At 39.9% G+C, this 71,817-nt stretch overlaps 4 protein-coding genes and 1 long non-coding RNA gene across 9 annotated transcripts; 3 read left to right on the plus strand and 2 right to left on the minus strand.

The window, feature by feature from the left end:
* Positions 1–9,155: 9,155 nt before the first annotated feature.
* LOC112170943 (4-hydroxy-3-methylbut-2-enyl diphosphate reductase, chloroplastic) lies at positions 9,156–40,805 on the plus strand. Its single transcript, XM_024308208.2, has 11 exons — positions 9,156–9,503; positions 19,013–19,160; positions 30,952–31,148; positions 38,558–38,737; positions 38,816–38,947; positions 39,045–39,119; positions 39,209–39,314; positions 39,401–39,495; positions 39,721–39,906; positions 40,025–40,111; positions 40,209–40,805. Exons 1-11 carry the CDS (start codon positions 9,156–9,158, stop codon positions 40,278–40,280), a joined length of 1,626 nt encoding a protein of 541 aa, XP_024163976.1. The 3' UTR covers positions 40,281–40,805.
* On the plus strand, positions 19,741–27,458 carry LOC121050095. The gene is made up of 2 exons (XR_005801810.1): positions 19,741–20,109; positions 27,413–27,458. It is a non-coding gene; the product is annotated as an uncharacterized LOC121050095 (long non-coding RNA).
* A 219-nt stretch (positions 40,806–41,024) lies between the features above and the next one.
* LOC112174834 (cytochrome c biogenesis protein CCS1, chloroplastic) lies at positions 41,025–45,229 on the minus strand. Of its 4 annotated transcripts, XM_024312651.2 has the most exons (9): positions 44,716–45,228; positions 44,144–44,363; positions 43,945–44,056; positions 43,299–43,571; positions 42,822–43,087; positions 42,164–42,320; positions 41,991–42,074; positions 41,366–41,545; positions 41,025–41,328 (listed from the first exon to the last, which is right to left on the minus strand). In XM_024312651.2, exons 1-8 carry the CDS (start codon positions 45,125–45,127, stop codon positions 41,390–41,392), a joined length of 1,680 nt encoding a protein of 559 aa, XP_024168419.1. In that variant the 5' UTR covers positions 45,128–45,228; the 3' UTR covers positions 41,025–41,328; positions 41,366–41,389. The 4 variants fall into 4 exon arrangements, with proteins under 4 accessions (XP_024168419.1, XP_024168418.1, XP_040364833.1 ...); XM_024312650.2 differs by having other exon boundaries at positions 41,025–41,545; XM_024312653.2 differs by lacking the exon at positions 41,025–41,328 and having other exon boundaries at positions 41,476–41,607; positions 44,716–45,229.
* A 1,404-nt stretch (positions 45,230–46,633) lies between these two features.
* Positions 46,634–48,939, plus strand: LOC112170944 (zinc finger protein ZAT9). 2 transcript variants are annotated; one of them, XM_040509685.1, is made up of 2 exons: positions 46,634–46,763; positions 46,965–48,939. In XM_040509685.1, exon 2 carries the CDS (start codon positions 47,007–47,009, stop codon positions 48,483–48,485), a length of 1,479 nt encoding a protein of 492 aa, XP_040365619.1. In that variant the 5' UTR covers positions 46,634–46,763; positions 46,965–47,006; the 3' UTR covers positions 48,486–48,939. The 2 variants fall into 2 exon arrangements, with proteins under 2 accessions (XP_040365619.1, XP_024163977.1); XM_024308209.2 differs by having other exon boundaries at positions 46,732–48,939.
* A 2,226-nt stretch (positions 48,940–51,165) lies between these two features.
* On the minus strand, positions 51,166–52,318 carry LOC121050216. The gene is made up of 2 exons (XM_040509686.1): positions 51,865–52,318; positions 51,166–51,572 (listed from the first exon to the last, which is right to left on the minus strand). Exons 1-2 carry the CDS (start codon positions 52,052–52,054, stop codon positions 51,331–51,333), a joined length of 432 nt encoding a protein of 143 aa, XP_040365620.1. The 5' UTR covers positions 52,055–52,318; the 3' UTR covers positions 51,166–51,330.
* Between the last annotated feature and the right edge of the window lie 19,499 nt (positions 52,319–71,817).

Consider the following 71,817-nt stretch of genomic DNA (forward strand, 5'->3'; position numbering starts at 1 on the left):
GGTAGCGATAGCCTTATCTGTTGGCTCGATGCCTTTTGAGAGATAGTCAATGAATGGGTCCATCCATGAAGGTGGCCTTTGGCTTTTTGTGGTGAAAGTTCTATCAATACTTGATTTGTTCAGGACTTCTACCTTGAGGCCTCTGATTTTTGTGCCCTATGGCGATGTTGTCAGCCTGGTGATTGCGTCTGCCTTGGTGTTCTTTGGTAGTGGGATCAGGGCAATCGTGTGGGAGGTGAGACATTGCTTAAGTGGGGCTATTGTGAGGGATTGATAATGGGATAAATGAGGTTCCTTGGCTTGAAAATAGCCATCGACCTGGTTGACGACGAGTTGTGAGTCGCTGAAGATTTTCAAGTTTTTTGACCCCGAGTTCTTTTGCCAATTGGATGTCAGCTATCAATGCTTCATACTCGGCTGTGTTATTGGAAGCTTTAAACTTGAACTTCAGTGCATACTCGTATGTGTGCCCTTCTGTGTCAGTGAGAATCACGCTTGCTCCTTTGAATTTGCTATTAAAGGAGCCATCGACATGAAGCGTCCACATCGGGGTGGGATTGGGTTCCAGATCTGTCTCTCTTTGAGGCTTGCTTTCTTCCAAGGGTATGAACTCTACTATAAAATCTACATCAGCTTACCCCTTGATGGAGGTGTGTGGCACGTAGTGGATATCAAACTCGCCTAACTTAGTGAACCACTTTACCAGCCTTCCCGAGGATTCTTGCTTCTGGAGAACTTGCTTTAAGGGCTTTAGTTGGTCAATATAAGGATGGTATGTGCCTGGAAGTATTACCTTAATCTCTTGGCAGCGGTGAGGAGTGCGAGGGAAAATGTTTTGATATCGGAGTCCCTGGACTTTGCGTCGTTGAAACCTTTTCCTGTGTGATATACTGGTAGCTCGTCGATGCTCTCTCTCCTGACGAGGGCAGCGCTGACTGCTGTGACCAATACTGCGAGATATATGTACAAGATCTCCCCTAAGATGGGTTTAGAGATGGTGGGTATAGACGCTAGGTAGTCTCGGATTCCCTTTAATGATTTGTCATGCTCTAGTCCTCAATTGATATTTTCAGTGTGGTGGATCTTGAGGAGCTTGAAAATGGGTGCGGATTTGTCGGTTAGGCGAGATATGAACTTGGCGAGAGCTACAACCTTACCTGTGAGGGATTACTTTGTTTCTTGTTTTTGGTGGTGCCATATCGAGAATGGCTTGAACTTTCTCTAGGTTTGCTTCAATACCTCTCTTGCTAACCACAAAACCCAAGAACCTCTGAGGACACCAAATACACATTTGTCAGGGTTCAGTTTCATACCATACTGGAGTAGGACATCGAAGACGATGCCTAGATTCTTGATGTGGTCCTCAATGGTGACACTCTTTACTAGCATGTCATCAACGTATACCTCCATTATTTTCCTAATATGATCTACAAACATGGTATTGACTAACCTCTGATACGTTGCTCCTGCATTTTTCAGTCCAAATGACATTACCTTGTAACAGTACAAACCCTTGTCGATGGTAAAAGACGTGTGCTCTTGATCAGAGGGTTCCATGGCGATTTGGTTGTATCCCAAGAAGGCATCCATGAAACTTAGAAGCTTGTGCCCGGAAGTGGAATCGACAAGTTGGTCAATTCATGGTAGAGGAAAATTGTCATCGAGGCAGGCCTTATTCAGGTTGGTGTAATCAACGCATATGCGCCATTTGCCATTAGATTTCTTTACCATTATGACATTGGAAATCCATGTCAGGTAGGATACCACCCTCAAGAAGCCGATGTCCTAGAGCTTCTTGACTCTGCTTGGATGGCTTTATACTTTTCTTCTGTGAAAACCCTTCGCTTCTTTCTGACAGATGGGGTGTCTGGCGAGATGGTGAGTTTGTGAGTGAGTAGGTTTGGCGATATGCCTGGCATGTCAGCATACGACCATGCAAATACATCCTGTCTGGATTTGAGGAATGCGATCAGCTCTGCTTAAAAGTGTGGATCTATTTTGGAACCTATTTTGACCTTCCTTTCTGTTAGTGTGTCGAATATAGAGACCGATATAAGGTCTTCCAAGGTGTTTGGCCTTGGGTGTTTGAGCTTCCTTTTGTCTTCTTTCTTTTTGCTGCGGGTATAGCTATCTTCCTGGGTCTCAGGATCCTCCCTTGGATCGTTAGGCTTGTTAGATGGGGAGGGAAGGTCTGTGGCGAGGAGTATCTCATGTCTGCCACGCCCTCTTGCGATTGTCAGGGAGTTGCATTGTCTCGCTATCTCTTGGTCACCTATGACTGTGAGGATACTCGGGAGTGGGTATCTTCATCATCAGCATGTGTCCTACCACAAAGCATTGAAGTCTCCAAATGGCGTCTCGCCCTAAAATGACTTTGTAGGATGAGGGACAGTCGACGACGATGAAGCGTGTTGTCATTGTAGCGATAGTTCTACCTCCGCCGAGTATGAAGCGTAAGTTGTCCGACCCCAAGGGTTGTGTGATTTCTCCTACAAAGCTGATTAAAGGCTCATGAACCTGGGTGAGTTTCTTCTTGTCTCGCCTTAGACCTTCGTAGCAACTGCTGAACATTACGCTAACCGCAGCGCCGCTCTTGACCAAGACCCTGTGGCATCGATAGTGTTCGATAACCATAGTGATCAAGAGGGGGTCGTTATGGTGTTTCCTTATGGCGTCCTCCTGGCAGTTAAAAGTGATAGAGTCCCAGTCTTGGGGAGTGTTGCATCCGTAACTGAGTCCCAGTATTTCTTGCCCCCGAGGGCATTGGCATTTGGGTAAGTGAAGGGTCTCGGCACAAGGTGCACCACCGTTTGTGGTCAATATCTGTCCATAAACTTCGATGGCATTGGCTCCTATGGCGGGGGTGCATTACTGCTGGAGTTTACCGCTTTGGATAAGGAGCTCGATAGTTTTCTTTAGTGCCCAACATATATTGGTAGGATGGCCTGCTTCCTCATGGTAGGTGTAGTACTTACCGTTGTCTCGGGTCTTCTTTTGTTCGGGTCTGTGCTTTGGTAGCGCGGGATGATATCTCTGTTGTTGTTCCAGAAGTCTTCATAGGAGGTGGTGAAGGTCATGTAGATCTCATATCTAGGTGCATCATACTTTGGGGTATTCCTGTATCAGTTGTTGATGTATGGCGCATTGCGATATCGGCTGTTTGATGAATTGTGCTTGGGCTTCTCAGGGCTTTTGCCATATTGCTTGTCTCTCTTATCGTTGTTGTAAATTGGCTTTTCTCGTGGTGTTCTTTCATTATGCTGGGTGGGCTTATCCCTGTTGCCCTCTCTGTTCCTATTATAGGTACTCCTGCTAGGGTTAGTGAGATGAGGTACAGTGACAGGGTTGGAACTGGTGTTCGTATCGCGACCGAATGTATCGTACTCAGCTTGGGCATAAGCAGTAGCTGCATCGAGTAAGTCATCATATGTGGCAGGAGCGTTGGTATTGATTTGGAGCAGGAATTATCCTGGCTGAAGGGCTTGCTTGAAAGCTGATGCTACCAAGGTTGGGTTGAGAGAGCGACATTGGGTAGCCTGTTTCTGCCACCTTTAAACAAAGTCTCTTAGGCACTCGTTGGGCATGTTTGAGTCTGAACAGGTCAGGTGTTGTGCAATAACCACTGCCGCATCACATGAATCGCCGGAGGAACTTGTTCTCTAGTTTCTGGAGGCTATCGATGGAGTTGGTGGGTAGGTTGAGAGGCTTCATATGTTAGTGTTTTCTCGAATAAGTGGCAAGCCATAGCATCAATGTATCATGTTCCATGCAGCAGGGAATGGAATACCTCGAGGTGATGATATGGGTCTCGAGTGCCATTGTATTTCTCACTTTTGGCCTGTATCCGAGGTCTGAATGGTCTTATTTTTCCTTGAAATCCCACCGTTATCGGTTGCCATTAGGATCTATTCTCTGCTCTTTCAATCCGTGCCTGTAAGGCAAAGGCAATTTCGCTCATCTAGATTAATAACCTTGTTTTGGGGTCAGGTGGGGGGATGGTGGTGGCATTTGTAGCCTTGTTGACCCCTGTCCGGTGCGGGTAAGGGCAGTGATGCTGTGCTAAGGTGGTTGGGGAATAAAGGTGTGTTGAGGTAGATTATTTGTGGGCTCGTGCTTGTGGTCCCTAGTGTTGGGCCTGCGAAGGTTAGTGTCAGTTGTCGAGGTTAGGCTGAAAGTGCCAGCGAGGCCAGTACTCGGGTCTGTGGTGAGGAAGGCCCCAGGTGTGTTGATACCGCCGATGGTAGGCATTGGTGTTTCTTGTTGACGGGCCATGTCAAGTGCTTCGTTGTTCGCGATTCTTCGGTGAAGTGCATCAAGAAGAATGCGGTTTTGGTTGGCCATGTTTTCCGCTTGTCTGCTGGCTTCTGAGGCCCCTAGGCACTCGGCCTCTGCCTGCGCATGCGATTCCAAGAGGTCGTGTTTGGTGATTTCTAGTGTGGTTGTGTGGTCCGTCGTTACAGCCACGGAGGCCTCGCTGCTGGGACTAAAGAAATCGAGTGTACGCTGGACCTCACGAGCAGCGTCCTCGCGCAGCTGGTCATCGGGTGTGTTGGTAGCCAGTGGTAGAGTGTATTGTCCTGCCAGCAAGGGTCCAAGGGGACTCCTTGTAGCACCAAATGTTTTAGCTCTATGGATGGTGGTCTAGTCCAGCGGAATCTTGGGGTGTCTTGTTCTGTCACTATCGCTATCGGTCTCGTTTATCTGTAAAACAAACAAAGGTCAAAGGGAAGACCGGGAGTGCCGGCCTTCAACTCTCCAATGCCTAAGTCAGTATCGTTATGAGATAACGATAATGGAAAGCGATAGTAAACAGTTACCTCTTTGAGACGTTGGAGATAACTCTTTTGTAGAGGATTTAGGGAGATAATGTTTCTTTGCGCCAGATGTGGGACGGTTGAGTTTCCTATACCGCCCAGGGAGGTATCGGGAACCCTGCTTGAGAGTACTTTGCTGATCCTTAGTAGCTAGATGAGCCTTGTGCTTTCGATACTTGTGCCTGGGAGGTATATATACCAACAGTGCCCTTATAAGTACTCTCCAATTTGATTGATTATAGTCAATTCTTAAGTAATACATCAGTTTCTTCATATAGTGTTGCTCACTCATGCAAACTAAATTTTGGCCTTCAATCATGCAAGAAACATATCATTCACATGGCCAAAGCCAAAAATTAACTCTAAGTGGACTCTCATCATCACCAATTTATGAATAAATTGACGAATTAGTTTACTAATGGCTATGGTTGATCATATTTGAGAATATAAGGGCATATGTATTTCAAATTAAAAATTTCAGGGAAGAAACAATTTTAGGTGTAAAGTTCAAAGATGTTTGAATTTATTAGTGCTAGGCTCACACTCACTTTGAGTGTGTATCAGCCACACTCACTCCTTAACTTGCCATGTGTATAGAGAAAAAGCTCCTACAAAATATTATGTTTGTCTTTCAATTTTTTTTTTAAGAGGAACAAAATCGGGTTCCATTAATATAACGACCTTTCTCGGTCAAGCTAGAGGGATTCAAAAAATCTCTCATATTACATCTCGATGATCAAATCAGACTGCATATAGTAGAGCTACCAAAAACAAAAAAATAAAAAAAAAAAAAAAAAAGCTCCTACACCTATCCAACCCTAAATCGAGGGCAGAACATGGTAAGGATAATTATTCAAAGCAAAAGAACATAATTAGGGTTCTACCACCCCCCAAAAACCACCACAAGCCTGATCCAAAAGAAAAAAAAGAAGGAATCATGGAATGGCCCAAAAGGCAAAACAGCAAACCCACTACCCCAGGCCCAGCCCAAAACCCTAGTTTGAGGAGATGCTGACCGACCGAATTTAACACCTCTACCAAAGCTTGGACTAGTGTCGGTCGTCATCATCAACTTAGCTAGGCTCGGCGGCCCGATCAGAGTCGAGCCCATCATCCTCTCCTCTCCCCCAAATCGGCTTATAGCGAGCCGTGGGAAGAGCAGCGACCAGTCACCATTCCGGTGGTCGAGCACTATCCTCCACCATCGCCTTAGTCTAGAAAAGAATCCCTTGGATTATGACCTAGACTCTAAGCGAACATGATCAGACTGCCTCCCTTAATATGCAGACCGCCGCCCTTCTCAGAAGTTACAAACACCGACGTAGTCGCTGTGAAGCCTCCAAAGGTGCAGACCCTGACTCGATCCACTAACCCGTGCACCTAGGACCACACCCTTAACCACTCAGCCGAGAAACGCCGCGATCAGAGTTTTTGGACACCTGAATCGAGACCACAACGCCGTTTCTTGGGAAATCTATAGACGCACCGCCTCTCCGAGCCCACGTTGTCGTCATCCCTCCTTTGCTTGGTCTAGGGAGAGCAAGCTCACTGCCACCACCATGAAACCTAGGTTTTACCTCTCAAAGTATATTCATATTTCTCAGAGGCCTTCAGAACAGATTTCTATTTCCATTCTTTACCTCTCTTTAATTTAAAAAATAAAAATAAAAACTCTTTAATTTCTTCAAACCCTCTTGAGCAGTTTCTCCTTTGTGCTGAGCGTTTGTTCAAATGCAAAATAGGGACTGATGTCAGCTGCTTTAGTTGTGGAAGAATAGAGGAGTCGGTTTTGCATTATTTATGGGAGTGTCCAAGGGTATGTAAGGTCTGGAAAGGTACTTGGCTAGATGGTGTGCTGAAAATTTGGTGCATTCCTAGTTATATTAATCTGTTGGTTTGGGTGTTAGCTGAGGAGGCTCTAATGAGGTTGAGAAATTTTGTCTCATTAGCTGGTGGTTATGGAAAGATCAAAATAATGAGAATGGTAAATTGCCTCTTGTTGATGTCTAAAGTTCAGCGGTAGCTGAACCTTGGTTAACGCTGATCCGATGGGCGGACCGCTACTTGTGATATTTAGAGCTTCCACTACCTGTTAAGCAAAATACAGAGGGCGTCAGAGGGAGACCACGTTGGGCGGTCTTTTCTTCTCCGATGCCTAAGTTAGTCAATGTATTTATGTTGACAAAGTAACAACAGGTAAGTAGTAAATGCGTAATTAATGAGGAGAGAAGAGAGAAACTTTTATGGGTGAGGAGGGAGATGATCTTCTCCATGTTTTCGATGTGGGACTGATATGCTTCAGTTCCCACTTCTGGAGCTTCTAATGATATCCTGGAGCGGTGCGTGGCGGCGCGTTGGCGATGATCTAGGGGTACGTCGGGGCTCAGGCGGTAGCCTGCTTGGCTGTGTTCCCATAGGTCACCCCTTTGGTGGGTTTTGGTATCGCTAGTGGTAGCATGAGCGTGACTCATTGTAGCTAATTATGCTTGCAAATGCTTATGTAAGTACAAGTCCCCCAAGTCCCCAATCAAAGAGGGCAATCTTGGTTAGGGAGTTTCCTAGCGGTTCGAAGCGTTACTTCCACTAGACTTACAAAAGCATAATTAGCGTCAGTGCGTTGTCATCCATTGACTTACTGAGCAAACGCTTTATACCTTTTTGGGTGGGCCCCTGCTAGGCCCCCCCACTCCCCTGCTAAGATAGACCTCTGTTTGGCCGGTGTATTGTTTGTTGAGGGGAGTTGCGCTGAGCAGAGGGTGTTGGGTAGTGTGTCCAATCTTTGATACCCAAGTGGCGGGGATCAACGTGCCTGATCAGGGCCATCGAAGACTGTTGACGTGTCCCCTTGTCCCTGAGGACCATGGCTTCTGTGACACAGCGTGGCGGTCGTCGTTGGTTTGACTGTAACGCTGCGTGGCGGTAGTCGTCAAAATGAGGTGTTACCTAGGGAATCGCTGTTGGCAGAATTTCCTCGTTGATAGTGAGCAGCAAGAAGCTTCGCGGGGACTCGGCTGGTTGCAATTCAGCTGATTGTTTTGCCTGCAGGAGAGAGAAGTTCCGCTAGCGGAGTTGCGCTTAGCGGAGACTCGCTTGCAAGAAGAAGAGGGAGCTGCACTTAGCAGAGACGCGCTTGCAAGAAGAAAAGGGAGTTCCGCTAGCGGAGTTGCGCTTAGCGGAGATTCCGACAATTGGTGGTCTTCCTCTTCCATGGTTACTTTGAGTAGATGCTTCGTTTAACGATGCCCGACACGTGGCCATCACAGATTGGGTTAGCTTGCGTGATAACATCTCTTCAGCACGCCCGTCTCTTCGCCATTAATGGGAGTAATTATTGATTTTGTAACCGAGGCGTCGCCTCAGTTAATCAGGGGGGTTAGTGAGTTAGTGGGGCACGTGTACGGCCGCGGTGCGATGTCGTTTTTAGCGGGCGGCCTAGATTGGTTTGATATTGACATAAAAAAGAGGGAAACTGAGTAGTTTGGCACTTCGCACTTTGAATTAATATCGTTGTTGTCAAGCTTGCCTCTAAGATCTGAGGAGGAGATCCTACGATTTCGTGAAGTTATCTATCGTTGAAGGGCGAAGGCCTCCTGAAGTGAAGACGAGCACCCTCGAGCACGGCAGAGTTTCCATCTTTAAGGTTGGTATTCTGAATCTCGTCCCTGTTTCATTGGATCTTCTTTGTTTGTCTGTTTTTGGTTTTGCTATTTTGAAGTGGTTTCTGTCTTTCCCTGGTGTATCTAAGGGTCTTGAATTGTGTTTTGGGGTCGGTTTTAGGTGTTTGATAGAGGGTTGGCATGGGGTTTCTTGCCTTGCTAGATGGTTGAATCTGGGTTTGAGTGTGGATGCGTTTTGTTCTTGTTTTGGCACTTTCTGGGATTTCTGGGTATGGATGTTCTTGATGTTCTTGGATGAAAATTGACCTAGGGATAGTTTAGATCTTATGTGAACTGACTGGTTTGGGTTTTAGGCTTTATGATGGCTAGCGCCGTAGAGGTCTCGAGCAGAGAGGATTCCGGGTCTGATGTGTCGTTCAGCTTAGCGGATAGGGTGTTTATTGACTCGTTGTGTCCGTCTGGCCATGCAGGAACCTCACTGTCCGAGCTGCTAGATATCGAGCTGCTATAGACAATACCCTGGGAGGTAGCAATGGGTCGTGCCGGTCGTGCAGAGAGCTCTAGGGAGGGGGAGGAAGCTGCCGTCTGCAATAGGCGCGAAGAGCGGTTAGCGAGCAATAGCACCGCTAGCGGTTCCGCTGGCGGGGGAGAGTATGGCGGTGGAGAAATAGAGTCCGCTTGGGTTCTAAGTGATGGCACCGCAGTTGATGAGGCGTGAGGACCGATGACTGTGGCTGCCGTCAATCTTCTGAAGCGGGTGTTCCTCCTGCCCGGAGTGGTGAAGTTACGTCCGTCAACCGCTAATGAGAAGGCCTCCATTCTGCCAGTGGGGTACGCTGCCGTGCATGAGGCGATCTTCCGCCAGGGGGTGACATTTCCTCTTCTGCCAAATCTGCAAATCTTAGTTTGCGAGTTTGGTATCGCTTTTGGGCAAGTATGCCCTAATATGTGGCGGTTGCTCATGGCGCTTAACTCACTATGGCGCTTATCTTGTTGCGAGGGTCCTATCGTGGCGGAGGTGCTACATTTCTACGAGTTGGTATATGTGAAGCGCCAAGACTGCAGCGGGCAGGTGAATTTGAGCAGTCGCCAGGGGGCGCCCAAGCTAATTCAGATTACAACAACTAGTTTTTAATGAGTCAAACTCACAACTTCTCACTTATAAAGAGAAGACTAATGTCACTAGACTAAATGATATAGGGCAATTGCCAAGTATTGGATTAGATATTCAAACTACTTTTGATATGGGATGGAAAGCCATTGCCAAAATAAATGTGGAGAAACCCAAAATTTCAGAATTTGAAATTCAATTTACTTTAGGGGTAAAATTGAAAATTACAAGTACTCTGAAAAGGGTGCGAATTTAACTCCTCACAAAATTACTCTCTTGTGCAGTAACAAAAAAAAAAAAAAAAAATATATATATATATATATATATATATCTTTATCTTGTAAGCGGCTTAAAAATGGAGCTTTTATTCATACCTCTAAAATTGATATTTAGACCTGTGACTTTTTCCAAGTAATAGTTGATTAGTTGACTTTGTCAATTCATGTCAAATTACCAATAAAGACACAAATAAGGAAAAAAATAATCTCTTCTTATCTCTACGAACAGTAATAGTCTTCAACTTGGGAAAAAATTTCTCCTCCAATGTAAACCCTAAAATATATATCGTCAAATGTTATTTAACGTTGAAGTCAAAATTTTTTGAATTTGACTTTGTCTTAGTAAAGTGATAGACTTCCTTGCTCACATAGCTGACAATTTACAAGATCTATCACTGCACTATAAAAAAAAATATAAAATAAAAGGAGAGAAAATGGGAAATACAAAGACACCTCAGTTGATGAAGCCCTACTCATTCTGCATGCAATCAAACATGTGAACGAGCGGCGATAAAAAGCAGTACTCCAGCACGTTTATATAACAAAGGCAACAACGGACAGTTGTCCACATGCAAGATCTTCCCGCACATCATCAGTGCAGAGCAATTTTATGTGGAACTATTCTATAGATATGATGAAAAATTCGACCATCTGATATAAATCTATGAAGAATGCACTAGACTCATGGTTGATTATTGTAATTTCCTCCACTATCCCATACATATCTAAAACAAAAAAACCATGCATGTTCATTTCAAGCTGCTATGGAAACAAGTAGGAGATAATCAGTTTAGGGACAATGACATCTAAATGCAATGAAAATAATACTTGGAAAACATATTTATATGAGATGATGAGGAAACATGGTATTGTTGCCTACGCTAACCAAGAGATGACAATTCACTGAAAAAGTACTAGCACCTCTGTTACTTGTATATGGAGGATGAGCTTCCAAAAAAAAAAAAATTTGCTGCAATTCCAAATCTTCAAAAACTGAAGAAGATCCAACTACTGATTTTTGAAAGTATGAATAGAATCTAAAAAAGAAAAAATGTCTTTTATTGATTTTATTGGACAATGGATATTATAGGAAAATTAGAGAGGTGTAGATAGCAAATTGGTTATTTGAAAAAGTAAGTTAGAGGTCTATTAAGTAGGGAGGTCCAAATACCAAATTTGGAGGTATGAATAAAAGCTCCCTAAAATCTTGTGCAGATTTCTAGTTTTTCTACCATAACGAAATAATTAGGATTCTGTTTAAGTAAATCTGAAGTGTGTCTGGCCCAAACTCTAGGTTATTTGACCTAGTGGTAATAGAGTTTTAATTAGAGATAATCTCGGAGAATATCTTAGAGAGAATATCTTAGAGATATTCATTCATTGTATGATTACCTTTCCCTGTACAATTCAGATTCTATGCATTGTATTCCTCTATATAAAGAGGCCCTTATTATTAATGAGAATACTCAACAATTTTCTCTCAAATATCGATTCCCTAGAACACATTATCAGCACGAAGCCCTAACCTGAAACCCTAAATTCGTAGCCTCCAAATCCCAAAAACCCCAGTCGCCCACCTTGAAACTCTCAGTTCCAAGAGTCAAGAACCGGCAGCGCCACCACTAGAATCGGGGGGAAAAACACCAAACAGGCCATCGGAAGTGATGAAAATCACCCTGCCCGGTTCAAAGGATTCGCAACTACGCTCGGAAATTCCTAATTTCTTGGAAGCGACTACGCTCAAATTTTTTTATTGTTTTCGTGGTAACCTTTTTTTTCGCTCTGAAACTAACCATGTTTTCTTGTTGTTTTTTAGGATGAGTAACCTAAACAAGTTGAGCTTCGCTCCACTAGAGACAACAGGTGCAGGATACCACAAGTGGGTCCGTGATGTGCGCCAGCATCTTAAGGTTGATGGAATCCTGAGTACGATCCAAGAGCCACGTCAGGACGTGCTTACTCCTCAAGAAGCTGCTACTTTTAAAGCAAATAGAGCTACGAGAGAGGCAAATGAAGTTAAAGCCATCATTCACATGACAAGGCACATGAATGACGCGCTCCAGAATGAGTACCTCAATGAGGAAGACCTAAGAAAACTATGGGTAGAACTCGAGCAGCGTTTTGGCAAAGTTCGCGACTCCCTGCTTCCAGACTTAGAAGTGAGATGACATAGCTTCTGCTTCTGTGATTTCAAGTCTGTATTTAACTACAATTCAGAAGCACTTCGTATCTAGTCTTTGATGGAATTCTGTGGGCAGAAAATCACTGATACAATGTTGATCGAGAAGACTCTCTCTACCTTCCCCGTCTCTGCATTGATGGTAGCCAAGAACTATCAGATTGATGTCAATGCTGGACGCATCACAAGATTTCATAAGATTATTGGTGCCATGAACGTAGCTGAAAAGCACAACAACATACTTATGAAGAACTATAATTCTAGACCCGTGGGAGCCAAGCCAATTCCGGAGTCTAATTATAGTCGTGCCCCTAAGGGACGGCGCAAGGAGCGAAACCCTAAGGAAAGGGATGGTTCTAGACGCTCTAGTCCATATTCTCTCCCTAAAGAGGAAGGAAACAGCCAAGATAGGCGTGCACGAAACCGTGGAGGTAAACGTGTGAAGAGAGAGAGAGGCCAAGCCTCCGGCTATGGTGGTGATGCCACCAAAGATAGAAGTTGTCCCTAAAGCGCTCCTAAAGCGTCTCGATCAAGGGAACCTGACCATAATGATGCTTGTCTTAGGTGTGGACTACCCAGACATTGGGCAAGGAAGTGTAAGGTATCCCAGAATGTTACAAACGCATACAAGATGTATCGTGAAGCAAGGGAGGCACATTACATTGAACAAGAAGATCAAGATGGTGATCTCGATCTAAGGGTGGAAGACTTCAAAGATCAAGACCCAAAAACTGGCGATTTTGATTAAATCTTTTTATTTTCCAAGAGATGTAAGCAATTGCCATATTATTTTTGTAGTAAATGCCAATAGTTTAGTTTTTCCTCAAAGTAGGCTCACCCAAAGTAAGTGTGATGTCTAGGAAGGTTTTGAGATAAGTGGTACTTAAGCGAGCCTTGCTCCACCGACATCTCTCTACTTACCTGGTCACATTTGCTTTGGAGCTACCGAAAGAAGTTAGACGACTACCATTGTTTTGCATTAGCTAGTTTTTGGATTAGATTCTCTCTAATGAAAGAGACAATGATGTAATTCCGTTGGCTTATTAATAAAAGTTGAGTTCTTTTCTTTATGACTCCTTTTTTATTACGAGTTTTTTTTTTTAGGAATGGATTCTGGAGAACTGCAATGTCTTGTGGATAGTGAGACTACGCACACCATTCTCCACCATAGCCAATTATTCTTGGAGATGTTGCGTACATATTCCTCTGTGACCATGATGGCTGGGCCATCAGGATTAGTTCAAGGACATGGAATGGCCCAATTTCTTTTGCCAAATGGCACCTTGATTAATGTCGCAGAAGCTCTCTACGCTCCTAAGGCAAATCGAACCTTATTGAGCTTTAAAGATATCCGAGCCAACGGATTTCATGCCGAAATGCATACTGAGAACTGAAAAGAGTTCCTTTGCATTACCTCTAATGACTGCGGACGAAACGCATCTTAGAGAACTTTATGTGTTAATCTAGTGGACTTTATGTCACTACCATTTGACCTATTGAATCCAATAACATCATAAGAGAAGACCTCTTGGATTTCGATACATTTTGACTTTGGCATGACCGACTAGGACATCCTGGTCATGACATGATGATCCGTATACTAAAAAATTCACACAGACATCTATTCTTTCGAGCGAAAAGAAGTAAGAATCAAAGATTGATTCCCAGATTTAGTGTGACCGCCACTGCAACCGCCTCTGGCTCTGCTGCCGTCCACCGCAGGCCTAAGGCCGCCCATGTCCCCCCTGACAATGCAAAAACGGGCGTCACCCATGGCAATGGCACCATGGGTGCCACTTCCCATGGTTCCAAAGCCATGACGGGTGATGTAGTCACAAATTTTGCTTCTAATAGTGATTCAGACGCTCAGGCCCAACTAACATCCTCATTGGTTACTTCTAAGGCCCTTCGCTCATTTTGCAAAGCTTGTTCCTTAGGGAAATTAGGACCGAGACCATCCTACTCAAATGATCTCAAAATACTCATCCCGTTCTTACAGAGAATCCAAGGGGATATCTGTGGACCAATTCAACCATCATGAGGACCTTTTTAATACTTTATGATATTGGTTGATGCGTCGATACGCTGGTCACATGTCGCGCTGTTGTCCACTCGAAATGCTGCTTATGCTAAACTCCTAGCCCAGATTATCCGTCTATGGGTTCACTATCCAGACCACCCAATTAAGTTGATTCGACTTGATAATGCTGGGGAGTTTACGTTGAAAACGTTCGATGACTATTGCATGTCGCTGGGGCTTAATGTAGAGCATCCAGTTCTCCATGTTCACACCTAAAATTGTCTCGCGGAAGCAACTATCAAACAACTACAAATGATAGCACGAACATTGGTTATGCGCACCAATCTCTTTATTTCCACTTGGGGATATGCAATATTGCATGCAGCCACGCTAATTCATCTACGACCCACTGCCACCCAACCTTACTCTACGTTACAGCTAGTGACTGGGTACAAGCCTGATATCTCGCACTTACGCATTTTTGGGTGTGCCATTTATGTGCCTATTACACCGCCACAACGTACTAAGATGGGTCCACAAAGACGAATGGGCATCTATATTGGATATGAATCTCCAACTATCGTTTGCTACCTTGAACCCTTGACAGGCGATCTCTTTACAGCTAGATTTGCGGATTGTCATTTTTATGAGACAGTCTTCCCGTCGTTAGGGGGAGATAAAAACACAGATGTTCAACAGGAACGACAGGAATTGTCGTGGTCTGTCCCCACTATGTCTCATCTCGATCCCTGTACCGCACAATCCGAACTTGAAGTGCGAAGAATAATTGAGCTCCAGAATGTGGCAGACACTCTGCCTGATGCGTTTTCTGATGTTGCTAAAGTGACGATATCATATATACCTGCTGCAAACGTGCTTGCAAGGATTGACATCCCAAATACTGGACGTAACGCCACTCCCATGACACCAGGAGATGGCGCCACTGCCCAGAATGGCAGTGATGTGGCGTCTATGGCAGCAGATCCCACGAGGAAGCGCGGTAGACTAATTGATTCGAAGGATACTCGCATTAGAAAGAGACCGATTGAGGCACAAACAAATCATTTGATCATCGATACTCAAAATCAGTCCCATGAGAATGTTCCAGATTATGGTTATGTCCAAGAGACATCTTTGGGGGACGCCTTAATGTCAGAACCTATCCCTGAGAATGTAGAGATCTCTGTAAATTACATTAGTATACATGGGACGTGGCAACCAAACTCCATCATCATTGATGATGTATTCGCGTATTCAGTAGTGCGTGAGATTATTGAGACCGATGACATCGAACCACACTCCGTTGATGAATGTCAACGTAGAGCTGATTGGCCAAAATGGAAAGATGCGATCCAGGCAGAGCTTGATTCTCTAGCGAAGAGAAAGGTATTCGAGCCAGTTGTGTCAATACCGCCCAACACCAAACCAGATGGTCATAAATGGGTATTCGTTAGAAAGCGTAATGAGAGAAACGAGATTGTAAGGTACAAAGCTCGCCTGGTGGTGCAAGGCTTTTCATAACGCCCTGGAATCGATTATGAGGAGACCTACTCTTCTGTGATGGACGTTTTCACGTTCCGCTACCTTGTCAGTTTGGTAGTTTCTGAAAAACTGAACGTAGCTTATGGATGTGGTTACTGCGTATCTATATGGGGATCTAGATACAGATATATACATGAAGGTCCCAGATGGACTTCAATTACCCAAATCAAGTGGCTCTAAACCACCGAGTGCGTTTGCAATAAGATTGAAACGCTCACTATATGGATTGAAGCAATCCGGACGGATGTGTTATAACCGTTTAAGTGACTACTTGATTGGGAAGGGATATGTCAACAATGAACTATGCCCATGTGTGTTCATAAAAATAACAAGCTCCGGATTTTCAATAGTAGCGGTTTATGTCGATAACATGAACATAATTGGCACCCTTAAAGAGTTGAGGGAAACCGCTGAACACTTGAAATCTGAGTTTGAGATCAAAGATCTTGGAAAAACACGGTTTTGCCTCAGTTTGAAACTTGAGCACCGTGAAGCTGGTATCCTGATTCATCAATCTGCTTATACCCAAAAGATGCTTAGGCGTTTCAATACTGACAAAGTTAAGCCTTCAAGCACCCCAATGGTCGTCCGTAGTCTTGATCCAAAGAAGGATCCATTCCGTCCAAAAGAAGACGACGAAGATGTGCAAGAGGTAGAAGTGTCATACCTGAGTGCAATAGGCGCATTATTGTACTTAGCATAATGCACAAGACTGGACATCTCATTTGCCGTGAACTTATTAGCTAGATATAGCTCTGAGCCAACATGACGCCATTGGACTGGTTTTAAAGAAATCTTTCAATACATAAGTGGTACGATTGATATGGGCTTGTTCTATCCTTACAGAGAAACGATGGATTCAGACCCATCATATGTCAAGAACACCACCAACAGTGGTCTGCGTTCTCTCTCCCCATCCCAAAATGACATAAGTGTTTTGGAAGGTTTTGCTGATGCTGGGTATCTCTTTGACCCGCACAAAAGTCGTTCCCAAACTAGCTAGTTATGTATTCACCATGGGTAAGACCGCGATATCTTGGAGGTCTACTAAACAGACCTTAGTCGCTACTTCTTCGAACCATGCAGAGATTATTGTTCTTCACGAAGCATGGCTTAGATCCATAGTTACGCATGTTTGAAGTAATTGTGGTTTGGAATCCACCATAGATGAGCCTACTAGCATTTATGAGGATAATGCTGCTTGTATTGAACAAAGTATTGAACAAATGAAGCAAGGCTACATCAAAGGCGACAACACCAAGCACATATCACCTAAGTTCTTCTACAATCAGCAACAACAGAAGCATGTTGTTCACTAAGTCATTGCCCAAATCCATGTTCGAGAAACATGTTGCGAGCATTGGCTTGTAGAAGTTATCTGAACTACCATGATCGTAGTCATTAGGGGGAGACGCAAACATCAGGGGGAGATGTCTACATGTTGATCTCGAAACGTGAAGGGTGTGTTGTGCTCTTTTTCTCCTTCGACTGAGGTAATTTTTGTTCCACTGAGTTTTGTTACTCGGCAAGGTTTTTGACGAGGCAACGAAAGAAGCACCGCGTTTGGGCGATACAAGGGGGAGTGTTTAAGTAAATCCGAAGTGTGTCTGTCCCAAACTCTAGGTTACTTGACCTAGTAGTAAGAGGGTTTTAATTAGAGATAATCTCGAAAATATCTTTGAGATATTCATTCATTGTATGATTACCTTTCCTCATACAATTCAGATTCTATGCATTGTATTCCTCTATATAAAGAAACCCCTATTATCAATGAGAATACACAGCAATTTTCTCTCAAATATTGATTCTCTAAAGTAGAAACAAATTTATTTGATAAAGTAGAGTTATGCCCAGAATATATTAAGTGCCTAGAAGCTTGACAAGATAAAGAATTCCATATTGGAATTGATTTGATGACAATTGATGAAGAACATTGATTCCTTAATCTTCATTTTGATCAATTAAAACATCTCTTCTTCTTCGAGCAAAAAATGCAGTAAAGACCTAGGACCACTAGAATCTCCACAACCCAATAGCAATTCCGACTCTAACTCGAGTATCCAATCCCGATGACGACGTTGACGGGGAGGTCGCGGTTGGCGTCGACGATGTTTTAGATGGAGGCGGAGAGGAGACGGCTGGCCGTTGGAGTAAGAGAAAATAATTTAAATTTTATTTTTAAATTAAAGAAGGGGTAAAGAATGGAAATAGACAGATTATATTTTTTAGAAAGTTTTCTCGTACCATATGTAGGGCTGTCAATTCCGACACGACCCGATAACACGACTCGAAACCCGCACGAAATAAAGCGGGTTGAACCCGCACGATTAAAAAGCGGGTCGGCCGCGGGTCAACCCGTCATGACCCATTTAATAAACTGGCCAACCCGCCAACACGAAGTGAACCCATATAACCCGATTATGTTATACTTCTTCTTGAAATTTTGGAAGTTGGGAGTATTTGATCCTACGATTGGACAATTTGAAATATTTTACGTCATCATTATTTGATTTAATTATTTATGAATTATATATAATTATTTATATTTTTCGTCATGTGGATTTTTTAGTGAATTTAATGAATTTATGAATTTTTTTTTTAGTTTATGGGTCGCAATGTATCCTTAAATGAGTCATTTGATCTAACATGACACGACCTATTTATTAAATGGGTTAAGCGGGTTGGAAATGGGTAACCCGTTTAGTAAATAGGTTGGGTTTGGGTTTAAATTTTCGACACGATTATTAAATGGGTTGGGTTTGGGTTTGGGTTTGTCTCTTGTGACACGACAAATACATTGACCCGACACTAACCCAACCCGACACGACCCATTGACAGCCCTAATCATATGGTGGTGTGGCTGCCTACAACTCCCTAAGAAATAATTGTCAAACTTGCAGCGGCTAGATGAAGGATGGTTGAATTTATCACTAAATAAAGACTTAAGAAATAACTTCTTCGAAAAAGAATCAAGAAGTAAATAATTATCAACTTTTGTCGATTTGTAGCAAATGGCCGACACATCAGAAACTCTTTAATATAATCACACTTAAAAATTGGCATAATTGTAGGCCCAATATCTTCGGCCGCCTATTCGCCTAATGGCTAATTAGGAACGTGTTCCGCTACACCCGTACGAATTTCTTGGACACGCACTAAGAAGGTAGTGGAGATTATTTCCACAACCAATGATCAGATGCCGTGCACAAAAAGCCAACGCTCCCAGCAATTAGTTTAGACGACGCAAATATATAAAACCACGAAATTGACCATGTCAAGCATCAGTTGCTCTGTCTCCCTCTCTTGATCTCGACGCTTCTTGGCTATCAGTCAGAATGGCTTGCGCCTCTCCAACGGCACTCAGTCTCCCCCTCTGCCGTCTCCCATCACCCGCACCAATCTCTTCTTGCCCCGGCTCCCACCCGGAAACAGTTCATCTCTTCGTCGCTAGAGTTCACCCTTCGTCCGGTGCTCCGGAGACTCTGACATATTTGACGCCAAGGTGTTCCGTAAGAACCTGAGCAGAAGCAAGAACTACAATCGCAGAGGGTTCGGGCACCAGGAAGAGACCCTCCAGCTAATGAACCACCAGTACACCAGTAAGCTATGACACCATTTCTTCCAGACTCTCCTATATAGATGCCGGGATCGCTTATCTTGCCCGCGACCCGAATTCCGGATCGGACGAACCCCATTGCGGTACGTCCGCAACCCCGATCACCGTGTTTAGTGATCCCATACCCAGAATCAGTCTTCCACAAGGGCAGATCTAGGTATGGGGTGGGGAGGACTTAAGTCCGCCCTCCCCAAATTTTTGAGTTAAAAAAAAAAAAAAACCTAGATATATGATGTATATTTTTTGTTTATATGTATATTTGTTTATCGAAGCCCACCCAAACTCTCGAATTATTTTAGTCAAACTCCTCTTTGGCTCTCCCATTTTCTCAGTCCATCACAAATTCTCATTCTTCATCTTTTTCTTCTTCCCAAAAATGCCTAAATTCTGGACTAAATCCAATATTTGAACACTTGAACTCTCATGTTCTCATCTCTCCACTCTTGCATTCCCACACCTGTGCATAATTGTACTAAAAAATAATAATTTGGGCTTCGCCCAAAGGAACACATGAATACGTAGCCCTCCCCATTTTCGAATCCTAGATCCGCCATTGGTCCTCCATTTTTGCGATTGAGTTGAGTTTACCCAACATCAGGTCTAAACACTACGGTGTTCTTGAAAATTGAGTCGGTGGTGTTCTTGATGTTTCTTCCATCTCAATTCAATTTCAGGGTTATTACCTCTGATTCCTAATTTTACTAGTATACCCATTCTAATTAATGTAGATTTCATAGTTTATATACTAGCATGGGCCTTCTATTGGCACTTCTTTTAATTCCATTATTTTTCAACACATTTTTTTGAGAAACAAATTTTATAGGTGATGCTATTGCCAACTTAGGGCATGATCTTGTAAATGGTTCAACTTGGATCAATAGGGTCCCTAGCGAGGCCTCAAGAGCTTTGCTCTTTGATGTTGTAAATTGCATGTCACGCCCCTGATTTTAAACACATGAAAATCGATATATATAACCCCATAATTATATATGCGTGAACGTCCAGTCATCAATACAACATACCTGGAATCTTTTTCCCTTTAACTTACACAAATATTGATGCCCTGAACCCTCAAAGTTAATATAAACTCGCTCCATAGAGTTATATATTACAATGCTTACGAAATAAATTGTCAACAACAAAATAAAACGTACATGCAACTCAGAGTAACTATACAACGGAAGTCCTTAACAACGGTAAAGTCACAAAGATAGCTTCCTACCATAAAGCTGCACAGGCGTCACCTCAGCTTCAGCCACGATCTCCTCGACCTGCAGGATTAACCCCTACACCATTCCATTGAATAGTGCACCGGGTTCCACACAACAAACCCGGTAAGCTTATGAAGCTCGTATGAGTAACTCAAAACCAATTACACAAATTTCGGTCAAACAAGACTTCCTCAAGAAATGTTTAACGCCATCCTAACGCACTACGGCGAATTCCAACATCACACTCATTTCCCATTTCCCCCCCCTGGGAGTTTTTGTCATCAACATGACATCAAAGGTGAAGAACAATGAATCACCTTCCTATCCTCACTACAGAGTACAGTTCATAACCGCTATGGCTCTTAATGTAAATCAAACCATCAATCAATACAATCAAGGAGAAATCAAGGCAATCACATATCAAAACAAGCAAAACAATTCATAGTAACCCCTGCATATAATTTAGTTCAGGAGGTCACACTAAGTCAAACAACTCAAGACAAAGTAGTCATCGAAGTCCCACACTCTGACGTCTGTAGGTAGCCCCAACCATCACAGCAGTCCTCTCGATATTTGTTAACTTAATAACAATTCAGCTCCGCTACTGAGCAGTCATCACACTGATCATCGCACAGATTTCTACCAGTCATCACCTAGATTTGCATCATCCTACTAATCATCACATAGATTTCAAGGATCATCACATAGATTCACAAAGATATCGCCAATCATCACACAGATAGCGATCATCACAGAGATTCTGCCGGTCATCACATAGATAGCGGTCATCACATAGATTTCGCTGGTCATCACATAGATAGCGATCATCACATAGATTTCGCTGGTCATCACATAGATAGCGATCATCACATAGATTTCGCTGGTCATCACATAGATAGCGATCATCACATAGATTTCGCTGGTCATCACATAGATAGCGATCATCACATAGATTTACAACGAAGCCACTAATACATGAATATATATGTATATATATACATCCCATAATATATATATATATACACACATAGTCATCCATCCACACAGAAAACCACTAACACCAACTATAGTCATAGTTAACCTAATAACTCCAAGACAATAGGGTAATCATGCTCATAACAAATATCGATCCTGCTCATAACAAATATCGATCCTACTCATAACAAATATCAATCCTACTCATAACACATATCGTGAGATTTACTCACCAAACGATAAAGGTATTTCATTCATTAATGAACCTTGTGAGATTACTCACCTTGAATCTCCCGCTGCGTCTTCAATACAGAACAAGACAGCCAATCCACAAAATAGCCGTCCGAGGAGTACTACGTCACGTACCTAAGGAATTACAACTCTCATTCAGTCAACGAATCACAAGGGATAACGTTCGAAACCCTAAATCGAACCAAAATTCCCAAGGTGACGCCAAATGAGGCGAAACCACATCCGAGACCTCCCAAAGTCCTCGGAATACGTCCACGATCGATGTGACCAAACCACAAGTCGATCGGACGCTCAAATCCTCAAGGATCGAATAAATCGATCGGTATGAAACTGCAAAAATCATAACAATTCCATACGAACTCCAAAATTTGCATATTATATATCGAAACGCTCGTATCAACGAGTAGAACATATATAATACCAAAACCAATTCCTTAAGTGGCCGGAACACCGCCGGAACGCCACCACAGACGGTGGTGCACCGCCGCCGGCCAAAAACACATTATTTCACAAAACTCCCAACATCAAAAAGCTTCATCTAAGCATGCTTGTGAATTCTCATAACTGGATCGAAGTCAGAAAACAAGCCTAAGGGATCGAAAACTACCTCACAAGCCGTGAACAGTGATCCAATCCGAGTTGATCGAAGTTTCACGTGAATCGATCCAAACAACCACCAAGGATCGATCAACGAGGCCGCTCTGAGCTCAACCAAGGAATCGTTGAAGCCATGAAGTCGCCGGAGTTGTGTTTTCCGGCCGGGTCCGAAAACACCAACCTGCACCGCCTTCTACCGCCGCTACCACCGAGAATCAGCGCTAGAGAACACCACAGGGACCACCAGACGGCGGAGACGATCCTGTCTGGAAAATTTCGTCGCCGGAGATGGCCGGAGCTCGCCGGAAACGTCGGGTCGGATCGACCGAGTCCGGGTCGGGTCAGTCGAAAAACTTCGACTCTGAAGACGCGGACGAGAGAGAAGAGAGAGAGAGTGTGGTTTCCGGAAAAAGGAAAGTGGAAAAATGAATATATTTTTCTGATTTTTCCTATATATACTAAAATGGAAACTTCTTCCGCTAGCCATAACTTTCTCATACGAACTCCGATTCTCGCGTTCCACATGTCCACGAACTCGTATCGACGCGCTCTACAACTTTCGTGAAGGAAGTTTTCGGAGAATCCCAACGAATAAAAAGTCAACCTTTGGCAACCCCCCTAAAACCATATTCTTCAATTAATTATTCGCCCGAAACACTTCCGCTCCATCCACGAGCCACGAAACCGTCCAATAGTTATAAAATTAATTCTGGAAAAATCCTCAGAAAATAATTATGAATTTCCGGGGCATCACATTCTACCCCCCTTAAAGAAATTTCGTCCCGAAATTTACACGCACCAATCCCACAAGTGCGCATAAACCAAGCTCAAATCCAATTTTCATTCTCAGCAAGAATTCCTTCATTTCAAAGTACAACTTCCTCGATCAATAGTGGATATAGGTACCTCACCTAGTATCACAACAATAGGAATCGTTACCACACCGCTTGGTGGTAACCCAATAATTTCATGAATTCCCGTCCTCGTACCCTACCCACTAAAACTCTTGTGATTGCAACACTACACACAGATCACACAAAAGTCCAGAATCCTGTTATCACAACAGTATCTGCACCACTCAACGATGATGTAACCCTTACGTTACAAGAATTGAAAATGAAACCGTCAATTCAATTCAATTCGACCAAGGCCTATGCATCACAACATGCCACACTCAAAAGTCTAGCTATAGACAACAGACAAAACTCAACACAACACAACACATTATTCTAGCACACAAGCAGAATTAGATAAGGTACTTTCTTATCCGCACACACATCAGCTTGAGGAAACCATGCAACCATGATTCCATCTAGCACTCCATAACCTTTCCATCTAAAGGAAAACATAAATCACCGCTGTGACAATGTTCTATTTGCTAACTTAACCATCAAGAAGCAAATCAAGTCCCATCTAGACAATAAAGGAAGAATACTCTCGGAATTCTCCTATAATTACATACTTATGAGTCTCCAGCAACCTCGACCGTTACTCCCATAAACTATCCTGGCAGACAGACAAGAACTCTGACTGACATCGTAACCACTCGTCCGGCCAAGGACGTGATTACCTATTTCCTGCCTTGATCACCGTCTGCGATCAGTCACCGTCTATGACTCAATATATCACCATCTGGGATCAGTCACCATCTGTGATTCAATATATCACCATCTGTGATCAGTCACCTTCTATGACTCAATATATATCACCATCTGTGATCAGTCACCTTCTGTGACTCAATATCTATCACCATCTGTGATCAGTCACCATCTGTGACTCAATATATATCACCATCTGTGATCAGTCACCTTCTGTGACTCAATATCTATCACCATCTGTGATCAGTCACCATCTGTGACCTCAATATATCACCATCTGTGATCAGTCACCATCTGTGACTCAATATCGATCACCATCTGTGATCAGTCACCATCTGTGACTCAATATATATCACCATCTGTGATCAGTCACCTTCTGTGACTCAATATCTATCACCATCTGTGATCAGTCACCATCTGTGACTCAATATATATCACCATCTGTGATCAGTCACCTTCTGTGACTCAATATCTATCACCATCTGTGATCAGTCACCATCTGTGATCAGTCACCATCTGTGACTCAATATCGATCACCATCTGTGATCAGTCACCATCTGTGACTCAATATATATCACCATCTGTGATCAGTCACCATCTGTGACTCAATATATCACCATCTGTGATCAGTCACCATCTGTGACTCAATATATCACCATCTGTGATCAGTCACCATCTGTGACTCAATATCGATCACCATCTGTGATCAGTCACCATCTGTGACTCAATATATATCACCATCTGTGATCAGTCACCATCTGTGACTCAATATATCACCATCTGTGATCAGTCACCTTCTGTGACTCAATATCTATCACCATCTGTGATCAGTCACCATCTGTGACTCAATATATATCACCATCTGTGATCAGTCACCTTCTGTGACTCAATATCTATCACCATCTGTGATCAGTCACCATCTGTGACCTCAATATATCACCATCTGTGATCAGTCACCATCTGTGACTCAATATCGATCACCATCTGTGATCAGTCACCATCTGTGACTCAATATATATCACCATCTGTGATCAGTCACCATCTGTGACTCAATATATCACCATCTGTGATCAGTCACCATCTGTGACTCAATATATCACCATCTGTGATCAGTCACCATCTGTGACTCAATATCGATCACCATCTGTGATCAGTCACCATCTGTGACTCAATATATATCACCATCTGTGATCAGTCACCATCTGTGACTCAATATATCACCATCTGTGATCAGTCACCATCTGTGACGCAATATATCACCATCTGTGATCAGTCACCATCTGTGACTCAATATATCACCATCTGTGATCAGTCACCGTAACTTAGACACGATATACACATAGCTCACACTTACGGTCATCAATTCCCTAATCTTCCATATCGTGCCTACATAAGTCAACTGGTGACTACATCCTCATGCTTAGATTCTCAACTAGCATTCCATTACACAAATTAAACCAACAATCAATCAAATCAACCACACACTACGTCAGAAGATACAATTCTATCCCCTACGTAAACAAGAGTTAAATCTAAAGGTCCTCATTCCTCAAAAGACTATAACTCCTAGAAGCTACCTTAAGCTCCTACAACTTATTCACTGAGCCAACACTACCCTGAAGATTCACATTCCAACACTCATTGCATACCCAATGACTATATCAATACCGAAGAGCATCAGATGGGGATCCGCTGCAGACGGGCCATCACTCGAGGAGTATTGATTGTCACCAAATATGCACCTTACGCTCTGATACCAAACTGTCACGCCCCTGATTTTAAACACATGAAAATCGATATATATAACCCCATAATTATATATGCGTGAACGTCCAGTCATCAATACAACATACCTGGAATCTTTTTCCCTTTAACTTACACAAATATTGATGCCCTGAACCCTCAAAGTTAATATAAACTCGCTCCATAGAGTTATATATCACAATGCTTACGAAATAAATTGTCAACAACAAAATAAAACGTAAATGCAACTCAGAGTAACTATACAACGGAAGTCCTTAACAACGGTAAAGTCACAAAGATAGCTTCCTACCATAAAGCTGCACAGGCGTCACCTCAGCTTCAGCCACGATCTCCTCGACCTGCAGGATTAACCCCTACACCATTCCATTGAATAGTGCACCGGGTTCCACACAACAAACCCGGTAAGCTTATGAAGCTCGTATGAGTAACTCAAAACCAATTACACAAATTTCGGTCAAACAAGACTTTCTCAAGAAATGTTTAACGTCATCCTAACGCACTACGGCGAATTCCAACATCACACTCATTTCCCATTTCCCCCCCCTGGGAGTTTTTGTCATCAACATGACATCAAAGGTGAAGAACAATGAATCACCTTCCTATCCTCACTACAGAGTACAGTTCATAACCGCTATGGCTCTTAATGTAAATCAAACCATCAATCAATACAATCAAGGAGAAATCAAGGCAATCACATATCAAAACAAGCAAAACAATTCATAGTAACCCCTGCATATAATTTAGTTCAGGAGGTCACACTAAGTCAAACAACTCAAGACAAAGTAGTCATCGAAGTCCCACACTCTGACGTCTGTAGGTAGCCCCAACCATCACAGTAGTCCTCTCGATCTTTGTTAACTTAATAACAATTCAGCTCCGCTACTGAGCAGTCATCACACTGATCATCGCACAGATTTCTACCAGTCATCACCTAGATTTGCATCATCCTACTAATCATCACATAGATTTCAAGGATCATCACATAGATTCACAAAGATATCGCCAATCATCACACAGATAGCGATCATCACAGAGATTCTGCCGGTCATCACATAGATAGCGGTCATCACATAGATTTCGCTGGTCATCACATAGATAGCGATCATCACATAGATTTCGCTGGTCATCACATAGATAGCGATCATCACATAGATTTACAACGAAGCCACTAATACATGAATATATATGTATATATATACATCCCATAATATATATATATACACACATAGATAGCGATCATCACATAGATTTACAACGAAGCCACTAATACATGAATATATATGTATATATATACATCCCATAATATATATATATATACACACATAGTCATCCATCCACACAGAAAACCACTAACACCAACTATAGTCATAGTTAACCTAATAACTCCAAGACAATAGGGTAATCATGCTCATAACAAATATCGATCCTGCTCATAACAAATATCGATCCTACGAGAGAGAAGAGAGAGAGAGTGTGGTTTCCGGAAAAAGGAAAGTGGAAAAATGAATATATTTTTCTGATTTTTCCTATATATACTAAAATGGAAACTTCTTCCGCTAGCCATAACTTCCTCATACGAACTCCGATTCTCGCGTTCCACATGTCCACAAACTCGTATCGACGCGCTCTACAACTTTCGTGAAGGAAGTTTTCGGAGAATCCCAACGAATAAAAAGTCAACCTTTGGCAACCCCCCTAAAACCATATTCTTCAATTAATTATTCGCCCGAAACACTTCCGCTCCATCCACGAGCCACGAAACCGTCCAATAGTTATAAAATTAATTCTGGAAAAATCCTCAGAAAATAATTATGAATTTCCGGGGCATCACATTGCAGATGCTCAAGAGGCTTCCAAATATAATTTATAGTCTTTTCGTATCAAGAAAAATACTAGCATAGGCCTACACACGCTTAGGGCTGTCACTGGGTCTGTTCAAATCCGTAATAGATTTTACCAACTTCAAAACCAAATCTTTCAGTTTCGAAATTGAGCTACCAATTACCAACCAAATTTTTTTTGGTATTTAGTTATAGCTATCAAATTCTGTATTTCGGTTCTCGGTATTACCAACTCTATAATGATCTTTTACCAAATTACTTAAAATACAAGTATTATTAATTAATCTAGTATTAGTAGTAATGTTAATATTGTATGTTATGAAAATAATTATGTTTATATATCTAAATATACATGTATATGTATTGAAAACTAGAGTATATATACGTAGTATTAGTATTTAGATAATAGGTAAATTCGTTATTTACCAAAACTAAATTAATTTTTTTGGTAATATTCAGTTTCGATTATCAAAAAATTGGTTTACCAAACTTAAAATATCAGTTTGTATCCGATAGGCTTGATAATTACCAAACCAAATGGCAGCCCCACACAAGCTGTGTATAGGGAGTTTTTTTCTTTCATATTTTTATTTTATTTTTTAAAGAGTTTGTGGGAAGATAGTTAAACATAGCGAGAGTTTCCTCATGGTCTATGTTTCCACAATTCCACTACATTTATTTTATTTTTGTTTTTATTTTTTGTTTTGTAAATTGACCTTATTATTCCTATTGGTCATTTCTAATTCAAAGTCTTTTAATGGATAAAAGGTGAATTGGTACAAAAATTTAGTTATGGAGAATTGGAGAGCAAACTCTTTTATTAATTTATTATGGTATATTTACGTTTAAATATTCTATTTCCAAATATGCTATTACATTAGAATGATTATCTATTTATTATTTTTTTTATAATTATATTTATCATATATATAGTTTATTTTCTAATATATCCTAGCGTACGACATATCATAGAAACTAGCGCATCGCATACCTGTACCGTAAGAAACCGCAATCCAGGTAACACATTGATATAGGCTACGAACATATATACGAAACTGATCTACATGAAGATCGAATAACTTGTGCAGTTCGTTGTGCATGTATTTGGCCCAGACAATAGGAGCATGCAAGTTTGGTATTCTTGTTGTTGCAATTGAAAAGGGTACGTGTTGCTACATGAAAAGCCACCTGCAGTCCGACCGGCCAATCGAATGAGGTCAAACTAGTCTGTGGTCAAACGGTCTACATATCCCCTGTTTCTTCTTCTCAATTTACGCTTTTCCTTTTATCATGGAATAAAAGGGATTTTTCATTCTGAAAAAAATCCCCACTTCTACCCACTCCCGTGTGGAGATTTGAATACATAAACTCCACAGTGTCCGATATTTCATATATACTGATATTGCACAGCTCATCGGTAAATATATTATTTCAATGCTTTCTATATTTATTATTATTAAGAAAATAGGGTTTTGTTAGTCAAAATTGAAAAAAATGTACCAAAACAACTTTGAAATAAGAGTTTTTTTATTGGAACCTCCAAATTTACTCACTTGACCTCTATGTTTTTTACACCTCCTATCAAATTTTTAAATACGAAATTTACTCATTAAACCTCACTAAAGTTCCTCAAATAACCTCACTCATATAATTTACAAACAAACTAAGATCTTTATAACTTAGTCATTTCAATGATTTAATTACTCTATAATTACATCTTCATTCCTTAATCAGACAACATAAATCTCTTATCCAATAAAAAAAAATCAAACACAAGGTATTGAGTTTTAAAAATTAATAAAAATAAAATAGCATGAACTATTATGTGATTTTTTTATTTACTCTTTCTTTTTTAGCTGTGCAAAAAAAAAACAGATTAATCATTTTTACTTAATGTTTCTCTATTTTCTGTACCTCATGATTAATTATTTAAATATTTATTTATTTATTTTTATTTGCTAGCTCTATTTTTTTTTCTTCTTTTTGCAAATATAATGGATAGATTTAGATTTAGGTCATAATACAATTTATTTTGTTCACCCTGACCAATATGCGTTCAATATGCATATCATACATTTTTATCTTAATCATAGTTTTATTTCTTATTAAATATATATGAATGCTTTAATGAGTATGTAGTGAAATTGGAAAATGAAAATAGATAGGGAAAATAATAAAGAATGCAATATAATATTATTGAATTGGAAAGTCTAGAGAAAATAAATATAACAATTTTTTTGGTATAATTATTGTCCTTAATAGTCATTTTATAATAGGTTATATATGTCATTTAATAATTCATAATAGAGTGAGGTCAAGTGAGCAGATTTGGAGGTCCCAATAGAAACTCTCTTGAAATAATAAATTTTAGTATTCATAAAATATATAAGAATAATATAGTCGAATTACAAAAGAAATAGAAAAAAAAGAAAAGAAAAAAAAATGGTGAACAGATAAGTACATAGGAAATACTACCCATGAAAAACTTTTGCAGATAGTAACTACCCACTACCTGCAGATAACTTTTTCTTAAATAATTTTGCAGGAAAATTACAGTAGAAGTTTTTTTCTTACACATGCACAACATGTGGTTGTAAACTAGTGTATTTCAATTTTTTTGTTCTGGTTTCTTGTTTATATATTCATTGTTCAATAATAATAATAATAAACTACGTCTATGAGAGTTGAATCGGAAGAGTTTATACCTAAGGAGGAGTAGGAGGAGAAATTTGCAGCTTGGGGGCTGTTTTCTTGTATTTTATTAGGGTTGAAATTTGAAAGATGCTACATATATGCACATCATAGGAAAAAAAAAACTTATTCAATTTGCTTAGACTAGTTAATAGTTTTTTCTATTTCGAATATCAATTTAATTATTATATTTATACTATTTATAATTATTAAACATTTAAAAAAGCACTCCGTGCTTGCCAATTTGCTTTTATAAAACAAATTTAAAAATTAAAATTTTTAAGGAAATTAAACAAAAAGAAAAAAAATTGAAAGCAGCAAAATACCATTGACGGTTACAAACGTGGGTTTTTTTCCCCTTATTTTTGTTGGTAATTTCTTGAAAAGAAAATACTAATTTTGTTTATTTACTATTTTAGCCTTGTAATACCATTTTTATTTTTTAAACAATTCAGTCAATGAAGGGCATAATATGAGTTTCAAAAATTTAACCATCATTCCCAACAATTTGCCTTATATAATAGATATTTTGCCTCACCTCGGACAAAAGATTTTAGCTCCACCTTTTCACAGCAGATAAGAAATTATAATTATCAAGGGACCAATAAGTCATTTCATATATTTTAATTTAAATTTAAAAATATTATAAGTTGTTATAATTTCAGTCTTTAAATATAATATATGTGATCGAGATTAACTTGTTCCCCAAATTGTCTCTTAGGTGAGCATGATTGTTGTAAGTATTCTATAATTTGGTCTACAATAATGAAAGAAGATTCATTTTATGTAGTATAAATATTAATGAGTAATTTACTAAGTGAATGATTTTATTTTCAATTTTTGAGGTGATATAATCAAGACGTTGAAGGAGAATGAGTTCAAGTACACATGGGGAAACGTGACTGTGAAACTTGCTGAGGCCAACGGGTTCTGTTGGGGAGTTGAGCGGGCGGTGCAAATTGCTTACGAAGCTAGAAAGCAATTTCCTGATGAAAGGATTTGGATTACCAACCAGATCATCCATAATCCAACGGTGAATAAGGTCATAATTTTTTTTTTTTTTGCCTATTTTTCAATAAATGTAGTTAATAGTGATCAAAGGTGGATCCAGAAATTTTTTTTTTTAAAGTCGAGTAAGACTAAGATTTGAAACTATTATCCAGTTTGGAAAGAAAAAGACATAACAAAAAGCAATGACAATGTAAAACTAAATTGAGATTGGAATTGGTCTACTCATTTCATTTCATAACCCCTTAATATAGGAAGAGAATTACAATGGAAAGAACAATTACAATGATGACATTAACTACTGATTAGTTCGTAATCCATGCTTATTGATGTTAATCGGTAATTGCTTGATTCTCTCTCCGTCAATCACTTTGATGAAGGCACACAATATGTTTTTCCTTTAACACTCCCCCTTGTGCCAAGTCAAAGACGAAATGGTGCATGAGTTGTTGCCTCACTAAAAACCTTGCCAAGTAACAATAAAAACCCTGTGGGACAAAAATACACCTTGGTCGAAGGAAAAGAGCACAACGCACCTTTTACATTTGAGTATGACATATGTGTGTTAGACTCCCCCTGACATCTACACCTCCCCCTGATACTTACATTAATCTAGGGAGCTTGGAAAGTCTTCGCATTCCTATGTCTTTCACATGTTTCTCAAATGTGTCCTTAGGCAATGATTTGGTGAACAAATCTGCCACATTCTCCTCAGACCTTACTTGATTCATTTGAATCTTGAGGAGAGTCTGTTGTTGCTGATTGTAGGACAACTTTGGCGATATGTGTTTTGTGTTATCACCCTTAATATAACCTAGCTTCATCTGTTCGATGCAAGCTGCATTGTGTTCGTAAATGCAAGTAGTCTCTTCAGTGGTAGAACTCAAACCACTAGTCCCTCGAATATGTATAATGATAGCTCTTAACCATATATACTCATGAACCATCTCAAGTAGAGCAATGATCTCTGAGTGGTTCGAGGAGGTAGCCACAAGGGTTTGCTTGGTTGATCTCCAAGATATCGCCGTGTTCCCAATGGTGAGTACATAACCATTTTGGGAACGACCTTTATGTGGGTCATAGAGGTACCCAGTATCAGCAAAACCAACCAAAACGTCATTTGGTGTTTCAGTGTAGTGAGTGGCGCTTTCGCCATCAACCTTTTCTTTAGGGATTGCAGTTCCATATGCGGTCCCTCTTGTCTCTCTGTAGGGAAAGAACAGTCCCAAGTCAATGGTCCCTTTTAGGTATCGAAGATGTTCTTGATACCATTCCAGTGATGCTGCGTTGGCGCTGAGCTAAATCTAGCTAACAAGTTCACTAAGAATGCAATGTCTGGTCGAGTAAATTGGGCTAAGTACAATAATGCGCCTATTGCACTTAGATAGGGAATTTCAGCTCCCAACACCTTTTCGTCATCTTCCTTTGGACGAAATGGATCTTTCCTTGCATCCAAACTTCGACCGATCATGGGAGTGCTAGTAGGATGTGCTTTGTCCATGTTATTTCGCCTGACTTTTGGACATACGCAGACTGGTGGATTAGTATTCCACGAACTCGGTGTTCTAGTTCAAGGCCTAGAGAGAATCGAGTTTTCCCAAGATCTTTCATCTCAAATTCGGATTTCAAGTAGCTCACGGTTTCTCTTGTTTCATCAAGAGTACCTATTATGTTCATATCATCGACATATACAGCTACAATTGCAAATCCGGAACTTGTTTTCTTTATGAATACGCAGGGGCATACTTCATCATTCTTATATCCCTTCCCAATCAAGTAGTCACTTAGACGGGTATACCACATCCGCCTGGATTGTTTCAATCCCTAAAGTGAGCGTTTTAACGTAATTGCAAACGCACTCCGTGGTTTAGAGTCACTTGACTTGGGTAATGCAAGGCCATCAGGCACTTTTCATATATATCTCTGAATCTAGATCCCCATAGAGATATGTAGTAACCACATCCATGAGCTGCATTTCCAATCCTTCGGAAATTACTAAGCTAACTAAGTAGTGGAACGTTATAACGTCCATTACGGGAGAGTATGTCTCCTCGTAGTCAATTCCAAGGCATTGTGAGAAACCTTGCGCCACAAGGTGAGCCTTGTACCTCAGGACTTCATTCTTCTCATTACGCTTTCTGACAAAAACTCATTTATGTCCTACAGGCTTTACACTTGGTGGGGTTAGCACTACTTGACCAAATACCTATCTGTTTGTCAGAGAATCTAATTCTACCTGGATTGATTCTTTCCATTTAGGCCAATCTGCTCTTTGTTGACATTTTTCAACAGAGCGTGGTTCGATATCATCGTGCTCTATAATTCCTTGAGCAACAGTATATATATCATCAATGTGTATGGAAGATCTTTCTATCAACTCATACGCACTCTCATAATCCTCTGAGATTTCTTTGTTCTCTGGAATCATTTTAAACATCGGAGCGTCCTCCAGTATTGATTCATGGACATAACTATAATCAGAGACAATCTCATGAGAGGGATTCTATACATTGATGATTGGTTTGTGCCTTACTCACCCTCTTCTTCCTTGGGTGAGTGTCAATCGAACCAAGTGACCTCCCCCTCTTCCTTAGGGAGCCACGGCCTCAACCACACCTCCACTAAGTGCGGTTGCAGTGCCTCTATCTGCGGCACTGTGCCCCTTGTTGGGGACTTCTAACCTTGCAGGCACATTTGCAGCTGGTATATGTGATCTCGTCACTTTTACGATATCAGTAAACGCATCAGGCATCGAATCTGCTACGTTCTGAAAATCGATTATTCTTCTCACTTCACTTTCACATTGTGAAGTGCAGGGATCAAAATGAGACAGAGTGGGAACAAATCACGACAATTCCTGTCGTTCCCTTGGAAAATCCTTTTTCCTATCTCCCCTTAACGATGGGAAGACTGTCTCATCAAAGTGACAATCCGCAAATCTAGCGGTAGAGAGATCGCCTGTCAAGGGTTCCAAATAGCGGATAAATGTTGGGAATTTATATCCAACATAAATACTTAATCGTCTCTGAGGACCCATTTTGGTGCGTTGTGGGGGTGCAATAGGCACATATACTGCTCAACCAAATATGCGTAAGTGTGAAGTGTCAGGCTCATATCCAGTTACCAACTGGTACGCAGAAAATGGTTAGCTAGCTGTGGGTCTTAAACGAATAAGTAAAGCTGCGTGCAATATTGCATAACCCCATGCAGATATAGGTAGGTTGGTGCGCATAACCAATGCCCTAGCCACCATCTGTAGCCTTTTGATGGTGGCTTCTGCGAGACCATTTTGTGTATGCACATGGGGTACAGGATGCTCTACATCGATCTAAATAGATATGCAATAATCATCAAATGCTTTTGAAGTAAACTCTCCAGCATTATCAAGCCTTATAGACTTGATAGGGTGATCAGGGTGGTGAGCCCTTAAACGTATAATCTGTGCTAGGAGTATTGCAGCATTTCTTGTGGACAATAAAACGACATGTGACCAGATTGTCGAAGTATCCACCAGAACCATAAAGTACTTGAATGGTCCGCATTCTGGATGGATAGGTCCACAGACATCTCTTTGTATCCTTTGTAAGAATGGAATGTTTTGTTTTGTATCTTTAGTATAGGAAGGTCTCGATCCTATTTTTGCTAAAGAGCAGGCTTTGCAAAACGAGTGATGTGCCTTTAAAATAGTCAATGAGGCATAATGGGAGGGAGGTAGTGCGTCTGGTACTTCAGAAAAGCAATGACTGCATTTGAGCAATCCTAGAACCGACACCTTGCAGTGTGGCAGATTTTTGTCCCATTTTATTTTTCACTCGAAAGAAGGTATGTCCATATAAGTTCGTTAAAATACGGATCATCATTTCACGACCGGGGTGCCCTAGGCGGTCATGCCAAAGCCTGCATGAGTCAGTGTCCCACATTTCATTGTTGGTGACAGTATAGGATTCAATGATCCGAATCGTAGTGAGGTACAGTCCACTAGATTGACTCATAAGTTTCTCTAAGATGTGTTTCCTTCCACAGTCATTAGATGTAATATCAAGGTATTCAGTTCCATTCTCACGGTGTGTTTTTACATGATAACCGTCGGCACAAATAGCTTTGAAACTTTAACAAGGTTCGATTAGCTCTTGGTGCATATAGAGCGTCTGTGACTTTAAGTGTTGTGCCATTAGGCAGCAAAAATTTGGCAGTTCCTCGCCCTTTTATTAGTTGTGATAATCCAATCATCATAGTCACAGAGGAATTATAGGCTATTAGTTCAATGAATAATTGCCTATTTCTTAATATTATGTGGGTAGTTCCACTATCATCTAAGCACTCAAGTTCTCCTCCATTCATTCCTACAAATAAATGAGAGGTATTTAGAAAATATAACTCATATTCTTTAGAGTATTTCAATTTGCGTAGAATGGTATTCTTTTCATTCTAATAATTTTTTTCTAGATGTATTGCTTTACATTTTTATAGTGCTATTTCGAACCATGTAAATATGTGTATAGAAATAAATTTGAATAAATTCAGTGCTTCAGAATAAAATTCGAAATTTATTAATAAGCCAACGATAAGCAAATCAAGGTCTTGTTCATAAATCTTATTCATCAATCCATGATTGAAAATAAACTTTAAGACCAAACAATAGTCTAATTAAAAATGAGGCATTATGCCTTCACAACTATATTTGGAAAATAAAATGAATAAAGCAGATCAGTCAAGATTGAGAGCATCCATTGACTTAGCAAGTTCCTCTTTGCCATTGAAGTCTGCAACTGTAAGTTTGACGTCTAGGTCATGACCTCCTTCTTCCATATAGTGAGCCTCTTGTTCTTTAGACTCTCTATACCTCTTGTAATTGGCTGCTACTCTGTTGTTTGCTTGGCAGTTCTTGTACCAATGCCCAATGAATCCACACCTATAGCATGGTTCATTGTCAACTCTTTCCTTTTGCATCTTGTTTCCATGATCCCCATGTCCCTTTCCACGTGGTGCATTGTTGCCACGTGGGTAGGGATCAGCACGTCTAAACCCCCTTGCATTGGAGTTATTTCCACCTTTCATTTTGCCATAATTAGCCTCGGGAATTTTCTTTGTCCCAGTGGGCCTGGCATTGTTATTCAAGAGAATCTCATTTTGTCTCTCAGCCACTTGCAGTAGGCTTATCAACTTATTGAAGGTTGTGATTCTTTTGTTGTCATAATCCAACTGACACTGGTTCGCTAGTATAAAAGCTGAATTAGGAAAGGTGTAAAAGTAAATTGAGATTGGAATTGGTCTACTCATTTCATTTCATAACCCCTTAATATAGGGAAGGAATTACAATGGAAAGAACAATTACAATGATGACATTAACTACTGATTGGTTCGTAATCCATGCTGATTGATGTTAATCGGTAATTGCTTGATTCCCTCTCCGTCAATCACTTTGACGAAGGCACACAATATGTTTTCCCTCTCCGTCAATCACTTTGACGAAGACACACAATCACTTTGACGAAGGCACACAATGTAATTAATAGTGATCAAAGGTGGATCCAGAATTTTTTTTTTAAAAGTCGAGTAAGACTAAGATTTGAAACTATTATCCAGTTTGGAAAGAAAAAGACATAACAAAAAGCAATGACAATAAGTTGTTTTGAAATACTTTCATGCATATAAATGTAACGGTATTTACTTTTCTATTCTTTTACAGTTTTACTATACAAGTGGTCGACTTTTCTGTATAGTGGCGTAGCTAGAAATTTCAACTAGGAGGGTCAAAACATAAATAGCTATTACATTGGAAAAAAAAATCATTTAATAATTACATAATTGTTTTGTACCTAGTTTGAGAAATTACCTAATTTAGATTGATTTATTGGAGAATATCAATGTAATTTCCTTTGTATTAATTGAAATTGAAAGAGGAATGCATCGAACAAATAAAACTGAAAATAGAGAGATTATGCATTTAGTTTTTTTTTTTTTTTTTTAATATGGTTGATTTTATTAATAATCAAGCCATGAAAACATGCCAGAGTCTAACAGAACTTACATAATGTTCCAGGACAATCTAAGCCACAACTAAACTCATTAAGATCTAAAGGGACGCTCGCTGAACAACAAGCCTAAAACTACGCAAGAATAATCTCACCCTCTAAGGAAAAAATATTCATCTAGTATAATCTCTGCCAAGCATGCAATTGTGGTATAAATATAAACTAGAAATGTGTTAGAAAAAGCATATAGAAATAGCCCCTATTGCAAAGGCTTGAGTCCAGAATGTCTTATTTGGTTGAACCCTAAACAAGTACTTGCTCCTTCCCCTTGGGGTCCGAGCTAGTACTTGCCTCAGAGTCTTCAGCATCCAACAACCTCGGCATCAGGTTTGTCCTCTTGCTTTCCAATTGTCCATCATGAACCTTGGGCTTGTTCTTATGACCCCTAGGGCGACCCTTCTTCTTCAGAGTATTCCCAATAGTAACCGAGATCTCCACAAGGTCACCAAGATGAAATTCATGAGGTATCACCGCCAAGCTAGGCTTTAGCCGCTTCTCCAAGCTCCATTCACCCTGGCACCATTTGCGCACCCCCAAAATTGTGCTTCTTGTAGCATCAGGCCACCTGCAGTAGGAGATGCAGGCCCACCAGTCCCCACTTAGGCCTTCAAGCCCCACTAGTCTAGCATCTGCCCCCTCAACTCCAAGAGGCCCAATCTCCAGCAACCCCTCATCATCGAGCTCCAGTCCAGCATTAGCTACACACGGCCCAAACTCAAGCAGCCCCTCATCCCGACCCAAACCCACCTCCACCCTCGATCCAAGCCCACTACCCCCCGGCCCAGCAGGGAACCCTAATATTCAATCAATCAACAATTAGAATGAGAATTTGAGAAGGGTCAGCTCGCCCCATACTCCCTACACCCATGCCTATGCACTTGCATGTACTGAAAATCAGGGGCAAAGCGAATGATAGAAAATTAGTACCATCCACTAGTACAATGAAGCTCAATTATTCCAAGAATCTGCATGACTACGTAAACTCCTTTTTGTCAATGCACTCAATTGTGATACTTCGGAATATTCTATAACCTGGCGTAAAACGGCATAAGCTAATCTAGCTATAATTTTACTAGCAAAGGCCATAGCGCATGTGTAGGCTAAGTTAGCCATAATTTTACTAAAGGCCACTCCAAAACGAAGTATACTTGATCAAAATAATTCCTCCAGGATCCCAAATACAAAATCTTCTGTTCTTTAGGCCCGGCAGACTAATCCAAAGTAGAGCCCAGATAAGGCAAACACACCATTTGGCTTCGAATCTCATTAATTGACTCTTAATACATAACTTTCGTTGTTAATTTCTTTTTTAGGGATTTCGATCGATTTCATTGTTAACTTCATTGTTAATCCCCCTCTCAGTTATCATTACTTGGATAATAAATTAAATTAAGATGAATATTGGCAGCGGTTGGACGAGATGGAGGTGAAGAGGGTCCCGAAAGAGGAAGGGAGGAAGCAATTTGAGGTAGTGGACAAGGGTGATGTGGTCATTTTACCTGCCTTTGGAGCTACAGTGGATGAGATGCTCATCTTGAGTGACAAAAATGTTCAAATTGTGGACACTACCTGCCCTTGGGTTTCAAAGGTAGTTTTTTTTCCCCTCAAAAGTGAAAAATAAAAATGGGGTCTGGTAATGTCATCTGGGTCTCTTTGTTGTATGAAGGTTTGGAATACTGTAGAGAAGCACAAGAAAGGGGAGTACACTTCAATTATTCATGGTGTATATGATCATGAGGAAGCTGTAGCAACTGCTTCATATGCTGGAAAATACGTTACTGTGAAAAATATGGATGAGGTATAAGTTTTTTGTACTTTGTCAATACCTGTTGGCATTATCAAAACTTTCAGCTTTCTTTCTGTTAGTGAAGGTACAACTTTGATTTTTGTTACAGGCATCGTATGTGTGTGACTATATTCTTGGTGGTGAACTTAATGGGTCTAGCTCAACTAAAGAGGCATTTCAGGAGGTGCAATTTTGTTGTTCTTGCTTGCATGAACTTTGCTGCTATTTTGGGGTTCATGTAGGGTGTTACTGTTTTATTGGCTTTGAATGCAGAAATTTAAGAAAGCAATTTCATCGGGGTTCGATCCGGACAAAGATCTGGTTAAATGTGGGATTGCAAATCAGACTACAATGCTCATGACTGAGACAGACAGCATTGGTTAGTTTTATAATGTTGGTTCATCTTCGAGAACAAATGATTAGTTGCATACTAGCTTTAACTTCATAACAATATTAATCCAACAGGAAAACTAGTAGAGAATACAATGATGCGCAAGTATGGAGTGGAGAATATCAATGACCACTTTGTGAGCTTCAACACAATATGTTATGCGACTCAGGTAAGTTCTTTCTTAGTTTATGGTCTTTCTTGTCTGATTTCTAGCTAGTTGGGTTTATCCAAAGTTTGTATGTTGTTAAACATTGTGTACATAACTTTTCTTTCACTATCTAGCTTGTTTACAGATTAGCTTGAAAGCAGTGTCTTCATCATAGAGCTATGCATACGATTTTTTTTAAAATGCTATTATAAGACTTAAAAGGTGTTATGCCTGTTTTTCTGACAGGAGCGACAAGATGCAATGCTCAAGCTAGTTGAGGAAAAGCTGGATTTTATATTAGTTGTTGGAGGGTGGAACTCAGATAACACCTCTCACCTACAAGAGATGGCGGAACTTCGCGGAATTCCCTCGTATTGGATTGATAGTGAGGAGAGAATAGGCCCTGGAAACCGAATAGCTTATAAACTCAAAGTGAGTTTTTGGAGACATGATGTTCTATTTTTTGTTCTGGATTAAAAGATCAGATTCAGTTCTATTTTTCCGTGGCTCTTGCGCCTGTTGTAATTTGTTTATTACATATTTGTTATAGCACGGCGAGTTGGTTGAGAACGAAAACTGGCTGCCTGAGGGTCCTGTGACTATTGGTGTGACATCTGGTGCCTCTACTCCGAATAAGGTATTTTTCCTCGTTGTGGATGATGCTCCAGACTTTGAAGTGCTGTCACTGCAAGTACGTGAAATTTCCTAAATCATTTTATCTTCATATTTTCTAGGTTGTTGAAGACGCCCTTATCAAGGTGTTTGATATCAAGCGTAAAGAGGCCCTGCAACTACTCATAATGTAGGTTGGGCATGACTAGACATAGTTCTTCGTGATTCTAATGGCCATTTTATGTGCGTGTTTGCATTTCCCTCGATGTTTGTGAGTTTGATTGCTGCTGAGATCCTTGTGGTAATTGAGGCCGTTGAGCTTGTTTGGGTCCGGAAATGGCATCATCTTTGGCTAGAGACGGATTCCATATATGTTGTTCATCTTCTCTCTTCATCATCTAGTGGTGTTCATTGGTAGTTTTGTACTTAAAGTTGCAATGGGGCAACTGTCTATCTCTCCATATATTGAGAATGTAACTGCTCATGATGAAAAATCTTGGTGGTCCTCCTTTCCTGAGTTCGCTGTGGCGCCTTTTAGGCAGCTGGCTCCCTTTCTCCAATGTGTTTGAAGGTTGTTGTTCTGTCGTATTACTTTAGTTCGTCTTACTGTCATTGTTCTGCTGTACATCTACTTGGTTCTCGTCAGTTTTTTCATGCTAGGATCTGCCGTCACGGCATGTACTCGGTTCTCTGTTCCATTAATAAAGCAGCCTTATTTTCTTCTTTTCTTTAAGAAAGAAAGACTCGACATATTTCACAGTACTAATTTATTGTCTAAAGTATTTGGTTAACTGAATCAAGTTCATCTTGTTCAAAGTTTAAATTAGGACTTCATTCTCATCTTTGCCCTCCAAAGGAAAATTTTGAAATAATTCATGGTCTGTCGATTGAAATGATGTGATGCTAAAGAAACAAAGAAAGAGTGCTAGCCAAACCAGTGTAAAAGAATGTTACAATTTTCCAATACTATAATATATAGCTGTTACATATATGTATGACAAGTTCTAATGGTGGAGAAACAACTGTACATAGATAAGAGAAATGTTCTTACGACTTGGACTTTATACCAGAAAGCACAAGGCCAAGGGTATATAATGCTTCTATGTATACATCCAGAAAATCAAATTCAACTGCTCTGCTTTGCCTATGTGTTGAATTCTGCTTCAAAAAATAGTTTTGGATGAAGAAAGGTAAATAAACTGCTCCTCCATTCTGTTCTGGATAAAAAATAGTTTGATGTATATCCTTGTTTGGAGTGGACAATCATTTAAAGTGGTATCTGGCATTTTCTTCAGAATTCAGACTAGCCACTAGTGCTATCAGATTGCTTGGAAAGAGATGAATCAATCAATTCAGGAACCCGATCAAGCAAGCGATTCATCTCTTCTGGAAATTCACCCTTTGCTCGATTAGTTTTTCCTCCTACGACCACTGCTGTTCCATCTTGTAAGGCCCATATCTTTGTCGAGCAGAGGAGAACAAGCAACAAATGAATGGCTACTTTAGGCAAGCAGATGAATACTGGCAACAATACTTATAACAAATCACAGAAACCAATACCAACATAACATCAAGGCACTCTTAAATTGAAAAGGTTATTCATGCTGGAAATGGATGTTTAGCACCAATTATAGTATATATCAACCACCAGGTGAAGTGCACAAGATTCCAGAAAAATTACAGATAATTTTGTTTATAAAACATAAGGAGAAGTTCTTGAAGCAAATCAATTTATTGAGACAAAATTAAATGCAACAATGAAAAGCATATTGTAATCAATGACGCATATAAATAATGAGTGGCCTAAGTTTTGAAACCAAATGTAATATAGTTGAACCTTCAGCAGAACTGGTGTACATGTTTCAAGTTTATAAACAAACATTTTATACGATGTAAATTCTCACCTGTGAATGAGATAGAAAACTGATGCAAGTTGTGAGCATTAGAGCACCGAATCCAGCATATACAACCGGCACTCCCGGGTCAGTCTGATAAGGAAAATTTTAGTTTCAAGGCTCAATGAATGGAGGTCAAGAAAGTTCTATAGGGTTTTGTACAACAAATTTTTAGTCATCACCTTCAGGGCAAGACCGCTACTCCCAATTGCATCTACAATAGTAATTTTGGAGCCATCGATTTCAATTGGAAGCTTGGAACTTGGTCGTCGAACTCCAACAAATTTCCCTTCTTGATCATACAGGACAATTGATTGTAGATCTCGCAAAAGCATTGATCTGAAATTTTGAAGGAAAAATTAGTGTACATAAGTAACAACTGAGAACAACCTATTAGCAATAATGGTGAGTGATGTTGTAACTTGAAAAGCTATCATTTTATACACTTCAATTTACTGAAGCCAAAACACTTTAGATAACCCAAAACACTGCCAAATAAATCTTCTCGACAGTACTCCCTTTTATTTCCGTTTTCCAGGGTGAAGGGTGGTGGAAATGAATTAACCTCTAGAAGAGTCTTAATCTAAAAGCCTTAGGTAGTTGTCTAAAACATCAAGAAGAAAACAAGTGGAAGTTAACCGTCCAAATTCATTTGGGTGCGTGTGTTTGGTGGGGGTGGTAAGACAATGGCTTCCCATTTGGGAGGTCATGTTGTTCGAGCCCTATCAAGGGTGGAGAGGGGTGGGGTTAAAAAAAAAAAAAAAAAAAAAAAAAAAGCCCTTCTAAATTCATTTCAAATGTGCTATTAGAGAAGGCAACAGTTGTAAGAGGATCACATACATTCCCTTAACATTAGGAGCATCAACATCTCCAACAGGTAAGAAGGTTCCGTAAAGCTTCTTGTCTCCATTGATCTGAAGAGGTGCCACAGCCAAATTAAAAGGCCCTTCATTATCCTTGATCAATTGCAGTGCTGAAATACTCCAATCTGTCTGGTATATGGTGATCCCTCCATACCTTAAAGGGTTATTTACACTGATTGTTTTCCTCAGCACCTCCTTCCCGTCTAAGTCCATAAGTGAAAGATCAGTATAAAATTGTGATACCTGTAACAGAAACCAGGGTGAAATGGTGAAAAAACCTTGCATGTAGCAGTCAGGAGCAATAAAACTAAGACATCAATTTTTCATTATAATAGTTATAAACAGAATATTCCCAAACTAAAGAGGCAGAAAGGATAAAAAATGGAACACATCTTAAGCAAGCCTTTTGATCTGATCACCAACTTTACTTCTCAGCAAAAGACAAATTGTTCACCTCTCCACTGTCAAAATAGGTCATGTAGAACTTGTTTACATGAACCTCAGTGTTGAAAGCATCGGTTGGAGTAGACAGAAACCCAGATGGGCCTAAAACATCTCCTACAACAAAATTCAAACCCTGTGGAACTGTTACTGCTCCTTTGAAGCTCCCAGTTGCACTAAGAGTTCCACCTACCATTATCAGCAGCATTGCTAAATGTACTCCAATAGGGGCAAATCGTCCAGCCAACCCCCTAAAGGCATATAAAGAAGGTCCCTTCAAGAATACCTATAAGGATGAAACTACTCACAATTAACAGGTAGCTGTAGACGAGGAGGTGGTAATAACCTATGCAAGGTGATATCCAATATCAATGTAGAGTATGTCAGTAAACTATCAGCAGTAATGAGACAGATAACCCATATGGATTAATTATTATATCTCATTTTGCATTATTCTCACAGCTAGCAATAATAAAATTTCAGTAAATTTTAAATTTTCAAGGTATCCTACTGCATATAAGTAGAAATTACCATATGATGGCAGTATCTCTGTGACATTGTTTTCAGATAATATACCCCAGACCAATTGAGCAATTGTCATCTAATGATGCTTAAAAATTTCAAAAGAGAAACAAATTCAAGAATATGAAAGAATATACCTCATATCCAGCTCCCATAAGAATAACACCCAAGTCTTGAACAGAAGCTCTTGGCAAAGCCTCTGAAAACTCCTGCTTCTGGATGGCCTCAGAAGACTGCAAGAAACTCCATCTGTTTTCCCCAATTAATGCGTACGTTAAAAGAACACTCCCAACTCAGTTTTAGGAATTATGAAAGAATTGGATAAAGCAATCAAACCTTCTTGCAACCTTGACTAGAGGTATCTGTGTTGTGTAAGTGCAGGCCATTAGTGATGCAGCCAGGAGAGCCAATGTTGCAAGGAAAATGGGAGATGAGTACATATGATCAAACCCAAGGGCCAAAACCCATCTCCAAGTGAAAATTCCCAATATAGGATTACTTTCAGGGTATTTATCGAAATAATGATCTGGGGCCTCACCTTGATCAATGAAAGTTCCTGCACAGGCATCACATCCACATAAGGCCTAACTACAATCTCACATGAAGGTAGGGAAAAAACAAACTCTCTTTATTACTCATCTAACACACACTATGAAGTATTGAAACCATGATTCTCAAATTTTCTCTTAAAATAGGGTATCATTAGGAGCATTAAGAAGAGGATTAATTGAGAATGCTTGTCATCTATACATTCATAATGTAACTATAACACCTCTGAAATAAATGAATTACCTTTCCACCTGACAATAACAAACCAAGGAAACATCTTTCGTATACTAACTTAGTTAGACATAATGTAAGCAACTGCAAACCAAGTTTAAGAGGTTAAAAACCAAAACTTAACATACCGAGAGCCATGAGACCAGCAATGACAAACATTTCTCCAATAGCCAAAGGCAGATAAGACAAAGCCGACAAAATCTTCCTCGGCAGCCTCTTCATCGAACCCATCACCCCACTCCCTGACTTGGTCGGAGCTTTGTCCCCTCCGGTGGCGCCGCCACCCTTCTCCTCCAACGGCGGCGGCGCTCCTTCGGAGAGTATAATCTTCTTGCTTATGTTGTTGCTTTTCTTGTTCTTGTTTTCTTGAGGGGTCTTCAGCGTACAGGTGACCGAGAGTGAGAGAGGTGTCCTTTTGAAGAACTGAGAATTGTGGGGACAGAATGTGGGTTTGAAGGTGGAGTTGAAGAGATGGGACTTGAGGAAAGAGGTTCTGGGTAGACATGGTTTGGGGGTTATGGTGGGGTTTAGAGCCTCCATTGTAGAATGGAGAGTTTGGGAAAGCTGGTGGGGGGTGTTATCTGTTCCAGAGATCAACTGTCATTTGAGGGACTGGCGTGTAACGACCTGCAGTTTTGTTAGTTTATCCTGCAAGGGATAATTTTAAATTTTTTGGTTTGTTTTTTTTTCTTTTTTGCATTTTTGTTATATTGTGTGGGGTCCTCTGAGATATTTATTCTCTGTTGGATATTTTTTTCTATGGACTCATCGTAACAGTGAGTAATTTGATCACAACTTATTAATGGCAGGATGAGAAGTGAAAATAATGAGTATATATGCAAAACTCTAATTTTAGTTTAAATGAGCTAATTTGTTCACCATAAAGTCTCCTTGAAAACTCTGTAACTCTCGAAGTTAGGTTTCAATATCATTGGTTTCATTTATAAGAATTTTGGAAGCCAAATTGTCCCTCCAAATCTTCCAAAATGATTTCTAGTGGATACATATATTAGTTGTCTAAGGGTAGTTGTTTTTGAATTAAGATTAGTAATGTCTTTCAGTTGTGATTCCTAATGATTGTATAGTAATATTGTGTTTTGTTTCTATATAAATTGAGTTAGTTTTATGTGGTATCAATTAAAAATAGTATAAATTGGGTGTACCAGTTTATAGCCTAAAGTTTAGGATCGTAAATGTGCATGGTAATAATGGATGCATCTCCACGCCCTCAAAAAACCAAAAAAAAAAAAAAAAATGAGAGAGAGAGAGAGAAAATGAAACCCTAACCTTGAACCCTAAATCATATTCATTTTTTAAACTCAAAGTCTAAAAGAGAGAACAAATTACGATTATATTTCTTTGGGCCTGGTCTATGGTTTTCGGGTTTTGGTCTATGTTTGGCTCCAAGTTTTTGTGTGTGGGGCTGATGACGGTGACTGTCGTCCTTTTGATGCCCTTCTAAAGGATCAGGTCTAGGCCTGGACATCTTAGACCTAGGTCTTATTTAAAACTAATCTACAAATTGTTGACAAACTTGAATCATAATTTTTATGAGGAATTGGTAACCAGGTCTATTGCTTGTTGAGATTTCTTCTCTATGTTTTTTTTTCACAATTGTGTATCACAATTGGATGCAATTGTGTATCAAAATTGGGTGCTCAACAAATGACTTTACATGTAAAAACGAAGTTGGGCTAGTGGGGTCTATAGACTCGCTTCTAAAAGCTTTTTAGTATTAATGGTATTTATCACGGATTGAGTGTACCTGAATTATATTCTATGTTGATATATTTTGAGTTTGACTTTGATTAAATTTTGAATTTTCAAATTTATTTTGGGCCTTTTAGTATTAATGGTATTTATCACGGATTGAGTGTACCTGAATTATATTCTATGTTGATATATTTTGAGTTTGACTTTGATTAAATTTTGAATTTTCAAATTTATTTTGGGCCTTTATTGATACGTTATAATAATTTCTTCATTACGCCTTATATGAATACAGCCCAGTTTCTTAAAAAGGCGGTAATGGAAACACCAGCCGCATCAGGAAAGGCTTCAATATATTTTGACCGACTCTGGTGAGTCAATTCCAAGTCAAATAAGGACATCTTTCTCCGGAATGGCGGTGCATCGTTCCTAACCCTAATCAAATAGGGAATCCCAATTCGCTAAGGTACTCAATTATGAAGTGGATTCACAGTAACATGATGATTCTATATATATTACCTCACTCTCTCCTCAGTTCTACTCTTCTACTTCGCCTTCGTCGTTCTTCTTAGTTTCAATTGTAAAATCCCACTCTCTTTGGTAGGAGTCGTATAACCCAGTAGCCATATCTCTCACTCTCATGGATACTGATCACAAAGAAACTCAGGTGCTTCTTCCCAACTCCATTGATCTACAACAACCCACTAAGATGCCAACTCCGCCGGAGGCTTTAGAGCAAGCCCAGCACCGTGAAGTTTCTCCTCCATTGAATCACATATGTGATATTTGCCACAAGGGATTTCGGTCCGGCCAAGCCTTGGGAGGTCACAAGAGTATGCACTTTCGCGAGAGCGAGGCCATCATCACTAGTGCTACTACCAGTACCAGTGATCCAATTTGTTGTCTCGTTTGTGGGAAGAACTTCCTCTCCAAGAAATCGCTGTTTCGACACCTGAGGTCACACACTGGAAACCTGTCCCCTCGGGCGGGCTATAACAGCGGCAACTCTTCTTCCACTGTGTCAGATGAGCCTACGTTTGATGATGGCAAATGTGATGGGGTTGATTCGGGTTCGCGTTTTGATCTGTCCAAGACTCTACCTGCAGGTTGGTCTATCACTAGAAGGAGGAAAAGGAATGCCCTTGGTACCTCAGCCTCTGATTGCTCTGGCTCTGATGAAACTGCTGGCAACTCGGGGTTGGATTTGAGTCCCAAGTTGGAATTAGTAACTGTTGATCCGAAACTAGAAGCGGAGGAGTTCAGTGGTCTTGTGATGCTGGCTCAGGTCTGTGCCGAGGAGGCTAGTCGCAGAAATTTGATTAATAATAACCAGGTTTATCAGAATGGTCAGATCGAAATCAGGTATGTTGCAATCGAATGCAAGAGGAGGCGGCTGAATGATGGGTATGAAAGAAGATGGTCTGCAGCTGATCATTATGGTTACAATTGCAATGACATTGATTCTGATTTTAGATGCAAGCTTTGCAATAAAACATTCACAAGTTACCAAGCTTTGGGAGGTCACATGTCAAGCCATTACCGGCTCAAGATCAACTCAAAGGATCATGATCATGCCCAATTTAACTTCGAACAACACAATGAACAACATTCTCTTCTTCCTCAAGTGGTTAGCACATACAGCTGCAATGTTTGCGATAAAACATTCTCAGGTTACCAAGCCTTGGGAGCGCACATCTTAAGCCATTGCAAGGATGTGAACGACAACAACACGCACAATTCAGCACATAACAGGGTTATTAAAGATAACAATGTGCCTGAGCCTCGTCAAGTTGAATTGCACAGTTGCGGTGTTTGCAATAAAGAATTCACAAGTTACCAAGCTTTGGGAGGACACAAGTCAAGCCATACGAAGTACAATAACAACAATAATATGGATCGAGATCAATCTAATTCTGATATATCAACCGGTGGTGCTGAAGATAAGAATGAACGTCAAAAACTCTATGTAACAGTACCTCACCAATGCGAAGAATGCAAGAAGACTTTTCCAACAGGTCAGGCTTTGGGGGGTCATAAGAGGCTTCATTGGAAGGGCCCAACTGGAGCTACAGCGAAACCGAGTCAGCAGAGTAGTGCTCGTAGGCCGCTTGAATTTGACCTCAATGAGATTCCATCTATGGAGGATGAAGATGAAATAAATGTGCCGAGCGTCCTCTTGCAATTATAATAGTCAGTAGTTCTTTGTTTTTGATAATTCTTTCTAGTTTTTGTTGCAGTGAAAGACACTAGCATAGGAACCATTTTGTTGCTGGTCTTGTGTTTTCACTTTGGGATATGATTAAGATCAGATTGTATATGTAAAGAGTCATGCATACATGGCGGGGTTCATAATGAGATATAAAAAAAAAGTCACGCACCTTACTTTCTTTTAGATGGCGCCAATGCATCTTTTCTTTTGTTTTTTATTATTGAAATGAGCTTTCACACAGGATGAACAAGGCATAAAGTCTGGAGCTGGTCTTGAATCTCGAGCAACGTCCTCTTGCAATTAAGTAGTTACTCTGTAGTCTGATAAAGTATCATACACTCTGAAATTATAAGAGAACACTAGGATATATTAACTCTATCTCACTGAGTACTTATCTGTACGTATATCTCAGAAAGTTAGCATATTTCTCCAATGTATCTTGAATCTCAATAGGCCAGGAATACTATCAAAAATTGAAATATCTCAAAAAGATCTCTAAATCTCTAAAGCTTTCTTGATGAGAGAGATTATGGCACAATGCCTTGCTTTTATAGCAATTGGGTATATAGCTTGAACCACATCTCTAGAACTTAAAAATAACAAACTCCTAAACTGCTCAATGCAGTGATGCCTTGTACCTGGCAGTGATTAACTAAAGTGCAAGTTAATCTGGTGTGGGCAACACCCCCCTCAACCGCGACTTGAGGTACCCAAGTTGCAGGCTGCTGTAGTGCTGAGATCAGTTGGGACAAACTGCAGGCACACGTCCTTTTGCTGAACTATGGTAGTCCGTCTCCAGATAGTGCTTTATTCGATCTGCAATGAAAGACAGCATTTAGGTTTAGGCTATTGCATACAAATTTTCACAATGAATAAGAGGAGGGTAAGACAACAACATATGAAGATCACCAAGAACTTGTCTGATCCAATATAAATATGCAACAGTATTGGCCAAATCCGTGTATTTATCCTCTGTGGTGCTTCTTGAAACTGAAGCTTGTTTCTTAGATTTATATCTCTATGAGATAGGGTTATGGCCTACAAATACAACAAAGAAGTGGTATATCATATCTAACAGAGTGCTCAATTTGCACTGAAACATCAGCATGATGCGGATAATACAGATGAATGTAGTTAACATCCAGCGTTTTAACTAACTTCACGGCAATCTTTTACATACTCCAGGGTCTCATTTATCCCAACTTGAAAGCCCTCTGACCTGAAAATGCCAAATTTTGTAGCCAATTGAACTTTTTCTCGAGGAAGCTGTTTCAAAGCATAAAAATTACAAGACAGAGAGAATTTTCCACCAAATTTAGTCCTACTACTTATAAACAGAATATCTAATCAAACAGCTCATCAAATTCTGAGATTTTGACAAACAAAAGAAGTGTTCATCATTTAACTAGCCAACCAAGATTGGTTATGAACATAAATATCTGAGTGTCAAAGAATGTATGTGGTGCCCCTATATTTGCTTCTTTTATCACTGAACATCTAGCATCATGAGAGACAGGAAGAGCTTTGTATGCCAGATAATCCTCCACATCCAAAACCACTCTACCTACAGATTAGAAATGTAAAAAAGTCAACTTCCAATTAAGTAAACATCAGACCAAATAAACAGAAGTAGTGTGCCTTTCATTACCTACAACTATAAGACTCATAAATATAGGAGTTGGAACCTCCTGTGTAATCCCATGATTTTTTTATTCAGAAGTTGGAACCTCTAAGAATTCATAAATACAGGAGCAATGTGGTTCCCACAACTTCCGACACCCAATGCGTAGCCCTTGAATTTGTTATGATCTGTATTTTCCTTGTATTTTCACTCTTGATGACTCTACTGCCTTAATGCCTACAACCTAAGTTTATCTAATTTTTTAGAAGCAAGACATGATGACATATTGGTCACTGTCAACACTAACCCATAGGGCCTCATTACAGCATTACCTTCTGCCATACAGCATCTTGTATCAGAGGTACAAATATAGAACGTTAAGGTCATGCAATTTCTTACATATATTGCTAGCAGTTTTCACTTTCACATAACAACGTAAGGAATCATATAGCAACTATGACTCTTCCCTGCAGATATGTCGTCCCATGTTTATACCAAACTACTTTTATTGATGTAAGAAATTAGAATATTAAAGTATTTTGTTGCTTTTGCATCTGCAATGCCACCTGCAGTTGTCTGAAAATGTGCATGTCTGTCAAGAATAAAAACATATACCAAGTAGTAAGTACAAGTATCATCTGATATAAGAAAACTGATCCATTTTAGCTGCGAACTGAAATGGACAAAGACTGCTGTAGTAATGTAAATGACAAATTAGAGTTCAGTGAAAGAGCTCACGAGACCATGGAAAATGACTCAACTGGCTTTATCCTTAAGTGATTCTGTCATATGCTTCTCATTTTTATTTTTCAGACCAGCCTTATTAAAATTATTAAGGGTTTTCTATAGCCTTCTTTTGCTGAAATGCGTTTTGCAGGCTCACAATGCAACATTTCCCGTAAACATAAGCAATTAGAGCAAGTATTACTTACATAAACAAGAAACTATATTCAATTAAAATGAACAACTTGGTAAATTGCTATACCAACAGCAAAGAGTGAAAGACTATGTTTTACACAATGGTGATTAATGAATGAATTGCCAGTATGCTGAAACATGGAGAAACACGAACCTGTGTTTTAACAAAGAGTGTATGTGCATGTATTTCCAAAGACAGAAACACTATGTCAGCTAATTCTGTTGATACTTAATAGTGATGAGCATTCTTCTTTTGCTTCAATCAGAAAATCAAATGTAGGTTTCCTAACATATATATGTCTCTCCTTTTAATCTTCTCAGGACTGGAGGAAAAAGTTGGATTATACATGAGACAAAGTTAACACTGTCTAATTTTGGCCAAATATTTTGTAACCTTGATAGGAGAAAGTATGCTAACATGTCATTTTGCAACTTCAAACCAACCGTACTCCTTTTTTCTTTTGGTTTGTCACAGTGGTCATCTATCAGTGTGCTAATAGACTTCACATCAACAGAAAGAGATATACCTATAGAAATTATACCATGTGTGAGTAAGAGTAATCCACAGCAGAAACTGATATATAATACTATTGCAAAAATTTGAACTGATAATCCAATATATGCTGACAGAAATTTCTAATTTGTACAGTTGCATAGTATAGATGGAATTATAGATTTCATCCTCACACACCTCCATGTACGGGTAATTACCATCAAGGAAGTAGGAGTATCATCTAAAGCTAGAAATATAGTTTCTTATTGACCAACTCAACAGATGTCTTAAGGTCTTATTCTGAAGATTATAAGATATGACCTTACCAGGCATATGCAACCAAAGAGCAGGTGACGATTCCTCAACCTCATCATAATTTTCCTTCTCTCGGAAAAGATACAAGATAACAAATTGGGACCTGACAGGATGAGCCCCTAATACCGGATTGAGATCAATAACAACAAGGTACTTGACAAACCAACCTGAGTAGTCGCTCGCCATCTCCATGACCTCCATGAGGTACAATAGGACGTTACAATGCTTGTGAGTCTCGATCAAATTATTCAAATACAAGTGGCCACCAGACTCCCCAAAAATCTATGAATTAGTATTGGAGACTTTTTCTGTGATCTTTTTACAGCCACATGAACAGGAGTAGCGGTAGCAATGAATTACACGTACGTGAAGGAGTGAAGTTGTTGGCTTATGCATCGAATTTTGCCATTGCAGAATACCGCGCCTTACCGGCCTGCTTCTGTTGTCGAAGTGCATAGAACTCGGCTTGGGCAAGTCATGGGGAGAAAAGGAACATCTCGAAGCTGTTTGAACCCAAAATAACATTTTTCCCCGATGAGGGAGACTCGAAGAAATCCGGACCAATATCCGTGGCCCAAGCTATTCATTTGCGACAAGCTCGGAATATATTGTTTAGAGGCTAAATAAAGCCTACTTGAAGATCAAGTAATCTTAAGTCAAATCGTGATCTTATTGATATGATTTACTAGTAATTATCAATATATTTGATAATTGATGGTGGTTTGCTTGGCTACAAGGACGGAGCATATTTGACAGAAGATCTTGCATTAAGTACCAATATATGTACGTGCAATTAAGGAGTGTGCAATGGAGGTGAACAGTTTCAGAAGGAGTCAACCACCTTAATTGCAATAATCAAAGAGTATATATAGTCAGAAAGAACGAGAATGTTTTGGGAATGTTCAGTTAATTTACTCTTCTTCAAGAATTGAGTATATATACACATTGAGTTACATATTAAAGGATAAAACTATACAACAGAATATATAAAGTTGTCTGCCACCATTATCTGCTATTACTCCACCAACTCACTGTCTACCACAATTGTCTGGATGGACCACTTTACCAACTCATGCCAACTCACGCCAACACTCCCCCTCAAGTTGGTGCATACAAATCACAGATGCCCAACTTGTCAAGTGAGTCATAAAATGCTTTACTCGAGAGAGCTTTTGTAAGAATATCCGCCAATTGTTCTTCAGTAGGAACGAAGGGAAACAAAATGATCTGTCCATCCAGCTTCTCTTTAATGAAGTGTCGATCTACCTCTACATGTTTCGTGCGATCATGCTGAACAGGATTGTGAGCAATTTCAATTGCAGCCTTATTATCACAATAAAGTGGCATAGCCTTTTCCTGCCTGAACCCCAAATCTCTCAACAAATTTCTCAACCACAACATCTCACAAAGTCCTCGGGCCATTCCTCTATATTCTGCTTCTCTGCACTAGAGCGAGTCACCACCTTTTGTTTCTTGCTCTTCCAAGTAACCAAGTTACCACCCACAAACGTGAAGTATCCCGAGGTAGACCTACGATGTGTAATATTACCTGCCCAGTCTGCATCTGTGTATCCAGAAACATCCAAGTGGTTGTGTTTTGAAAAGATTAATCCTTTCCCTGAAGCAGACTTTAAATACTGCAAAATACGAAATACAGCATCCATATGGACCTCACTGGGATTGTGCATAAACTGACTCACTACACTAACTGCATAGGCTAAATCTGGTCTAGTGTGGGACAACTAAATCAACCGTCCAACCAACCTCTGGTATCTCCCTTTATTTGTAGGTACTTGGTCCACGTACTCTGCTAACCGATGATTCTGCTCAATAGGAGTATTAACAGGTTTACAATCCAGCATACCTGTTTCTGCCAACAAGTCTAGGACATACTTCCTCTGACTCAACACAATACAATCCTTTCCACGAGCAACTTCAATTCCCAAGAAATATTTCAAATTACCCAAATCTTTCATCTCAAATTCAGAAGATAACTGACCTTGTAATCTTTGAATTTCCTCAATATCGTCACCTGTCACAACCATGTCATCAACATAAATAATCAAGGCAGTCATCTTACCACACCGATGTTTAAGGAATAAGGTGTGATCTGAGTTGCTCTGTCGATATCCCATTTTCTTCATGAACTTGGTGAATCGGCCAAACCAAGCTCTGGGAGATTGCTTCAAGCCATAAAGTGACTTCTTCAATTTGCACACCATCTGCTCTCCAGTGGAAGTACCATATCCAGGAGGTAAATCCATATAAACCTCTTCATGCAGGTCACCATGCAAGAATGCATTTTTAACATCAAACTGTTGTAAAGGCCAATCAAGATTAGCAGCTAACGAAAGAAGTACCCGAATTGTGTTAATTTTGGCCACTGGTGCAAATGTTTCATCGTAATCCACTCCATACTTCTGAGTATAGCCTTTAGCCACTAATCTTGCCTTGTACCGGTCCACTGAACCATCCAAATTGTGTTTTACTGTATACACCCACCTACAACCAACTGTCTTCTTCCCGGGTGATAATGATACTAACTCCCACGTACAATTCTTCTCAAGAGCATCCATCTCGACTGTCATTGCCTTCATCCACTTCTTATCTTTCATGGCATCTTGCACTTTACTAGGAAGAGACACAGAAGATAATTGATTCACAAAGGCTACATATGATTTAGATAACCTATGGGTCGACACATAATTAGCACCAGGGTATTTAGTCTTAGCACTTAGAGTAGGTTCATAGTATTTCGGAGGTTGACCACAGGTTGAACGACTGGGTAAGGTTTTGGTAGGAACACTACCTGACACAAAAGGACTATTAGACAAGGAAGGATTGGGACATACCTCGGGTGATGATTGAGCAGGTGAGACCGCTGAAGAGGAGGGAGAGACTGAAGAATTGTCTAAAACACCATCAGAAGACGGCAGAACCTCATCCTCCACTTGATCGAAAATTGTCTCCCCGGCCGACTGGTCAGACTGATCCGGTTGACCAGTTGGTAATACATTGCTCAAAGTTTCTTCTCTGGATGAACCCCTGTTTTCCCTATTTTCCTTCTCAATATTAGACGATTGGTCCTCCAACTTTGAGAACTCAGATGCCAGACACTCATTTTGCCTATTAGACAAATCTTCATAATAACAAGACTTCTCCCCCTTACTAGGAGTCACAGGAGGCAAGAAACAACAAACATCTTCATTGAAAGTAACATCTATGGTGACATAAAACTTCTGGGATTGAGGGTGATAACATTTGTAACCTTTCTGATGAGACCCATACCCAACAAACACACACTTAAGGGCTCTAGCATCCAATTTTGTCCTTTGATTTTTATACAAATGAACATAGGCAACACAACCAAAGACACGAGCAGGAAGGATATTAGATGATGGGATAGAAACATAGTTAGACAAGACCTCAAGTGGGACACAACCTTGAAGAGGAGCAGATGGAAGGCGATTGATAAGATGAGAAGCACACAAAACAGCTTCTCCCCAAAGGTACTTAGGCATGTTAGCACTAAGCAAAAGAGATCGAGCCATATCCAAAAGGTGACGATTTTTCCGTTCAGACACCCCATTTTGCTCAGGTGTCTGTGGACAGGAAGTTTGATGGATTATGCCATGGTGTTGGAAATATTCATGAAAAGAATGATTAATAAACTCACCCTCAATAATGGAACGAAAAACCTTAACATGAGCATCATATTGAGTACGAACAAGACTATGAAATGCTGTAAAGGCAGAGAAGACAGAATCTTTGGACTTAAGTAGAACCACCCAAGATAATCGGGTAAAGTCATCGATGAATAACACAAAATATCGCATTCCAGAAAGGGTAGAATGTTTAGAAGGACCCCACAAGTCTGAATGAATTAACTCAAAAGGCATAGTACTAGAATGAAACCTCGAAGGATAACTAGACCTATGACTCTTAGCCAAAGCACAAGTTTCACAATGCAAGCTAGAATCACTTATTCCCAAAAATAATGAAGGCATGGACTTCTTCATAACTCCAAAAGATGGGTGACCCAAACGCCTATGCCACAACCATAACTCACTCAGTCGATTAGAACTCGATGTCAGGGCTAAAGGTTGTTCTGGTTCTTGTGTTTGTCCTGCGTACATGCAATCCAAATGAAACAGTCTCCCCCTCAGGTCTCCCTTGCCCATGATCACCCGATTGCATAGATTCTGAAAAACAACATACATTGGATAAAAGGTTACTGAGCACTTATTCTGTGAATTCAATTGAGATACAGATAATAGATGATGAGACAACGAGGGCACATAAAGGACATCATGTAAAACAATGGATGGTGTAACCTGAATAGACCCAATACCTAAGACCGGAAAAGACACACCATTTGCATTAGAGACATGAGATATAGAAGGAGATGACATAGACACAAAGAAAGACTTGTCGTAGGTCATATGATCAGATGCACCAGAATCAATTATCCATGAATCACTACCAGTAAAGTCAGAAATATGTAAAGCAATACCAATTTTACCTCGAGGTTCCTTAGTTCAAGGAAACATTACCCTTAGAGAGGTCTTGCCCTTCAACACCATAGAAATCAGGTTCTGGCACCAGTTGGACTGCTGCTTTGCCTCTCTGACCTCTACTTCCTCCTCTCCAACCGGAATTGTTAGAATTAAACCTTCGCAGCTTTGGACATTGATTCTTGAAATGATCAACTTCCTTACAATAGTTGCAAGTCATTTGGTTATTAACCGAAGCCAGCCCTCGGCTATAATTCTGATTCTGTTGGTACACTTGACTCCGAGGTCGATAGTGACTTAGAGATGGAACATGAGATGAACTCCCATACTGAGGAGACAAAGGTTGAGGTGATCTAGCCTGGACTGCTAAAACTGAAATTTCAGTATGAAGACCCTTTGCAGCAACTTTGTTGGCTTCATCTTTTCGAATCTAGGCAAAGGCTTGCTCCAACGTTGGAGGAGTTGCAAGACGCAATAACTCATTCTTTGCCCCTTCGAAATGAGGATCGAGACCAGCAAGAAAGACATGAACACGCATCTTATCTTGCTCACTCCTGTAGGTAGTGATGTCTGCTTCACAAGTCATAGGATTATGATTTCTCTGATCAAGCTCCTGCCAGATTGTCTTCAAATTTGCATAAAATGTTGCAACAGGCTGTCCACTTTGAGTTATTTTGAAAGCTTTGACATTTAATTCATGAACACAGGCAAAGTCACTTCCATCATAATAAGTAGCAGCAACAGAGTCCCAAATTGCTCTGGGAAAATCAAAATTAGCAAATAACTGCATTACCTCTGGAGTCATTGCTTTTAGAAGAATTCCCATCACGTTAGTATTTGCCGTGTCCCATTCATCAGCTTTTGGTCCTACAGCAGGTTTTACAGTGCTACCAATAACATAACTCCACTTTCCAATCCCTTGAATATGGATCTTCATAAGCCTGTGCCATAACTGATAATTTGTACCATCAAGCTTGACGCCAAAGCTTGAGTTATCTGTTACATTTTGAACAATCACAACTTCACGAGCCACAAATGTAGCTCCTTCAGCCTGAGAGTCACTTATGATCAAATCCACCATCTTACCTTTTTTTTAAAAAAAAAAAAAAAAATTGGTGAGAATCTAAATTCAGGTATGTAGACACACGGCTTCCACTCTTCTGTGATAAATCTAAACAACTCCGCTCTAGAGCTTAAGGTAACCCAGGGACCTCTACCTCCTCTTCCCCTCACTGATGTTGCTGCTAAGTTGGGCGAGCTGGGCTGCTGATGCGCTACTGTGCGGACTGACGAGGCGTGGGGATCTGTGAAGACGCGCGCTGGGGAGAGCTGCTGCAGTCAGGGAGGTGTGCCCGGTGGTGTTTGCAGGCGGAGAGCCGCGGGGGCCAGTGGGCTGGGTGACTGGTGGAGGCGGGATTTCTCGATGCAGCGACCGGTGGAGGCACGATCTCTCGGTGCTGCACGGTGCAGGGAACGCTGGATGCGTGCGGAGATTAAGATCTATGGATCGAGCTCTGCACAACGTCGGGTTTGGAGGCAGAAAGAAGCTGCGATGATCGAGCTGCGGTTTGAGAGCAGCAGTTCAACTCGAGCAGCAGTTGCGGTAATGGATGTGGTGAGCTCCAGTTGCGGTGCTGCGGTGAGCTGCAGTTGCGGTGCTGCGGTGGTCGAGCTAAGGCAGAGCTGGAGGAGTGATAGTCGAGCTTGGTAGGAGCAAGAGGTATGATCTAAAACCGATTAATTGACCAAAAGAACATAGTGTGTTTCTGGTGTCTGGTTTGGTTTGGATTTCAGTTGTTGAGCTTCTTGGATGGCTTTGTGCTCCTCTTGACAAAGAACAGTTTCTGGGTCGGCTTTTCGGTTGGGAGTATGTCAGGTAGTGTTTGATCGGAAGAAAGAATTGGCTAGTGTCTCTTAATCAAAAGAACCCAAAAGAACTCAAGATGTATTAATCAAAATATCCCAAAAGAAAAAACACAGCGGAACAGAGTCCTAATTGGATCTTTGCTCTGATACCAAGTCAGAAAGAACAAGAATGTTTTGGGAATGTTCAGTTAATTTACTCTTTTCTTCAAGAATTGAGTGTAGATACACATTGAGTTACATATTAAAGGATAAAACTATACAACAAATATATAAAGTTGTCTTATATGATTGCTAGGTGGTGGGCCAACTGAGGAATATATACATTCAAGCTGCATGAATCAAGGCCAATACGTGGCTATTTCACACATATATACATGCATGGAAGATCAATTAAGGGAGGTAGCATCCTTAATTGCATGAATAAAAGATATATGCATATCCAAGAGTTTAATTGTGTGTGCCACTAAGCTACGGAATGCTCGCGAAGGCAATATCCAAGAATCAGTCTTTGAGGCAATTACGTTGCCCGGAAGAGGATTACGCCCAGAAGCTCAGAGGCAATTAACCCTTGCCTATATTCTAGCGGCGACAGAGGATAATTATTAATTATTACTTATGATAATATCAAAACTATTAAGAGTTTTGATTTGATTCAAGGCCAACAGCTGTGGCCTAAAATATAGTATTTCATTCCTATTAGGAAGGAGAATCTACGGGCAGCCTATATATAGAGGCTAAAGACGATACAGAAGGACCTCTCTCGAATCAATCAATCCTAGCGATTACAAAGCCTCCCCGGAACAAACTTTCAACCCTGTTGAAACCCGGCGACCGTGCTCTTAGTCCTAGTCTCCTCGAGAGTCGACTGTCAGTGCTACTGCCACCAATACAACCAGCGAAGCAAGGGTAACGCCCTCGCAACCCAGCGAAGCTAAAGATACGCTTTAGCAAACCCCGTGCTTTCTCAAGACTTCCCAGTGATTGCTCTGCTCAACCTACAACGTTGAGTATCGATTTTGGTGACCGAAGAGATCACACCCAAAGTCCTTATCCGTAAGGCGAAAGTCCTTTCCCAAAAGGCTAGAGAAGAACCCTGTGACGAGGTTGGTGCTCTCCTCGTCCACAGCGCTTGAAGAAGAAGTCAGGTCAAGAGACTACCCCGACGACTGCACCCCACGGTGCTGGCACGCCTGCGCAATCACACGCTCAAAAGAGACAGTGTGCACGCCAACTGGTTTTGGAGCCAAACATTTTGGCACGCCCAGTGGGACCACGCTAGAGTATTTTGTATTCACCATCATTGGGATGCCAGGGAAAGATCTTTACCAAAGGAAATTCCTAAAGTGAAAGAGAAGGCCAATGTTGCCACCAATGGCGACACCACGATGGACGACGAGTTCGAGTATCTCCCCGTCCCAGAAGATGCAAACATTTTTGATATAGTGGCCATCATGAAGATTAAAGATGATATATTCTTGAAAAGGAGGGACAAATCATTCGCGGAATTAGAAAATTTGAGCAAAAAATGGTCAAGAGTGCTTACTCAAGTAGATTTGCATGGCGAGTTTAACGCCATCAACACAAGGCAAGAAAACTTCTTGGAGAGTCAAGAAGCTGCAAGCGAAGGTGGTGTTGCTGAGATTGAATTGCCTATAGGAGGCGATCAATCTAAAGACAAAAACCTTCATCTCGACGAACCCGTTGCAGAAGAAGAAACCACTTTGCTCGCTGGTGAATCACAGCCTTACACAGGGGCTGTGCATGGAGAAGATGGTCAACAAGAATGTTCTTCTGACGAAATTGGCTATGAACAAATACTAGACTTCTCCAAGGATCAAGCCAAATATGTGGCTACTGATCAGATGCCTGGGGGGCAAGACGCAACCCATGACCATTCTTTTGATCACCAGAAGCAAGTTCCTAAGAGTTCCAGTAGCCAAGCGGTGATTAAATGTGACGACAAAATCCTCATAGAAAGGCCTCCAGAAGATATTTGTCAAGAAAGAGGTGGCCTTGCTCCTGAACGTCATCATGACCAAGGTAAGCAAAGCCACAATCAACTTAATTATGAATTCAGTTGTTGTATGGTTGCTGGACGTCCTCATCATGCAGAGGGTCAAGAGTGTGGTCCACTTAATTACCAATTAAGGCATGGGCCACTTGATTATCAATTAAGCAATGTTTGCTACTGTATGAAAAGGCTGCAAGACAACGAATTAATTTCCAAAAATCTGCTGTCTCTTTTGGTCCTGGGGTGTACCTAATGACTTAAAGAAGCGTATTCAAGACTTACTTTTTAGGGGTTTTATGTGTCCCCTTCCATGAGTGCTATCTAGGCCTTCCCACCGTTGTAGTCAAAAGTAAGAAGTAGCTAGATGTTCAAGAGAATAAATGACAGACTACATTCACAACTTTGTGGTTGGCAGAGTAGGTTTTTATCAAAGGCTTGTAACTAGTACTTGTGAAGGCTGTTGCGCAAGCTATTCCGACATATGCTATGAATGTCCTCCGGTTACCTAGCCTCAAGGTGCATGTACGTCATCCATTCCAATCCAAAGTCTCTAATTATTGGTGGGGGAATGGCAAAGGGAAGAAAGGTCCCTTTATGTCAAAACAAGAAGAGTGGAGGTTTGGGGTTAAGAGACGTCCAAGGTTTTAATCAAGCAGTCCTAGCCAAGACTGTTTGGCGTATTGCTACTAAGCCTGGTTTCCTAGTCCATTAGATTCTTCGAGCAAAATACTTCCTGGATTCAAATTGGGTTGGGGCAAGAACATGTCCGAATGGTTCTATGATTTGAAGCAGTTCGCTTTGGGGTCGCGACTTGCTTTGCCAGGGGTTAAGGTGGAGAGTGGGTAATGGAGAAAGCATTAAGGTATGGGGAGATAAATGGATTCCAACTCCCTGGAATTTTAAGCTAGTCTCCCCTATGACTAGTAATCCGAACATGAAGGTTAACGAGCTAATTGACCTGTATGGCATGTGGAATGAGGGGCGGAGCTAGAAACTTAAGGGTTACTGGGGTACAAAAATAAAATAATAATATCAAAATATAAAATATCTTGAAAAATAACAAAAAAATTGTGATTGAGTTGAAAGTCGATACATGTTGCAACTATGCTTTTCTATTTTATACGAGTTTTCTAAATCACTGAAAAGTAACACCAAATGACGAAGCTAAAACTTCATCCTAGGTAAGGACCTTTAGAAATTGAGAAGAAAAAATTTAGAACTCAAATTATATATCAGAATTTTTAATGAAAATTTCGATTAAAATTTTTTGATAGAAATATTATAATCTAGTAGTAAGATTAATTTAAGGTACGAATATTGTTTAAATTATGTCAAGTTTATAATAGCAAGCCACATGAAAAAATTAGTAATAGAAAAAACTAGTAATAATAATAATAATTAGTGCTGCAAGCTAGGATTAAACCTTGGAAAAAATCTAAACAAAAAATTCTGAAGTAGCCTAATTCAAACACAGAACCTGTAAAGTAGCAAAAGCATGCCAGTGCCAGAGTGCCAAACCACTGCACTATCCTAGCCATCTATTCTACTTGGTAACTTAATTATATATATCCAAAAGTTTATTGGGGCACGGGACCCAGTGTGCCCCAATGTGGCTCCACCACTATGTGGAATGTTCCTCTTGTTCAATCGCCCTTTCTTCCCCATGAGGCGGAGACAATTCTCTCTATACCTTTAGCTGGAGTGAGACAACTAGATGCAATTGTGTGACACTATCGTAAGAATGGTGGTTATTTTGTTAAAATGTTTTTTTTTTTTTTTTGAATAAGAAACGAGAACACTTTTCATTACTCCGACCAACAAAGTTACAAAGGAACTCGCCATGTGTGTGGCCCTGATAAAATAGTATCTCAACATAACCTTGTACTGACAAACACATCACGCTCAAAATAAAGGTAGGGAAAGATAATAGGCAAATACTCAAAAAAGGAATCAATTGGACCTTAAATTCTTCCCTACTGAGCTCCATTTCATTATTAAAATACAAAGGAAAAAAAAAGTTAAAAAGAAGGACATCGAGCTCCGTTTGCTGGTATTGAATAGTCAAACAACAAGAATATGGAGACTAAGAAATATTTGCATTTTCTATATCAACAAAATTTCCACTTTGGATCTTATCTTGTTAAATCGAGGGTTTGTTTGGCTATAGAACTGCAAAATAAAGAGGCTGGCAGTCTAGGAGGGGCAGAGGCTATACCAAAGAAGAAGCAGTTTGGGACAAACTGTGGAAGTTAAATGTGGCGCCAAAAGTGAAGGTGTTCCTGTGACGTGCTATACATAACTTTCTACTAAGTTTGCAAGATAAGTTTGAAATTGCAGTTTTTTAGCAGATGTGTATAAAAATTGGCAAGAACCTAGCTTTATTGACCTATTTCACCATGTTACCAAGACAACTATGTTGGAAGAGCAGAGCTTATCTAGGGTAGTTGCATGGCTGATTTGGTAGAACCAGGATGCATGTAGATTTGGTGAACGAGTTCTAATGGGAGAGCAGCTTGTCATCTAAGCTAGGAATGACTCAACAACTATTATGTTGCTACTTCCAGGTCAGTATCCAGTGATCTTGTTAAACCATATCATTCTACATCCTCTATTTTTACGTGAGGTGGGACTGCTCATTGGTCTCCTCCAGCTTCCTCAATTCTCAAGTTGAATGTAGATGCAGCATGTGATCATAAGAATGGTAGGGTGGCTTTGGGTGCTATTGTTCGAGATGAGTGCGGACTCCTGAAAGATGCTTTAACATATAACCTAAGGGGAGGTTTATCTGCACAGTCCAGTCAGTGGCGTAGCTAGAACTTGTAATAAGAGGGGTCAAAAATATAGTTTCGTCCTTTAAGGTTCACATACATTTAAGTGAAAACATTATACTCAATAAAGAAAGAAATTAAAAAAAATAAAAATCTTAGTGTCCTTACAAATGTGACTTCAATCTATAGTAGATGGAGGTTTTACTAAAAAACTAGATAAAAAATCATGAAAAGCGAAAGAAATAATAAGAGTTAGAGGGATCAATAAGGACTTTACAAGTAATGTTAGGCAGAAAATAGAAGATTTCTACACTAGAGAAACTAAATTCAAGGGGGCCATTTGACCCTTCTTGACCCTAGCTAGCTACGCCCTTTAGTCCAGTGAAGCTTTGGCCATCTTGTTTGGCATGAGGTTTTGTCTAATGGAAGGCTTCAATAGCATTGCAGTCGAGTCTAATGCCCTAAATGTAGTCACAACAATTAACTATCCTAGGAAAGATCTTAGTCTGGAAGGCTCAATCTTTCATGAAGTGAAGCTTCTCAATCAAGCATTTGATGTAATAAGCTAGAAGAAAGTGCCTAGAAGTTCCAACAAGGCTGCACATTTTCTTGCTAGGGAGGCAGTTCGAAGCAATGGGATCAAGTTTTGGAAGGAAGCTGGGCCTCCTTGGCTCAATGATGTTGTAATTGATTATATGTCTCATGGTGTGGTGCCCTTTTGTACTTGCATAGATTGGGCAAGGTTTTTAGCGAGGTCACATCTGGCCCCTAGGATGTAATACCCAAAAGTCTAATGAAACTTCTATTCCGATTAAAACAAAAAGAAATTGAAAATATTTAGACTCAAATAAGTTATGCTCAAGTTCCCTTTAGATTGTTTGTAGCCGGTGACATGGGTCTCCTATCTTACATAGAAAAAGGTTCAACCCAACAATTTAGTTTTGCCTTAGCTGCGTTTTGTTTTGTTGAGATTGCTCACGAAAATTATTGGTTTTTCGATTGTTATGACTGTACTTTGTCACTGGAGCTGCTGACTGTATGAACAATACAATTACAAGAGCCATTAATGACCCATTTATAACAAATGTTAAACCAATAGACTTGAACAACACTTCTTACTGGAGCTACTAAATCTCTGGTACACCATGAGGCCGGAACAATGATCAAACTGATCAAGGAGACTCATAATCTAATGAAGTACCAACATCATTAGTAAGGAAAGCGGTTGTATGCCGACAGGTAGTAGCATTCTTTTGGGTGGAAAATTATCTAATTTAAGTTGAGGTGAGATAATTGCATTTACAACGATAAGATTTGCTGTGAATCAAATAATAAAATTAATTGAGCTACTAGATACATGTTCTACACATATATTGAATCACATACTAAAGTATCTTTTTAAGATGGAGAAATTCTTGTATAATTTTTTATAATGTTGTTCAATGCAGGTGTTGAATGTAATTTTTAGAGTTTTAGTCTTTGTTGACTTACAGTCCTACGGTTGTTTATGCATCTAACACTCATTGCATTATCAGCAAAAATCGTATACTCATTCGATTGTATTAAACCAATGAACGGTTGTCATAAATTTTTTTTATAAGATTAGTCCATTGTTAATATTCTTTGTGACATTCAACATCTTTAGATTCATATGACCATACTTGCACAAAATATCAATCATCCAAAACCATCCACTGTTTTTGTTTTAACTCTAAAAGTTGTCCTTACAAAATTTTGTATTATACAAAGTTATATGATGAAACAAGAGATTTGAACTACAAGTTGAAATATATACACACACACACACACACACACACACACACTTTGAACTAGTGCAATTGTTAACGTCTTCTCGACGGTCACCAAATTCTTCGAAGTTTATTTTAGGATTAAATACTTGTTATTCTCTGTACTTTATTCTAGAAAATAGTTCAGTCCCTCATCTTTTAAATTAAACAGTTTAATACTTATTCTCTCTGATTCTCACACAACAGGTCCAAAATGACTATTATACCCCCACTTCCTCTTTTTATTTTTACTTTTTTTATTTATCTATCTTTTTATTTATTTGTTTGTTTATTTTTTTCATCCTCTCTCTCTCTCAGCTCTCTCATCTAGTCTTGGGATTTTTCATTTTTTCTCGCTTCGGCCGCCAACCCAACCTCCTCCTCCTCTAACTCACTATTGACCATTGCTCTCGCCGTGGGCAATAAGGTCCTCTACAAGCTCGCACTCGTCCTTATGAAAACCACCACTTCTTTTTCTCCCAATTCACTACTCGGAGACTTTCTTGATGCCGTTGAGCATGCCTTTAGAGGCGAGAGCGCAGAAGACAATACAGGACATATGGAAGGTCTTGTAGACGGCGCGGCCATGGCCAGAGAAGATCTCCGAGGAAGCTTCGAGAGCTTGTACCGATTCTCCTCCCGCAAAGCTAAAATTCACCTCCAAATTCCCCAGGATCGGATTTGGATCCTAAGGCAGCAATTTCAATTTATGGCATCAATTTGAGAGAAAAATCCCAAGACGAGACGAGAGAGCAGAGAGATCGACCGTACAAATCAAATTCAGGAAGTAGCAAGGATGGTGTCGCCGACACCGAGTTAGGATTATTCTTGAGGTAGAGGTAGTGTTCGATCAATTCTTCATCAGTCGGATGGAATCTCACACCCACCGGAACACAATGATCCATCCCTAAATTCCTTTTGGGTTTGAATTAAGTTTTTTGGGTTAGAGAGACTGGAACAGAAAATTGAAGTAGAGAAAAAGAAAGAAAATGTGAATTGTGAGTGAAGTGGGAGAAGCAGAAAAAATAAATAAAAAAAGAGAGAAAAATTATAATAAAAAAAAAGAGAGAAAAAATAAATAAAAAAGAAAGTGAAAGGTATAATAGTCATTTTGGACTTATTGTGTGAGAATTAGAGAGAATAAGGACTAAAGTGTTTAATTTAAAAGGTGAGGGAATGAACTGTTTTCGGGAGTAAATAACAGGGAGTAACAAGTATTTAATCCTTTCTTTTATAACCTTAACTTCATCTGCTAAAGTTTCAGCTGAAAATGCCCAGCTCTTTGAATCCCCAATCCCCATATAAAACAAATTTGATGTATTAGAAATTACAGGAAACTTCTCTCGGTCATCTACTGAAAAAAAAAATTAGAAAAATACATTAGAATTACTGAATTAGTATGAAAAATAACCTAAGTTTAGAGTTAAAACTTAAAACTTGCCGATATACTCGTCCTTTTTTTTATCACAGCATGTTTCGCGAGAGTCGAAAATGTAGAAAATCTCTTCTTTATATTTAATAATGGCAGACGTAGTTTCCCTTTCATAGACCTTCAAGGAAATAAGAAACTATCTTTACTTAAGGATGTGATGAAAAGTAAATGAAGCTCAAAATATTTCAATTAAGAAAGAAAAAAAATGATTGTGAACATTTACACACACAAGTATATTCTTATCAAAAATAAATACACCATAAATCTGGTCAAATAAACCAAAAAAAAAAAATTACCTATAAACCGTTTCTTGTTTTCAACATATATACCATGTAAGATGAGAACCGAAAACGCACGTTGTTCTATATTTTTCTTCAATGCCACAGACATGGTTCCCTTTTTATATACCTTCAAAGAATTTATACCATCACTGACACAGAAAAATGAGAAAAAAATAAAAATAAATAAATACGTGCATCCGAACCAGTATGTATGTGAGCATCTCAAATTTATTTATTTATTTACATACAGTCGGCAATTTAAATCCATAACTTAACTCTTTAAAAGTTATATCAATCATTAAGATCATCTCTGCAAAATACATTGTCAACAAAAATTATATACTCATTTGATTGTATCAAACCAATGAACAGTTGCCATGAGAAAATCTCATAATTAAGATTATTTCACTATTAATGCTCTTTGTGATATTTAACATCTTTAGATCCATATAACCATACTGCACAAACTATCAACACAAATCATTTGAAACCGTCAATAGTGTTTACTATATCTAACTCTAAAAGTCGTCCTTACATTTCCTTCACAAGTACCAAGATTAGACGTTATTAGTTCTTCATTAGCGTTCTTTGCGACATGTTAATTTAACTTTTAAACGCTTGAATCATAGATTTAGGTTGCCGACTGTATGTGTCTAAGAGAGAGTTTGGATGCTTACATAGATACTAGTTTAGATGCAAGTTTTACACAAAAAATAAGAGATGTGCGCATGTGGCTATATTTCCGGCATAAATAAACTCTTAGCTTTCTTTGAGAAAGTGTTCTTTGTATGACACCAAAAAGTTTAATGCATTCGTTTTCATTAAGAGAGAGTTTGGCTACTCATATATATATTAGTTGTGGTGCAAGTATTTTTTTTTTTAAAATATGAGATATGCGCGTGTGACTATTTCCATCTAAAAAACTGTTAGTCTACTTCGAAAGTGTTCTTTATGTGACACCAAAAAGTTTAATGCATTCATTCTAGCTAAGAGAGAGTTTGGATGCTCACATACATACTGGTTTGGATGCAAGTATATTCGAAAAAATATGAGATCTGCGTGTTTAACTATATTTTTAGCCAGGGGCGAAGCTACGGAGGGGCATGGTGGGTCATGTGTCCCATTGTGAATTATGTGTGTGTGTGTGTGTGTGTATTTTTTTTTTAATTTCTGTACAAAAGTAAGAATATAAAATGTTCATAATTTCCACTGAATTTTCGAGAGAATGGCAACAATTGGGGGGCGCCGTGGGTGGAAGAAGCTCTTTGAAAAGGCATCCAAGCATTGGTCGAGGGGTGAAAACAGTCGCAGGTTCCGTGAAAAAGCAGGTCATGCTATGGCCTGGTTCAGATGTTGCTGTGAAAAGAACCATGCCCCATTCTCGGCACTCTCCAAGGCTTCGCTCGGTATTTATACCATTGCAAAGTTACAGTTGACAACTCCTGAGTTCTCAAGGTTGGTAGTTGTCATCGAGAAAATAGCCAGGATCAAGCCGTCATCTCCACCAAAGGATGCTCCGCCATTCTGCCAAAAGATTTTCCTTATATGAATAGTGTAGACCCCTGAACTCTTTCTTATTTATTTTAATTTGTCGCATAACGTATGAAATTACGTATTCGTGAGGTACGAAAGTATTCGCACTTAGGTTAAGACTTTGAGGTCATTTAAAGGATTAAGAAATTAGAGAAAATCCAATTTGGGTCTAGAAAAGTAATTTTAAACTGTCGAGACTTAGGACAAGCCCGGAAAATTTTCCTGAAAGGATTCGGTGAGATGTCGGAGAAATAAAGATGTTTGAAGATGTATTTTCGGAGTGGGCTTAAGGAAAATTAAGAGGAAAATGAAAATGGAACAGCCCAAACCCATTTGGCTCAAAAGGAGGGCAACTTAGACTTTTCACAATTAAAATTAGGAAGAGGTATAAAAGCAAAACACTCTCCAAACCCTAGCCTCTTCCTCATTTTCTCCCTTTCCTCTCTCTCTCTACCCGAGAGCTTCTCTCTCTACCTCTCGCCGGAAATCGCCCCACCACCGGACCCCGTCGTGCCGCCGTCGCCGGAATCCCAATCCTCACCAAAATTTCCAGATTTTCTCCTCTTCCTCCCCTCTTTCCATTTCTCCAACCAAAATAAAGAAATTTGGCCATTCAATCCTCCAAAAACCCTAGAACCGAAGCTAAAATTGGGGTTTTTGTGATTTCTTCTTTCCAAGCTCAAATCAAGGTAATCTTCCTTCTAATCTAGCCTCTATTCATCCGATCTATACCTATTTCTTCCTAAATCCGAGCTTTTGATTTTGATTTGTAATTTTGTTTGGATGAACCCGATTTTCCCTAAATCAAGAGGCTACGCTGGATTTGTGGTAAGGATCTATCCATGCAACCTTGTTTTCGAGTTTTTTGGTTGTGATATTGATGTTGGACGGATTTGTAGGTGAAGAAGGCCAAGAAGAAGGATTAGGCCGTGAGTTTTGAAGAAGAAAGGGTAAGGAATGAGTTTTGGACAAACCCTATAATTTTTGGAATTTATTTGGTTGATTTTGATTTTGTTGAGCTATTGTTGTTGGAAAATTTGTGAAAAATAGAGATTTGAGGATGGTTTAATTAGTAGGATTTTATTGGTTTAGTTTTCAAAGGAATGGAAATTGATGTTGAAGATTTTGGTGATTTTGTTGTGTAATTTTGGCCAAAAGAAAGGAAGAAGAAAAGAAAGGTGTTTTATTTTGGAAGAGAAAGAAAAATAAAGAAAAAGAGTAAAAGCTGGATAAAATGAGTTTTTACTGTGGTAAAGTGGTAAAAAGTGAAGAAAGTGAAAGTAAAGGTAAATTCGGCAAAAAGGAGGTAAAAAGGTAAAAGTGAAAGTGTGGAGGTAAATATCATGGTAAAAGTAAAAGGGTGAAAAAAGAGGAGTTTATGGATAAAAGTAAAAGTAAAACTTTATTTATAATTATTTACTTATTTATGTTTAATAAATAAGAAATAATGGTAAATAAAGGAGTACTTAGTCAAAAGTCAAAGTTAAATGTCAAAAGTCAACTCTGAGAGTTGACCAAGGTTGACCTACCTCATAAAACGAGAGGATAGACTCGACTTTGGTCGCTCGGGTTGGCGATAGTTTAACAGAGCGATAAGGACGTTTTTCCTTTTTAAGAAAGAAGTTAGTTTCCTAAATTGGTAAAGGTTGAAAGAAATAATTAATGGCCTCATTGAAATAAAAAGGATTTAGTGTGCGCGATTACTTAAAATTGATCATGATGTTTACCTGGATAATTACTTACAAACTAAGTAATGGTTCAAGAAACACGATCGTTAAGGAAGCTTAAGCGGAAAGCATCAGAGTGTAGAGTACGCCAGTATTTTCCAAGTAGGGTGAGCTGTCCCTTCCTTGTTAGTGGCTTTTCGATATATGTGGAATGCTCTAGTATAATATTATGTTGCCTGCAACTATGTTTTTGGTTGTTCATTAGTTGATGCCTCGTGATACATGTGTTTTCATAACTGATCATTGTTGATTGCGAAAACCGAGGCTAGACTTGCATGTTGAGATACTGTACCCTTTGTATGTTTGTGCTTGTGACCTGAAAGTAAATGGGACTTAGACGCGTTAATTCCTAGGGATCCCACGGTGTCGATAACCGTGAACCTCCGGAGGGGGCTGTGCTCCTATGTTTGTCGAGGAAATGTGAGTACAGACAGTGAACCAGTCATAGGAGACTCAGGGCCAGGAAATGGACATTTTCGCTACTTGTAGTCATAAGGACTACAGAGTAGTTGGCTGGTTCTCGAAGGATGACGAACCAGGTTGGTCACCGATTTATTTTAGTTTAGCCGGCAGGTAAGTATCTCGGAGCTCCAAGTTGTGTGAAGCATATTTCCTGAAAAGAAACAACTGTGATTGTTTTTGTTTGCATTTGTTTTACTCGATTTTAAAAATCCGCGCAATCTATATTCTAATAGTTATGTTTTACCTATTAGTTTTCAAACCTAACTAAGGTTGGGTCGGCCCCTATTGGGTTAGCGAGGACGAAATGCTCACCCCTACATTTCAGGTTACAACGAGGTCATTCCGGAAGATTTGGATTAGAAGTGAATCGTTGGCCGAGTTCGTGGGTTGCTGTTCCTATTGCTTGAAGTTCTTCCCTTTGGTACTCCATTAATTTACTCGTTTTTCATTCCAGGTCGAACTATGTGAGGTCTGCCTACCTGGGAGAGCGCCTCACCCCTTTGTTTTATTGTTATTGTTGAATTCCTTTCATTTCGGTTATGATGTTAGCCCTAAGGCGTCACAGTGCACTTACCTACTTTATTTTTAAGCATTTCCAGACTTGTTAATTTAAATGTTGGGTTGTTGATTTAAAGTCCTTCCTTAAAAGTTTTTTTGGTCTCCTATTTTATAAAATTTGCATTTTCAAAAGGCCTTGTAGTATTAAGTTGGTAGGTCTATAGTACGTATACTACGTATCGAGCTCCTATTGGCTTAATATTACGGCGTTGTGGTATAACCCTTCGGGTCGCCACAAATAGAACCCAACTTGCTCTAGTGGGAGCGCTTGTTTATGTGTTATGGTTGGTTCTAGGTTTGAAACATTAGTTTTTTTTTTATATATATTTTTTTTTAGAGAAAGGAGGTCAGTCTTTATTAAAATTTAGGAAACTTACACATTACACAATTCAGCTGCTAAGGCAGCTTGTGAAAAAGAAGGGGCTGAAAAATAAAAAGTTCCATGATGAAGTGAACTACAGTATGTTGCCATAACAATTGAAGTAGATTTTAGGGATGGGATTTTTGGATCGATAAACCAATGAACTGACCCAAAATGGTCGGTTCAGAGCGGATCAGTGCGATTTCAGAACGGAGAATCTCGGTGCTATTTCAAAACCGAACCGAGAAAGAGGCAATTGGTTCGGTCTCAGTTTCTTATGTTCTTCATCCCTCAGAACTGAGGCATTACACACGGGTTTTAATGTCCACTTACACCCTAAACATATCAGCCATTTCAAAGTTCAAACCCGATGAAATCCTCTCCTCTATGTGTTCTTTCCCAATTCCACCGAAACCCTAAACATATCATGCCAAAAATTCAATCATATTGAATCGAAATTTGGAATCGATCCCAACCCTTTAGCCAAATTCAATTTTCTTTCCCAAACGGCCAAACGTCCAAACTCATTTTCATTCCCAATCGAAACATCATGCCCGAAACAGTTCAAAATCTTGTTTATGACCAATCTGGGTGTAGCTAGTCTGTTGCTTCTGATTCCGAGCTATCTAAGCCATCATCTGCTTGCAATGAAATCTTTGTTGCA

This window comes from Rosa chinensis, chromosome 6 (assembly GCF_002994745.2).
Source record: "Rosa chinensis cultivar Old Blush chromosome 6, RchiOBHm-V2, whole genome shotgun sequence".
NCBI lineage: Eukaryota > Viridiplantae > Streptophyta > Magnoliopsida > Rosales > Rosaceae > Rosa > Rosa chinensis.

What these genes read in the sequence shown, in the direction of transcription:
- LOC112170943 (XM_024308208.2), top strand. Translation starts at nt 9,156, where the DNA reads ATGACTGTGGCTGCCGTCAATCTTCTGAAGCGGGTGTTCCTCCTGCCC. An exon ending in GCCAAGACTGCAGCGGGCAG is followed by an intron (nt 9,504 to 19,012) that starts GTGAATTTGAGC and finishes CTTCGTCGCTAG; the next exon opens with AGTTCACCCTTCGTCCGGTG. An exon ending in CTGTGAAAAATATGGATGAG is followed by an intron (nt 38,948 to 39,044) that starts GTATAAGTTTTT and finishes TTTTTGTTACAG; the next exon opens with GCATCGTATGTGTGTGACTA.
- LOC112174834 (XM_024312651.2), bottom strand. Translation starts at nt 45,127, where the DNA reads ATGGAGGCTCTAAACCCCACCATAACCCCCAAACCATGTCTACCCAGA. An exon ending in TTATGGGAGCTGGATATGAG is followed by an intron (nt 43,572 to 43,944) that starts GTATATTCTTTC and finishes TCATCCTTATAG; the next exon opens with GTATTCTTGAAGGGACCTTC. An exon ending in GTTTTCTATCTCATTCACAG is followed by an intron (nt 41,546 to 41,990) that starts GTGAGAATTTAC and finishes TGCTCGACAAAG; the next exon opens with ATATGGGCCTTACAAGATGG.
- LOC112170944 (XM_024308209.2), top strand. Translation starts at nt 46,938, where the DNA reads ATGGATACTGATCACAAAGAAACTCAGGTGCTTCTTCCCAACTCCATT.
- LOC121050216 (XM_040509686.1), bottom strand. Translation starts at nt 52,054, where the DNA reads ATGGAGGTCATGGAGATGGCGAGCGACTACTCAGGTTGGTTTGTCAAG. An exon ending in TCTTTGGTTGCATATGCCTG is followed by an intron (nt 51,573 to 51,864) that starts GTAAGGTCATAT and finishes TAATTTCTATAG; the next exon opens with GTATATCTCTTTCTGTTGAT.